The following is a 62,356-nucleotide window of genomic DNA, read 5'->3' as shown; positions in this document are numbered from 1 at the left end:
GCACCGGACTGTCCGGTGTATTTGTCCGGTGGCAAAAAGTATCCTTTCGCTACACCGGACGTAATAAGTCCAGTGTCAGTCCGGTGTTGCATACAGGGAATTTTGGACGCCGGACATTTATGAAACAAAAAATTAAGAAACACCGGACGCACCGGACTGGTCATGTCCGGTGTTTTGATTGTCCGGTGGAGAAAAAAATTTCCTTCTCCGACACCGGACATCCGACTTCCTTAAGTCCGGTGTAGAAATTGTCCGGTGGTAAAAAAAATTCTCTTTTACACCGGATTTTCGCATGTCCGGTGTTCGTTAAGTCCGGTGCGTCGGCAGGGTCCTAGTTGGAGCAGTTGACAGTAGTTTCGATTTCCTGTAGAAACTATGCAATGAAAAATCCGGGGGTCAATGAATGAAGACTTTCTTTTCCGCACAAGTTATCTTTGCTTATAACAAATTATTACTTTTCAATATATTTGTTAGATATAATTTTGATCACAAAAATATTTTACATTGTATTTTAAGTTTGAAAAAGTCAAATCTACTTAGTCCTTTGTTTTTATGTCTAACCCCCGTCTTAAAAGAAGTCCGAGAATCCCGGCATTTCTATTACTATTCGATAATTTACAGGAGGTTAATTACAAAACCTATTCTTGCAAAATATTATCTAGAAAAGAATAAGGTAAATAAATAGTGATAAAAAATATATGTATCTGTCTTAAAAATAAACTTAAAATTAAAAATTGCATATAAAAACAAGATTTATTTACTAAAAATAAATATAAAAACATCTTAAAAGGTATATAAGGCTTAGTGAGTAGAGAGATTCCAAATGATTACAAGTATTTTGGCGGTCGGGTGATCAAAGCAAAGGCGCTTTTATTCTTTCCGCCCAATACAAATTTTTCTTTGAAATAGGCATATAAAATATCAAATTTTAAAATAATAGTATAAAACCTTATTTTTTACCATAATCATTCTTCTTAACCCTTATTTGGCCTAGGGGGGGCTCTTTCTGTTCGGAGGTCAAACTATTGGTAATAGCTCTGAAATAATAGAGCTTTCGCCGTGAAATTTTCTGTAAATTCCTAACTTTTATTTAGCGTCAAAATAAAAAAAGATTTGACACCTAAAAATTTTCACACCTTAAGTATGATGACATTTCTGACAGTAAGGTGTCACAAAAATTGACACTTTTCCAATACAAATTGATTTTTAATGTCAAATATATCGTTTAAACCGTAATTTATTGAATATTTAGGATAAAATAAGCATTTTAAAATCAGGCAACTTTTTCCTAAAACTTTTGTTAGAATACAATAGCTATTTATAAGAACAAAGGAAATTTTCGGTTTTTGCTCACTTTGGGCATGGTGAGTGACGTCATCAGAAAATTTTTTTGAAAAGTTACCTTACGTGACAAGGATCTTGTGTGCCAAATTTCATTAAAAAAGACCCACTAGATCAAAAGTTAAGGGGTGGTAAAAGGAAAAGCCTCCCCCCCTAGTTCTGAACTGCCCCTAAAAGCCTAGGTTGAATAGGGTTAAACGAAAAAACAAAATATATTAGAAAAATAAAGAAATCAAGAGTGTTATCAAGCCACTTTCATTTGTCACGTCATATCTAATTGTTGTATACGTCACGTCACTATTGTCAACCATTGTCCAATCCCGTAAGCGATTGAAGTGCCGTCAGTAATAATCTGAGAAGAGAACAATAACATTATGAAATCACACAAATAAATTACGCTAGGAAAATCCGCGAGGGACAACAGGCGGTCTTAACATTTTTCCCTTGCAATTTTGGGGGAAAAACGAAAGTACTCTATATTTTACGTACGGGAAAATGGAAGAAAGATTTACAAAATAGAAAAGTTTCGTTTTGGGGTAAAGAATCAGTTTTGTGAATATAAGCGAGTTTCTATTTTGCTATTTTTCTACAGAGCCAAATAAATATTTTTTCTATTGTTCTAGCTTGATTGCCTCTAAGGATAAGTTCCGTAGGTATGAGGTTATCGAGACAAAATGTCTGTCTGACATCTGTCCGGTCATTTTGAATGAAAACAAAAAAGTTTAAAAGGGCGCGCTATCAGTGAAAGTTACCGTGACAATGTTATGACAGAAAGTATGATTGATAAACTTGATGGAGTTATCCAAACAAATTTGTCAAAGAGATTTAGTGAATAAAAAAAGTGAAAATACAGGCCAGATATCAACAGTCCCATGTTTGGACCAATCGTCCCAAGTTAGAGCAGTTGACGGTATTTTGTTATCCAAAATTTCCAGGGGGGTTAGTGAAAAAAGTTTGTCAGTACCCCTGTCAGTCAGGAGTAATCGCCTACCCTGAAGTCGGGTAACTTGCATTAGTGGAGGGAAACTTGCATAGCCATCAAATAACTGACAGTAAAATTTGTTCTTAGGTTAGAACAAATAAAGTTATCACGATTTACTGTAGTAGTAAAAATAATAAAATTTCAGAAGGTTGCACAGCCTAATTCGCAAATTTTTTATTCTTATCTAGGAGTATTTTCAGGGCGGAACATTTCTTATCATATCTTAACCACCCGCCCATGAAGTTGTCCAAATTTCTTTATACATCAATTTTGATTTTCTTGGTTTTATGGTCATAGCTAGAAGATGCGACAAGGCTGCAATGGTTGGCAGTTTGACTTTAAAAAATCTGTTCTAGCCTAGGAACAAATTTCATACCTAGATAAGTACTTATATCTTAGATAGGAGTATTTTTGAAATTCAAAAGTGTATTCTTATCTAGGGGTTACTCCTGACTGCATGTACAATTATTTTTTGGAATAGCCCATTGGAGCAAATTTGAACTTTTAAATCCTAAAGGTTCTAACCCTTAAAAAGTCTCATGTTAAAACTCAGAGTTAGAACTCTACTTTCCAACTGTAGTTTTTAATGCGTTTAAAATCATTTGTGGTGTTTAATATTTTACAGGGAAATCCCCTTTGCCTCAAATGTTTTGTCCATGATGATTGTCTGAAAGATTGAAGAATCCCAATTTTTGCTCAGCGGGTTGTCTAAAATTACAAGAAAACCCTTTAAATGTACATTTCAATGAAATTTGGACCATTTATTAGAAGCATTTTCACTTGGTCAAAATCATTTTTTTTGAATATTTCACTTTTCTGCACTTTTTGAAGTTCTAATTTAGTTACGTATGTAAATGCAAAAACTAATTGCTTTTTTTCAAGTTTTGGGCTCTAAAATTCATGAAAAGGGGATTTGGACTAGAAAATTCTCTTCAAAGCTAAATTTAGACTTCCCGCAGAGCAGAATACACCGTTTAACAGTCTAGCCATCTCCACCGTAGAGGCGGTAGGTAAAAATGCTCACTTTAGTACTGTGGAAGGTTAGAGAAATGTAAACATTGCCATTTTTTTCTTTTCTTTAAAGAAAATGTTTTAGATATTTCAACATGATATTAATAACAATTTTATGTATCTCTCCTGAAAATTTCACAAAAATTCATCTAGAGGAAAAGAAGTTATGATTAAAAGGAGTTCTTTACCTACCATTTCTCTGCTGGGTTTTCTTAAGAGAACTGGATGTTTACCTACCATTTTCTACGGGGGAGAGTGAAGTTTCCAGTGGTTGCCAAAATCAAAACAATGGAAAATTGTTCATACGCGTGCGCAGTCGACACTGTTAAACGGTGTATTGAGCATAATTGAGTTTCTCAGACAATCGTGGTTGAAACATTGAGATTTTAGTGTATTTATTAACATTTTTCAGAATTTAAAGTTCCGATGAGAATTACTTTTTTAGCACTTCCACTTTCTTTCATTGAATACTTCTATTTTGGAGGGGTTTGATGGTTTCTAGGCTTTATTCCAAGCCTTAATGGAGCAATTGAGCTTTTACATCCTGAGCCCTAAGTGGGAACCTATGTCAGTCTTACATAATACAAAATGTCAGTCTTTATGTGTACATTTTATGCTTCGCTTTATTTTAGTGTTTTTTATCCATTGACTCTACAACATATACCTACAAACATATACCTGTAAGCTCGCACTTAATATTCTTTTGTCTTTAAATTCCAAAAGATTTCATTTTATTATTTCCTCTGATTTCAGATTTTAAAAAAGAAAATTTGAAAAAATTAAAACATCAATTTTATTTTCATTTTTTTTTCCATCCTCCGGAAAATAATAAATTAATTGCCTAAAAACTAGAATATTTAGAAATTAAATGATGCCTTGTTTTTCTTGTGAGAATGAAGCCTTTTATTAAACTTGGTTTGATATTTTTAGAGTTACATGGGTTTGATTGGAGTGAGCGGGTGCATCACCATATATGCAGTACAAAGTCAAGTATCAGTATTTGAGCTTTTATATACAAAATTTGAACATTTCTTGGGCTATGAAAATATTTATCTCTGGTAGATTTTCTTAGCGTCACTCGATGTAACCCACCCAGCCTATAGCGTCAGAATACAAAAGATACACTCATTAATTGATCATGTTTTGGAAATGGATAGTTCTAGTTCTAGCAGGTTCTAGTGATGTATTCTGTTTAGTTAGAATTTCTAAATTCAAGAGTTAGTGAAGTCAAATCCATCACTAGATTTTTAAAAACACTCTATTTTTCCAATTAAAAAAAGTGAAAAAAAAAATTAAAATGTCAGCCAAATCTTCACGCTCATCGTTTCGATTAGAAACCAGAAGTCGTGCCAAAGATGAAATCAAACGTGTTATGATGACTATAGAAAAAGTTCGCAAATGGTATGTTAATTAGATCCAGTCTTGTAAAATTAGGTCAACAATTTGATAATATACTCTCGGGTACCTAATAGCCGGGGGGTTTGGAATAAGCGGGGGGTTGGAATAAAAATGTCCCCCCCCCGGCTATTAGGTACCCGAGAGTAGAAAGTTAGCACATAAAATTGAACCAATCAATCTAAATTTGTTTTTTATTTGATGATCATCTTCTGTAAGGATTCCCTGAACTTCTTAAACTTCTTAAATTTTTATTTCCTTGCAAATTAGACTTATTGTCGGTTTAAATTCAATTTCATGTGATTTCTGGCTTCTTTTCAGTTTTTTCTACTGTATTTGTTACATCTTAAAGATCTGTAAAGATGGCACTTTTTTGAAATTGAAAAAACAAAATTATCTCTTTTAGATGTTGGTTTTATATATACCTTTTTCCCTTTCCAATTTCTCAGCTTAAATATTTGATCCATCTATCTTTTTTATAGGGAGAAAAAATGGGTTCACGTAGGCCCACCAACTTGTACAATGAAAGTTTTCAAGTGGATGCCTGGTATGTCATTTAATATGCAGTTGTGTCACTGACCTTAAATAAAACTCTGGACTAAACTAAATCTGCTATCTCTGAACAGAGCAGATTGGAGTTCTTTTTAACTTGGTATACATGAAGTACCCTAAGTTGGTCTAATATTGACATCCCTTGTCTAATTTCGACACCCTTTTTTTGAGCTGGAAATAATATAAAAGTTTGAATTGCTGATGAAAAATATATTCCTTTGCTTAGTGGTCAGTGAGGAAAAAATCTGTTTTTGTCTATTGATTATCCGACCTTCTTATTATTCTCAACCCAAAGAAAGGTGTCGAAATTAGATGACATGGTTTCAGCCCCCCCCCTTAAAATAAGGGGTGATTTAAAATTTAGAGAAAAACACAAGGGGCAAAAATGTTAAAAAGTGAGAAATAAGGGGGGACTTGGTCTCAAGGGTCAAATGGAAGCCCTTGCTACTTGAGGGGGGAGTATTCTTGTTCCTTTCTTGCAATTTTTTTCGCTCGCTTCGCTCGCAATACAGTTCATTGGTAACTTCTTTGCAATCTAGCTAATTTACAAGTTTTTTGTGTACAATATAGCATTATTAAATGAAAATCTAACTGCGCCCCAAGACCAATATGCTGACAACAATATTGAAATCATAAAACATCAATTTCTTCGCACGCTTCGCTCGCATTACACTTTCTTTCTTTAAGTTTCTTTTCACTCTAGAAAGTCTCTAATTTGTCTATTTGTATTTAGTGATTTAGGGTAGCTTGGCAGTCGATTTAAAAAAAATTTCTAGTCGGCCCCAACCATGGTGGGGCCTGTTGTACCCTTTTCCATTCATCAAAGATAAATCTACTCTTCTCCACTAAATATTTCCTTCCTCATTATGCCTAGGCAAATGAATTAGTAAAAGTTTAGAAAATGGTGGGTGGGGACACCACTTTGGAAAATTGACTTTGGCCCCTCCAGAAAGATTTTCCCACCACGCCACTGCTTGCAAAGCATCTAAGGCTCCAATCACATTTCAGCTATGGAATTTTCTATTTCCATTCGAATGTTACATTCTAAAATATTTTTGTTTCCTTGGTGTGCCATCATCCTACACTACATCTAATGCTCCAATCACATTTCAGTAATGGAATGGCCCGTGATTCGAATATTTACATTTTTTAAAGACATTCAATTTGGAATATTTTTCTGTTCTGCTTCTATATGGAATAGTTTCGCTCAAATGCTATCAGTTTGAGGAGAAAACGATTCTAGAAAAGTGTATTGTAGGGATTTTTATATCAGGTATTTTGTTTATTACAGTTTATCATTCTCTACTAATATTTTAAATTTGCTGGTTTAGAAAAGTATATAATGATAAAAAACTTTTTCACAAAAGAAAGAAAGAAATATCAGTAGAAGAGCTTAAGGACTAATTTCTCGCTTGTCTCTACACCCCAAAAATTAAGGGCATGTATACATAAGAGTCTTGCAAATTTATGGGTGGAGTAAGACTTAAGGGGCACCTCAAAACCATCTTTAAGCTTTAAGGGGGGATAAATTGATAAGGGGTGATTTGTGTTTTAAGGGGGGACTCAAAATCATGGATGAAACCATGCTAGACCAACTTACTAGCAAATACATATAACTTCTCAACTCTTGTAAAAAAGATTTCTCTATAAAAAAAAATCAGAAAATGTTACTTTCGCTTATGTTATAGTTGAGCAAAGAGAAGGTGACAAAAACAAGGGTCAAGCCATATCTCCAGATAAGAGCAAAAAGAAGACACAAGGTATTGACGATATATTATTTAAGATTTACAATTTTTTAAACTCAACTAACTTAATTTTAAATCAACTAGCTCAACTGCCAAATAGAATTGCTTCTTTTGATCAGGGTTATTAGAAATTTGATCCCTATGATAGCTCTACATTCATGCGTAATACTGTTCAGAGAATAAAATCTACATTTTAATTACAAAAGTTATGGCAACAAAACAAACTATAGCCACTCTACATAGATCGAAATGCCGTAAAAGTAATACTGAATTTGAACATAAAAACATGCAGAGATACTCTGAGTATATTCTTTTGCAAAGAACTGAAGTTAAAACCACTTTAAAAACAAGATTCCAATCAAACAAATTCTCTCTCATGTTCGTGAACTCAAAGATCCAAAATGTAAACAAAAAACATTCGATTTGTGCAAAAAGAGTTATTTTGCAATAGAATGTCTTCATTTAGAGATCTCTTTTATTCAAATTATTAAAAAATAAAGAAGTCAGTTTTCGAGTTTTGTTATGAAAACAATTTTTTTCGACAAACTTCTATGGTCTTCTATACTTTCTGACAACTCTGACGGCCATTTTGACTTATCGCCTCCGATTTCTCGCCAAACTCCAACAGCACTCCATCGTAGCGGTTGGTTTGAAAAATCTCAAACCAGAAAAGACAATGACAACAGACCCTCTACGGCAATGAATTTTGAAATTAGCCGTAGATATTGGGTTTGTGTACAGACAAGGGTGTGTCCAATGTATAAGGAACGACCTCCAATAGTTTTCTAACAACAAGAATATTGTTTATTATTATTTTGACGGATTTTCTCTTTTATCTTTTTTTCAGTTAGTGAGTTCACAGTGGTTAATGAGGATTCCAACGCCAGTTTCCCGTCGCCTGCACCTCCTTCTGATGATTCCCAAGGTGCAGATGGAGATTCCTTGCAGTCATTCCCTGAGAAAAGTAAAGAAAGAAAAAGAACAGCTAGCGGATCACGTAAGTTGAGATGATTTTGTATAATGAGATCTTTTCACATCTTTAATAGCGACGTCTGTGTTTTACTGAGATGTGAAACATTCGTATTGCCTTAACTTAAGGGAACAAATTTTCACGGAACACATTTCTGCGGAATTTAATTGCACAGTTTCTGCGGAATTTAATTGCACAGTCTTTTGATAAATCTGCGAAACACGATTATTCTCAAGAATTCAAAAATCTCACCTCTAAAATTGTGTACAAATAAATCTCTCAACCGAGAAGTTAAATTCCGCGAAAATTTCTTCCCTGGAGTTATTTAATCCTTCTTACTGTATGATTTATTTTATCCGCACTCTTTTCCATAGACGCACTAACTTTCCAAATCTTGACTTTTGTTATTAATCAGTTGCTTAAAAAACACTTAAGTAAAAATTGTTGCCATTATGCTTTTTTTTATAAGCAAGTGTCTGTCCCCATACCAGTCTCGCATTATGCTTAGCGTTCTATTGTTCTCAAACAATAGAGCCATTGTTTGGGTACCGAAAACTGAGCCTGCATATGGTTATAAACGCTATGGTTATAAAAGAAAAGACATGTATTGGGTGACAAGACTCAAAATTTTATTTCAGATCGATTATATCAATTCTTTGTTTTGATTAGTTCGACCACCGATTCCGTTTGATGGAGATGGCCTAGGAATTTAAAAACCCTTTTTTTCTTGCAGTGTTAAATCCTCGTTTGGATGCGTGTTTAGACGATTCACAATCCAGCGTCACCAACATGGAAGGAGAAGATAGCAACCTCACATATAACAAGTTAGAAATTCTCCATTCATCTTATTGCTTTGTCAACAGATGTCTTAAATTTAATTTAGGTTGTTTTAGGTTCTCCCCCCAAAAAACCCCTATAGTGTGGTCGTGTTACAAAAATACAGGCTGTTTGTAGGAAAAAAATAAGATCTAGCTGAAACTTTCTACAGACCTTCTCTATAGGATGCTTATACCTCAGGAAAAATTCCCCTAAAATCCCACTGGTGGAACATCCATTTTTTGGGACATTTCTTTTTTTCCCAGGCAAAACCCTAAGGGCGAAATTTTTTGAAAATTTCAAACTCATTTTCAGACATCAAGTATACCATTCGAAAGCTCTCGAAAAACTATATAGAAGACTTTTAAACGGTTATAGCCGATTTCCTTACCTAACTCGAGATATTTCATGCGCAAGTTCCACTTTTCGCCACATTTTGGTCTAAATTGACCATAAATAGCATCTTCTGCGTGTATTATCTTGAGAAAAATGGATGTTCCACCAGTGGGATTTTAGGGGAATTTTTCCTGAGGTATAAGCATCCTATAGAGAAGGTCTGGAGAAAGTTTCAGCTAGATCTTATTCTTTTCCCGTAAATTATGCTAAACGACCCCACTACTAGGAAAATTTAAAGGTTTTGGCACTTTATTTTAGGAAATTTTTATAAAATGAACCATGATCATAAAATGCCGTGATCTTGATCATTTAGTTTTTCGAAAAAAATTGCGAAATGGCCCTTTTTACAATGTTAAGCACGCCTGAAAAAAGAAATTGCCATGATTTGAATATTATTTTTATAGGACATTTTAGGCAAACATATTGTTATAACTCAAAAAAAAGCCCCTTTATTTCAGGTTTATTTTCTAATTAAGGCTGGAAACTGGTACGTTAAAATTACTTAGACCAACAAACTACCTGTTTTATCGATTGAAAATAACGAAAGTTTACTTTTCACGACGGAAAAAAAATATTTCTCTTATTAGCGATACCCTTTTTAATACCAATAATCCTTTTTTCACGATTTCAAACATTAAAAGATTTTTTTCGGAGTTGAAACATAGAAAATCTTATACTGTCTTTTTTTTGTAATCAAGTAAAATTTTTAAAGATGGCAGACAACACGTATATCATTCACTTGTTCGTTCTACTCTTCATTTTCATTTCCAATATCCTACTCATCTTCGGTATAAGGAAGACGAACAAAGGACAAAGAATAATGTCAACTTCAAAAAAACTTTTCATATTTCTGTCATGTGTTGATATTTGTACGGGTTTGTTTGGATTTGCAACGTCGTTCAGCATTTTGGTTTTCAATGTTAAAGAACGATCTACTTTGGAGAGAATATTGTATGGATTTGCACAAGCATTTCATATTTTTGGATTCATGGTATTTCTATTGATTTGCAGTCTACGTTTTTTGGTTGTCAGATACCCTTTCAAACGTATCTCGACTTGTAACATACTCTGTAGTCTGGCAGTTGGCTTGGTAATAGCGATTATGAATTTTTGGTTGAATTTCTTTTTCTTCAAATATAATTGGATCAAGAAATACGTTACACTTTTTCTCTGGGTACCCCTATATATCGGTGTAATGATCTTGCTGATTATAATAAACTTGGTATCTTATATGACTCTCAGAGCGCGACAGTGCAGAGACCAAAACAAAAGCAAAACCCAAGCCCAGGAATTTCACCATAACCAAAACAGTGTAACTATCACTATAAAAGATGGTAAGAGTCAAGAAAATAAAACCCGCGCCGTTAAAACTCTCATATACATTACCTTAGCATATATACTGTGTAATATTGGAATGTCAATCTTATCCATTGTTCACTTAATCAATGTGGAGGATGAACATCATTTTGCCAACTATGGATCTATGGTCCGTCTGTCAGGAGTCTTTTATTTTACGGCGTTGGCTAATAGTGGAATCAATGCAATATTGTACACATTCCGAACTAAAGAACTGAAAACATTTTATAAGAAAAAAGTCTCCTCATTGTTGAGTTGAGAAGATGTTACACTGTAATCAAGACTCGTTTTTTTCATGTGGAAATTTTAAATCTTTGGTTTAAATTACAGCTTTCTAAAATATATTCAAAATTCTTTGAAATTCGGTCAAAATATAATAGACATATCTTTTCCTTTAAATTTAAGTCTTTTTGTTGTGAAATCTTGGTACAGTTTACAAAATTATTTTGAAATTTTAGTTTCGTGGGTTTTATTCCGTCGGTAAAAAATTTCGTCACTAATAAACGATTTTTTCGTCATTTTCTTACGGACCAAATTTCTACCGATAAGGTATACCGGAGCGATACGAAAATCTAACGTCTGAACGTAGTCTTAACTTATTGAAGTAAGGTGATTTTCGATTCTCGTCAAACAAATTTTGTCTTGCTCTTTTTCTACAGTAGCGAATATTCGCAGCAAGGTTTCGCCATCAACGAAGACAGTAGTAGTAATCTACCTGGTGAAAGTTTCACAGCTGGTGACTCAAGAGATTCCACTAGCATGGGATTTACCAAGGTGTGTACTCTTGAATGTTTGTTATCTTTTGATAAATTCTTTTGTAGAGTTGACCTTCTCTTATTCGATTGTCAAAGGAAATTGGATTTTCATCGAATAAGTGACCGTTTTGAAAAGAAGAGTGCCTTTTTGACGGTGACTTAACATTATGGAAAAATCGATATCGTATTGTAAATGGTATATAAGTTTGTTATAATTAAACGGCTTCTCGCTAAATTTTTTATTTCAATCCTAATTTGTTTAAGCATGGATATGTTTGGGTGTTTCCTAGTTCTGATGTACATTATTTAGATTTTTTGTTGAAATTATAACTGCTTATTAAATTTTATCTTGACTAAACCTGACCAAAATGTCAAAAAGTGTTTGAATCGTTCAGGGTATGAAAAAAATTAACCATTTCACCTTTGTTCACTTTTACAGGAATTGATGAAAGCGACGGGAGGAACAATCACTAAAGGCTCTGTTTCTTCTTCATCCACAACATTCAACGATGAAAATAGCAAGGTAATACATTCTCTCGACACCATTGCTGGCTGTCAAACCCCTCTTAGCGTGGTCTGGTTAATGTCGTACAATCCCGAATGCCTATAATCTTCAACTTTTGCTTGCAAGCAATTTAAGTCTTTAAGGCTTCTCTTTTGATAGCTATCTACCCGAATGTAGGAAAGGGCGCCATTCAATCTCCCTAGAATACTCCACTTTGCTTTGCAAGCAAAAAGAAACCTTAAAACCCAGGTAACGGTCCGGGTCAAGGGCGGAAGAAACAGCCTTAAATCGATACATAAAACAATTATATTCCCCTACAAAGATCAATGACATAAAACAATCAATACTGTATTTCTTCTCCCCTTCAGGATGATGATCAGCCATCAGCAAAGCGAATGAAAATGGATAAAAAATGATGAGATTGTAAAACAGACATTTTTCGATGTTGTTTAAGATCACTAAGCTATATGCGTGATTCATTGATTCATTGATTCTGCAAAAAAACTCACGGTGTCATTAGGTTTTATGCACCTTGATCTTCCATAGCTCGAACACGCACGTGGAACACAAATTTGTTCGAGTTAAAGAGATGTTCGAGTTATGGAGTAAGGTTTATGAGGAATTGTTAACTGAAGGGACAAAAGACTTTCGAGGTATCACATTCGATTTATAGTGGTTCGAAACTAATTTTGGCGAGCAGCGAAAATCTTAAAAAAATTTAATTTTGGCGGGAACTAATTTTGGCGAATGACAGCGTAAATCTGTTCTATTTTGCCTTATTTTGAGCAATTTTGATGAATTTCAGGGGTTATTTAGGCAAGGAAACAAAAAATTTAATTTTGGCGGGAACTTATTTTGGCGAGTGAGCAAAATATTTAATTTTGGCGGGAACTAAATTTGGCGAATTTCGTCTAAATTCGCCAAAATTAGTTCCCGCCAAAATAAGTTCCCTTAAGGTATTCTCTTTGATCAACGGATTCACTCCCCATTCAGATTTTAAGAGGATGCTTATAAAAAGGTCAGTAATTGAAAAGGTCATCTACTTTTTTCTAGTCTAATCCTTACGAGATTTCACAGATATCTTCAATTTGAAGGTTTCTAAACTGTATAGTCGCCCAGAGCATTGAGATTCAGCTTCAGGTTACTTTTTGCTCCTCAGTGTTTTTTCTGGCACGTTATTTTTGTCAGAATGCGAAGATTTTTATTATCATTTGAAAATATGTTTTAGGTATTTTGTATATATTTATTGGCTAAAATAAGAAATTAAAAACTAAAGACGACGGAGTCTTTCAACAAAACTTCTATCTTCCAAATAATTGACCGAAAGACCATTAGTACCTTAGAGAAGAAATCTTGACGAATGGATCAATTGTCCGATTTTTCTTACAAATTTTTTTTGACGGGAAGAAATTTTGGCGGGTCTATTAAATTTCTTAAGAATTTTTTTTTCAAATGCCCAGAGTATGAGGTAATCTTTGAATGTGTCAGCCAATCAGAGCTTTACTCGACATTTTTTCGTGACTTTTTTATATGGATCTGCTAAAAGGAAATACGTGTATCGTAGATATTGTTTCCCGTTACTTGGTACTGTACAGAGCCAAGGTAAACTATTTGCATGTTCAAAAAATTATGAACAAGGTAAAAAATCATTAACAGTTCTTTCTACAATAAAAATTTTCAAAATAAAACAGCAATTAAAACTCGTTTTTTATGATCGCAGTTGAAATGAGACTGGCAAATATTAGCATACATATTTTGAATTTGAAATCACCTGCCATTATCACTGCAAGGAGCTTTTTAAATTTCAGGTTTTCAGAAAAAATAATCCGGAGATAAAATATACTATAACAGTTCAATTATTTTTTTGCATTTGAGAGTTATTGAAGGGACTTAATATAAATTTTGTGGTGAAATCCATAAAAACTTTGTTCTTATTTTTGTTGCCAAAGTTACACAATAATTAAAAGATGGCTGAACTTTTTAATCTTACCTACATCATCCACCTGGTAATATTGCTATTTGTTTTGGTTTCAAATCTACTGCTCATTTTCGGCATTAAAGAAACAAACAAAGGACATAAGATGACAACATCTAAAAAACTATTCATATTTCTGTCGTGTATTGATATTTTAACCACACTCTTTGCAGCCGTATCATCTTTACTTATGTTCTTTTTTGGTATGAATGAAAGAAGTCTTGCAGTCGTGCTAACATTTGGTTTATCACATGGATTACATATGCTTGGTTTCATAACATTTGCGCTTATATCAGCCCTCAGATTCGTCTCAGTTCGCTATCCATTTAAGAGGATACCAACATACCCTATCTACATCACTTTAGCAGTCGGCTCATGTTTTGGAATCATGAATTTTTGTTTCAATTTCTTCTTTTTTGATGTACTTTGGTTACGTAAATATGCAAGCCTTTGTTTTTGGATACCCCTTTATTCTTGTTCGATTGTCTTGTTGATAACTGTAAATCTTGTATCGTATCGAACGTTAAAAGCACGACAGATTGTTGATAAAACAAACCGATTTGTTGAAAAAGAAAATCGAACGCAGACAACAAAGGACAATTTTACCGAAAAGAATAATAATAAGGAGTGCAGAAGTAATACGACGGTTGAACAAAATAGGATTAGCAAAGTTGATGTTGACATCAAAATGCAAGATGCGAAATACAACAAACACATGATCTTAGATATGAAAGATAAAAAATACAATGACAGTGCAAGGGACCGTGTTACCTGCGGAAATAAGATCATAACAAGCCGTATATGTATAAAAGTTGCGAAGCGTTCCAGAGCCTCCTCGATTCGCAAGTTGCAAGCAAAACATTTTAATGACATACAAACACTGTCAGTCGGAACCACTACATAGAAATGGCAACTATTGCCTTAACGGGAAATATATCCCGAACGGGAAGGTGAGAAACTTCCCGAAATGGATAGAGTTTCCGAATCAGGAAGTTGACCAGTATACCGATCGGGAATGTGACCTCTGCGCACTCCGGAAATGGTCGTGGAAGGTAAATAACTGATGCCTATTGTAAAAGAGGGTAAATAAATACCTTTCACCAAGTAGTTAAGAAATACACCGGGTAATCAATTCTTAATTCTACTTTCCCCATTCCTAAAGAATTATGTGTGATAATGTGTTGGATTTGGAAACTTCTTCTCGATCGGGAAACAAAAATCTGCTTTGTTTACAAAAATTCAACTTCCCGTTCGGGAACAATGAAAAGTTTTTTATCAAAATGGGAAACAGAAAAGTGATGAAATTTTCAATCTGGAAACAGTTTCCTTTTTGGGTTATTTTCACCTTCCCATTCGGGATACCCCGTTAAAGCAATAGTTGCCATTTCTATGTAGTGGTTCCGACTGACTGTATATTCAACGACGCGGCATTTGTGCAGTTTTCCTCTACATTTGCTGCAGTCTTTCCGAATATCCTATCATTTGCAAATTTTTCATAGTCCCTCTCTGTAAAAATGACATCTGTAGATTATCTCTCATTGAGAAAAATGAAGCATCAACCGTTCTATTTTTCATTTTCTAGAATAAAGAAACAACAATATAAGAAGATGAAAACACTAAACACACTCAGGGCATTTTGAACTTAGAAAATAAAAACAAAACTGTACCCTTATAATTATAAAGGTTGGTGAGTCCAGTCAAAACACAGATTTGATCTGTAGCATCATCACGCTTCACCTTTACAAAAAGGAGGATATCATAAAATGAACCAAGGAAAATTTCATAATTTCAAAAAAGTCATTTTGCATTATCATACAGTAATATAACTAATAATGTTAAAAAAAAGAAACAAAACAGGACAAAGCAATTCCAAATTCATAATCTCCAACAGATTGCAAGGAGGGAAAAATATCTTATGGGAAACATTTTTGTAATCTAAAATAATGCCCAAAGTTGAAGAAAACTTCAAGTTGCCAACGAAAGTTTTCCATACTGTATTAGACGTCAAACGTGGAAGAAAATTTCCAAATTGACAAAAAAAGCTTTCCACATTTAAAACACAAATACCAAGTTCAAGACAGAAGTTTCCACATTTGAAAAAGAATGCCAACAAAAATGAGAAAAGAGACTTTTTAATCTAATGTTTCCAGACCATCTAAAAAAGAAAGAAAAATAACTATTAAAAAGCAACAAAATGAAGAACGACAAACCCTAACTACTGTACCGTAAGTTGGTCTAATGTCGACATCCGTCTTCTAATTTTGACATCCTTCTTTATGGATAGGAATATATAATAAGAAGGTCGAAATCACTGATAGACTAAAGATTTTTCCTCTCATCGCGCTAATCAAAGTCAATCAGCGATTCCGACCTTCCTCAGTTTCTATTGTTCCTATCTCTAAAGAAGGGTCTCGAAATTAGAAGACGGATTTCGACATTAGACCGCAACTTACTGTATCAAAGAACGACATATCACACATCGCCATCCACAACCCCGACAGAAAGTGACTGTACCACACAGATTCATTATTCATCATTGTTTATCACGGGAATTAACTACCGTTAGATTGGGTAACTTGCTTGCCATCAGTGGAGGATAACATGCATAGCCCTCAAATGAAAGACCTGGCTGGTCATTAAAATACAAAGTTAAATCAAAACAAAAATTGTAGAGTAAAGATGCGCGAGCGGAGCTGCGTAGTTGTATTTTAAAGACCAGTTCAGAGCATTCATTTGAGGGCTATGCATGTTATGTTAGCCTCCACTGATGCAAGTTACCCAATCTCACGGTACATGTGGTTTAAAAGAACGCAAAACTATGTATGCGTATAAGTCTCTATTAGGGTGAGCTGTAAAGATTAAATGAATTAACTCTCATATAAGCAACTAGCTGGGAGACCCGAACTTCTCTGTCTATGTGGTTTCAAAAAAATATCAAAGTATAGACAGTAGTAGCCGGGAATTATACAAGATGCAAGAATTAATCGCAGAATTTGATTGGCTAATATCTTATTGTTATGATTTGATAAACAAAAGTATGACGTCAAACAGCTCTATTGTTTCGAGAAGTGGCGCGAGCTTTTGAATTGTTTTGAAAAAATAACGGTTTTTTCTTTTGTGATTTGAAGTGATTTGAATCGAGTCAATAATTCCATACTCTGTATTTCAGTGAAGTTGTTGGGATTTTAACAGGATAGAAATATTTTTGTACAGAGTATGGTCTCCAGACTAATAAGCAACAAAAGTTTTTCACATTAAAACAGATAAATGTGGAGGAAATTTTTTATAGTTGACAACAAAAAATTTTCCATGTTTTCAAGGCTTGTCAAAAGTGTGTTGACAACAAAGGTTTTCCACGTTCAAAATGCACAAAAAAAATTTCAAAGTACTGTAAGAAGTTGTGCAGAATCTGGGTTCTGGTCGGTGGGTTCACCTCGATTCAGCGGGTTTACCAGATGAGTTCACCTCCGTTCTTCTTGGTTCTCCTGGTTCACCTTTTTCTAATTCAGTTAAGTCAAAATTGCAGAAGAAGAAGATTTTGGTCTAAGGTTGAGTGAAAACTAACCTAAGTCAGTGAAAATTACAAAATTGTCCTTTTTTTGCAAGAAATTGGCATCTCTCATTCTAACTGTCAAAATGGAAACAAGACATTCGATTCAGGAAAGAATGATAAGTACACTACAACATAAGCCATTTCTTGTGACAATCATACAAAAATCTTGATCCAATTCAACTCATTAATAACATGAACACCAAAGACAACAAGGTTGGCAAACGATATCATCCACCAGGATGCAAGTTGCGGGAATGGTGTTTCGTGACGTCATAGCCCCCTTTAGTCGGCGCCGTAAGTCTAGAAAATATATTTTTTGGCGGGTAAATAATTGCGCGGGAAGAAATAAAAATAAAACTTGGCCAGGGGCAAGCAACATGGATGAAAGTGAAAGTGAAGGACTACTTGGTAAAGATGATGATTATTACTTTGGAGATGATTATTCTTTTTTCCGAATCAGAAGAAAGTGTGTCCTCTAGTAGTGATGATGAGGAAAAACGTGATCCAAATGATGCAGTCGAGGGTACTGATGATGTTAGGCAAGAGGAAATCAAAGTCAAAAAAGACCAAGAAGAAGCCGAAAATAATGGTCGTGATTCTCTTGAAGACAGTGCATATAATGCAGGTATTTCATCTTAAATTATGTAGATACTCTCTCCTTTGATTGTTTGTTATGTTTGCTTGGGGGGCTGGCTTGATATTAAACAATGACTATTTTTTGACTATTTTTGTGAAATTAGGTAGATGTTTTAATCGTGATAAATTAAAATGTTTTAAAATCCGAAAAATCAGAAGATATACTGTTTTCGAATGTTTTAAAAATGAGAATGATTTTTTTTAGGGGGGGGTTAAAATGTTACTAGGGAGTCGCGAACCTGGGTCGCTCAATTGGCAGACAGTCGACTTAACTATTATACTGACTTCCATTAGTACTCAATGAAATTTTATTAATAAACTTATTCCAAATTTAGTGAACAACAAGATACATTATTTGTGCAAAGATGTCCAAGAAGCATTGACGCGATTGAGAGAATATGAATTACGCACAATCACACGCTTTTCATCATTCAAGTCAACTAAAAACTTCGGCAATACAGGTAGCTTTATAAGTATTGAAATAATAGTTTGAATTTGATTGACAGATTTTCTTTATGATTGACAGATTCTCTTTATGATTGACAGATTTTCTTTATGATTGACAGGTCCCTGATTTTTTATGGATACGAACTCAAATAAAAACCAAATAAAAATTTCCTTTAAAATTAAAAACATTTCTTTTTTTTTGAAGGGAAAAATTGTTATTGGAAAAATAATTTTGAGTTGATTGAAGCCTCAAGAATTTTCTAAACATTTGAGCGAGATTCGCTCATTTTTCTTATAATTTTTTTTTTATGAAAAAAGTGTGTATTTTCAGCATTTTATCTACAACTTTTTTTAAGTTGTAAAATTTCATTAAAAAAATTCTTTTGTCATGTAATAGATCTCTTTGCTAAGAATCACAAAGTGTACTGGGAGGCTGAAGGGATTTCAAACAATGGAAAACCATTCGTAATCTTGTCGTCTAAGAGCATGGATTGCCACCACGGACCAGATAGAAACGTCAAACACAAACAAACATACAAAGAAAAAAAGAAAGAGCGTTTGTCAACAGTGAGAATTTTAATTGCCCTTAACGTTCAATAATTTATGTATAACACAACAAGGTTGTGTTCCCTGGGTACATGTTTTTTATAAAAACAGACAATATAAGAACATAAGGCTTCGATGGTCAAAATGTTAAGAACAAGTTAAGAACGTTTTAAGGCTTTGAGGACTCTAGAACACCGAATTTCACAGGAAAATTGACAAAAATACTCAAAAAATGGCGAAAAGGAGAACATGTTAAGAAAATCCCAAGGCTTCAAAAATTTTGGATGTTCTTATAAAAAAACGTGTAGGTGCTGCTGGTTCATTTTTTTTAAGTTTAATTTCTTTTTACAGAATTCAGATCATTACAAAGGGAAAAGTTATCTAATTGTACAAGATACAAAGAAGTTCGATTGCCCAGCAAAGGTTACAATGCAAGAAATTGTTCAATTTCCAGAGTACAACAAGGTAAAAAATTTGGTTTAATTACTCTGTTAAATCTGGATGATACCCTTGCCTCTACAGAAGCGAAATTTTTAACTTAGAAAACTCAGTTTTCAGGGTCTTTTTGTCAAATCGTCCGAGTAGTTTAGTAGTTATTCAAAGGAGCGCTCTTAACTTGTTTTAAAAATTAAACTATTCTTAGGCAAAATCACCACCATCGATTAAATTAGAAACATTCAAACGAAATTCTTCCAAGACTCTTAAGGAGAAGCTGGCAGATAAGAGTCTTGCGAATTACGAACGAAGGATTTTATTGTCTATTGATGACGTTGGTTGTCATAAGTATCATCCGATGGGAAAGGTATATATTTAATCAACTTGAGACTTAGACTTCTGAAATCTCTAAAAGAACATTGAAAAAGAAATGAACTACACTGTTGTAATTCAATTTTTCATTATAGACACAAAACATATCTCAAAGTATGGACCCAGAAATTTCATCCAAAATCGACATGTTCGTAAAAGAGGGTATAACAAGTGTGCGGGAAATGAAAAGGCTGATCAAACTAGTTGTGGCTGATATGTTTGGGAAAGAAAACTTGCCACCATCAAACAGCAGACGTTTTTATCCTTCCATCCCTATCATACGTTCAAAAATGGATAAATCAAAACAAAAGTTAAGGTGAATGAATAAGATATCTTAAGTACGAGATAATAGTTTACAAAAACTAATTCTAATTATTCAAAATATACTTGTATTAATAAATTAGAAAATAAGCCTGCATCTGGTATGGTTTGATATATTTCCGAGAGTTATTTGCGGTAACATTTTTTAAATATTCTTAAAAAAAGGTTTAGCATTCCAATATTTGTATTAACCTCTAACCATTCAAATTTTTCATTGAAATTTATCATTGAAAATATAAACACATTCTATCCACTTGCATTTTTCTCACTTTTAAGGTATTCCATGATCGATCAAGAGTGCTTACAACAGAAGATTGACGAGTGGAAGAAGGCTAATCCGTCTTTAAACACGTTTTATCGACCAAAGGAGGACACAGGTGATGGTAAATGCCAGTCATTTTTGTTTGTGCACCAGGAAAAGTGGCAAAGAGATCTGCTGCAACGATATGGGGATGAAATTCTCCTTCTTGATGCTACACATAAAACGACAAGATATGCAATACCGTTATTCTTTCTGGTTGTTCCAACGAATCTTGATTATCAAATTGTTGCAACATTTGTGACTGAAAATGAATCCTTCGAATCCATTTTAGAAGCTTTAAAGGTAGTTAAATCATGGAATCCGTCCTTGAAACCGCTGTTCGCAATGACTGATTATTGCAAGGAGGAGATCAATTCTTTAGAATGTGTGTTTCCAGGTAAATTTCTTTCTCTTTTTTAAAAAGATCTGTAAATAAAATAGAAAAGTAATAAATAAAATTTCGTTAGATTGTGAAAAACTCGTACTATCATTCTTTATCTCATTCACCTACTCCTTCTGCACTTAAAAAACGTGTCTTTAAATTCATTCTTGTATTTTTAGGTTGCGAGGTGCTGATTTGTGACTTTCATCGCGAACAGGCTTGGGGACGATGGCTTAAGGCAACAAAAAATGGATGCAGCGGGAGAAAGGACGACATCCTACCCCGATTACGAAGAATTGCTAGATCGAAAACAATAGAGGAAATGAATGAAGCCTTAATATCATTGAGAAGTAGTGAATTTTGGGAAGAAGACAAATATAACAATTTGCGTGAATATATTGAAAATTACTGGCTTCAAATTAAAGAAGTAAGTTTATTTCAAATTCTCGACTGATCAGGATGAGGATTGAGAGATCTCTGTATTTTCAGAGGAAAATGAGCAGGATAAGTTAGTTAGAAAATATTTTCCTTAGAAAATGATGGGTATAAGGTAGATATTTTTTGTATTTTCCAAGGAAAATTATTGGTAAAAGAGAATAGCAACAACCTTCCATGTATGTTTTGATTTTTGAAAAAGCATAATGGCATCACTTTCGCTTTGCAATAAATTCAAATAATATCAAATTACTATAACGGAGGTAATTTGTTTTATCATTTCCCGGGATGTTCTTCGTGTTTGTTACCTCCTAAATATTGGCGTCACGGGTTACGGAGGGTTTACTCGTTCTTCGTATCATTCTGACGTATACGTCAAATTTGATATGACGGAGGTAATTTGAGTTACCATTTCCCTGAATATCCTTTGTATTTTATCTCCTTTATATTTTGGTATCGCGCAACTCGGAGATTCGAAACGTTTTTCCCATCTCCTGCCTATAGAGAGTTGAAAGGAATGGATAGTTAAAGGTACGCACACACGATAGCAAAACTGCTTCGCTCATGTACATTCGCTTCAAATTACTATAACGGAGGTAATTTGTTTTATCATTTCCCGGGATGTTCTTCGTGTTTGTTACCTCCTAAATATTGGCGTCACGGGTTACGGAGGGTTTACTCGTTCTTCGTATCATTCTGACGTATACGTCAAATTTGATATGACGGAGGTAATTTGAGTTACCATTTCCCTGAATATCCTTTGTATTTTATCTCCTTTATATTTTGGTATCGCGCAACTCGGAGATTCGAAACGTTTTTCCCATCTCCTGCCTATAGAGAGTTGAAAGGAATGGATAGTTAAAGGTACGCACACACGATAGCAAAACTGCTTCGCTCATGTACATTCGCTTCGCAAAAAGAACTAGCAATGAAAATAACAAAGACATTTCAAAAAACAAGGCAACGGATAAGAGCCAGGAAAATAAAAAACGTGCCGTGAAAACTTTAATATACATCACCGTCGCATATATGATCAGTAATATCCATTTAACTATCCTAACCGTCATTCACAATGTTATTTTCAAAGAAGCTAATTACGATCCCCCGATCGGAGGTTCCGTTATCCGGCTTTCAGGAATGCTTTATTTTCTAGTTCTAGCAAATACTGGTGTTAACGCTTTCTTGTTTACTATCCGCAACAATGAGTTGAAAAGCTTTTACAAAAAACAAATTTCTAAATTATCGTTCTTTAAAAAATAACTTTTTTTTCATTAAAGAGTAAGATATTTTACACATTTTATCAAATATGAATTTTAATTTAAAATATATACAATTTTATAACAAAACATGAAAGTACGTAGACTAAGGACACTCTCGGCGAGTTTGCGGCCCGGCGGAAGCGGGGAGACTGAAGTCTCCCCTCAGCTTCCCCAATTTTGAGCAAATTAGATCAAATTACCTTAAGTGGATAAATTTTGGCGTGGACTTAATTTGGCGATTATGGCCAAAATACAATTTTTGGCGGGGATTTAATTTGGCGATAGATCAATTTCGTAAAATTTGATGGGGATTTAATTTGGTAAATTGGAAATTTTGTCACATTGAAATGGGTGAAAATTACTCAAAAATATACTAAAAAGTTGTGATTTTTCACATAATTCTCTTTTTGTTAAATTTGGCGGGGATTTAATTTGGCGAATTGCCGAATTTGGAAATTTTGGCAAGGATTTAATTTGGCGAATTTTGGCCAAATTCGCCAAATTCGCCAAATTTAATCCCCGCCAATAATTTTCCACTTAAGGTAGATCAATTTAGAGCAAATTCTTTTAGCGAATTTTATCCAATTTTGTTCTTTCAGCCTCCCCACTTTTACGATTGTTCCGCCCGGCCTGTATATTTTAGAATGGGAATGGGAAATTAACATGAAAAACAGATTTGAAATAGATTGAAGTAAAAAAAAACGGAAAGTAGAGATTTTAAACTTTTATATGATGATTTAATATTTTGTAAAAGAACAATTAGTCAATACTTTAGGCGTACAAACTTTCGCGAGTAGAAGCTTTTGCAAGGTCGAAAAATCACAAAATTTACGACATTTACTTTCGCGAATTTGACAAAAAGTTATTTTTTGCGAGCATAAACTTTTCGCGAATAAAGACATGAAAATTAAGATTTTTCACATGAAAAAATGGCTTACAGAGAAAAATAGTCTTGAATAGACGATATCGGCTTAACGAAATTCTCCCCGAATGATTACCCATGATGCCTTGCGCAAAAAAATTCAGTAAGTCAATATAGTCCGTGAATTTTTTTGCGCAATGCATCATGGGTAATCATTCGGGGAGAATTCGTTAAGCCGATATCGTCTTTTGGATCGAGACTTTTGTCCTTTGACTTGTGAGGCTTTAACAGGCTAAAAAGTGCCATGAATCTTATTACAATTTATTTAATTTAGAAGTTTTACAGATTTGTTATTTTGTCAAGAATTGTTTTGCGAGCATAAACTTTCGCGAATGGTGACTCCCTCGCCTTTTTGCCGAGAAAGGCGATTTAGAAAACTTTCAGTTATTTTTCTATAAATTCTTTTAAAATTGACTCAAAATGGGTTCTAAAATAGCACTTTTAACACCCCAAGATCCAAAATTTTTCCCTGTTACCCAACCATGATGTGCAGCATCAATTTACCCTAATATTTCGCCCCCTCACTTCAGCCTTCAAAGCCGGGGGACTGTTAAAGTAGATTTCGAACCCCTTGACCGTCTTTTTGCACTGTTTCGAAATTCAATCTATAAATTCGGCGGATGGCAGGAAAATTTAAAACATGTTTCGTGAGTGTTATTAGAGTCCTTAAAAAGCGAAGTATGTTTAAAAAAGCGAAGTATGTTTAAAAAGCGAAGTATGTTTAAAAAAGCGAAGTATGTTTAAAAAAGCGAAGTGCGAGTTGGAGAGTATATAGACCATCACATAGCACTTTGATTGTTCTATAATCTCTCCAGTGAGGTACAGTGTAGACTTTCACATCGCTTGGCATCCCATGATACCTTTCAAGCGACCAACACATAGAATTACGTCCATTCAAAATAAAAGGTAATAAAAGCAAATCAAAGATAAATAAATCCTTTTTTATTAGAAAAACTTTATATTACGTTATCAAAAATACTACAAAAATAATTTTGAAATTCCTAACATACAAAATACGATTATTTTTTGTTCTGATAAAATATAAATAACAAGATTATTTCAGAAAAATCATCTGAGGTTTAGGTTTCACTGGTAGGATACTTTAGACGTACAAACTTTTCACTTTCGCGAATTTGAGGAAAAAATGTTTTTCACGAGTATAAACTTTCGCAAATCCTTGGATAAAAATGTGAATTTTCGAATGAAAATTGCCTGAAAAGTGAAAAATATTCCTTAAATCTGATAAAGACGGTTGCTCTTCGACTTTAAAAAGGCATTAAGGAAAAAAAAATATGCCGAGAATTTGATATTTATTACGATTTCGAGGTTTTATAGATTTCCAATTTTTTTTGGAGAATTTTTTCGAGCATAAACTTTCGCGAATTGCTCTGTTAAGAATTTTCAGAGACATTTACTTTCGCGAAAAAGGCCGAAATCGCGAAAGTTTGTATGTCTAAAGTATAATGGGTTAGTTAAATACACACTATTAATATATACCGTTATATCTTAGTCTGGAAAGTCGAATTTTATGCCAAGCGACGGTATTATCTTAGTTTCAACATGCTTTGGTTGCGCAGTGCGATAGCGCACTTCCCAAACTCTGCAAATCTTGATAATGTTTACAAAATTTGATAAACATAATTGGTGTTAGCTTTTCCCATGCAAATCTGGTCTTCTTTACTTCCAATGCATTCCTTGAATTTTCCATTAATGCATTGGTCACTGTTGCCATAGTAACCATAACTAGATTTAGCGGAGCTCCAACATTCGCCGTAAAATTGAAGACCGATGAATTTCATTCCTTGAATTTTTGTACGTTTTAAACAGGAACATAGCAGGCTAAAGAATAAAACATAATTTCATATCAAAAACTGTGTTAAAAACTAACGGTTTTTTTGTTAGTACCTAAGCTATTGTTGCCTTTATTTCGCCTAAACAAACATGTGGGGTGAACAAATAAAAACTATTTCACAACCTTGTTCCCAGCGATAGTTGCAGCACTTTAAGATTCTGATGATGGACTTCATGCAATGAATCTTTTCGTGAGCGATGTCAGAATCATCAAAGAGGTCAACCTCGTCCCCGTGTATTTCAGGCTTTATTTACCACGTTTCGCCAGAGTAAGCACAAGAAATAAAATGTAAGCATTAAAAAAGCTGATGATACGCAGGTTGCAAAAAAGATTTGACTTTCATGATTCTGATAGCGGTTGTATCATCTCTATGTATCACATCAAACAAAAACTGGTTCGACTGGCTCTGGGCACTAGATTGACATTCATGTTTACTCACGTGTTAAGTGTTGTCTCATAATTCTTCCAATCGATTGTATTCTTATTGTGATTATGAACACTATTTGGTCGAAAACTTTCAATCATCTTTGACAGTGCCGGGTTGGCTGGAGAGTCGGTAAAACACCCAATGGCTTTAATGCGAATACCACACTCGGCGAACAAGGGATCTGTATGTGGAATTAAAGAGAAAAACATACGTAACATTAGTATCTTACATGTTTTTCTATAAGCAAGTGTATGCCCCTTGGTCATAGGCTCGTGTATGCTTAAGTTCTCAAAGCATCCAGGCATAGCTTATACTTATTATATGCTTTATATCTTATCGGATGTCGGAAGGAAGAAAGTGACTTTGAAAAGATGACAAGTTTTTCCGAGGCGGAATTCTTCCTGAGTACATAATTCTAAGCTGGAACCTTTGCTTAGTAACCACATTGTTCTCCGATAATAAGTAACATTGGTATGTTATCAGAGATCGGAATAGAGTGATATAACTGTGAAAAGGAGACAAGTTTTTCCGAGACAACATTTTCCCTGAGTCCTGAAGTGCTTGTCTAAGCCGGAAACCTTTGGCAAAGAGACTCGATTATTCTCTCAACAACATTATAGCGAAATTTCATCCACTTCTGGCGATTAGCCTTCCCTTTTAGATTAGATTAGATTTCATTTCTTAAGTATTAGCCTTCTAAAGAGTATCAGACATACCGGTAGTAGTGGTTGGGGTGGACGTGGTAGTTGTTGGGGTGGTCGTTGTAGTCGTTGGAGTGGTCGTTGTTGTAGTTGGAGTGGTCGTTGTTGTAGTTGGGGTGGTCGTTGCTGTAGTTGGGGTGGTCGTTGCTGTAGTAGTGGTGGTCGTTGTTGTAGTAGTGGTGGTCGTTGGGGTGGTGCTCAGTATCGGAACAAGTGTTTTTTTCTTGGAACATAGCGAGTTAACAATAAAAATATCATCCAATGCAATGTCTCCTTGAAAACTGTGTCCACGCTCTGCTTCGAAACGTATCTTTAAAGAGAATGGTTCTATTTATACTGAAACGATTAATTTGTCTGAGACGAGCAATTTAGAAAATGAGCATTATGGAGGAGTGTACTTGTTTCAATAAATAGGATATCCTCCACAGATCACATTTTATAAACTTCTCGTCTCAGACGATTTTTCCGTCTAAGTATAAATGGAACTAATGGAAGGTAATTATAGTGACTGTAATCTATAGGATATCTATCTTCATTCCCTTGAGAGCGGACCGAGTCCGAAACATGTATATAATAGCAGCATTCTTTTTCACCGTTCAACATATGATTTAAAAGGTCGGCGGTTCAATTGGTCGGGTCTTACCAAGAACGCAAAAATGTTTGTGTACTTAATCTCTGTCTGCTTTGTGCTCAGCGACTTTTGTACGCAATCAAAATTAAAAAAATCGCGAAAATAGGACATAAAGGACATAAAATTAGATAAAGACCTTAAAAGAATATACCTTGTAGTCAAGAAAGATATAAGAATTCCTTTCATTGTAATTATCAGGTTTTTCAGGGATGTCTACTTCAGCTACTTTCCATCCTGGACCTTGTGGACCTATCATTTCCCAAACTTTATTTTCTTTTCCTAAAACGAATGGATGTTGAAAAAATTGATGTCAAGACTCCAATATGATAGACCATTGAAGAATCCCATTTCTTAATTTTAAAATATGTCATTGGGTTCTTCCAGAAAATGTCCGTTCATGGGGGGGGGAGGTGGAGGATATAGTGCCCGGGGGCCGGGGGTAGTGAAAAATCTACAAAATTTGCCTTGTCCGGGGGGGGGGGGTAAACTTGCTCTGTTTGGGGCTAATTTTGCTCAATTTGAGGGAAACTTTTGAATGTTCATGGGGTCAACTGATGCTTGTCCAGGGGGCTAGACCTGCTGTCCGGGGGTCAAAAGTCACAATATCCGTGGGTAAATCTCCAATAAGGGTTATATCCTCCACCCCCATATTCAATTTCTTTCTGGAAAATCCCATTAATAATAATTTAGTTCTGAGGATTTGGCCGAGTTGTGGATTCACTAAGGCGAAGATGGGTATGGGATATGCCCCTTTTGTTAGGATCCCTCTTTTCAGTGTCTGAGTTTGTCGCAAAATTTAATCAAAATCTACTAAATTTATCACATACCAATATTATCTTTCAGGTTCTTTTTTTCTAGTAGGGTCTAATTTTTTCGAAAATATAAATTGATATCTGGCTGAGCTTATTTATTTCAAATCTAGGGGTTATCCTCATCTGTCATCAAGAGTACTAACCCCATCCGTGAGTTATGGCCAAAATAGTAAACTAGTCTGTTAATTATTCATTCAGAGAGCAAAAACACGAGCGCGTGCGGCTGGGTGATTGTTGAAATAGAAGCTGCGTAGGAGAACGAGCGGAAGTTGGTGAGAGGGTGCTAATTAACTTTCACTCCTTCCCGCCGACGCAGATTTTTTTCCGTCAACGGACGAAGACCTACGCTAGCGGCCGAAGACCTTCAAAACTTTAACTTACGGTTTTCCAGTGGCCGAAGACCTACAAATTTAGTATGTGGCTAGAATCTGCCCCGCCGACAAAATTTCTTCCTACGCACACCTAACTCCTACGTTCACTTTTCCCGCGTGATATCGGTCTAGCCCGACTGGCGTTTCAGTGTAGCTAAATTTCAACAGTACCTGAATACGGAAACTTGACAAAAACACGGAGAACTCCAATCCCCATTCCATGCATGCTATAGAAGAATGTTAAACATTTGACCGATGTTGTTGATTTGAACACTTTACTGACCAGAGAAGCTTTCATTCCAAGTCTGGCGGGTGATGATGATTCAGCAAGCATGTAGTGACCTGAAAGAATCATTTGGAACACACAGTTGGCACTCTCTAATTCGATCTTCAAGGGGAATTGGATTCTCATCGAATAAGGGAGCCTATCGAATAGTAGAACGTCGAATTAGAGAGCGTCAACTATATATTAAACAGTAAATTTTGACTGGAGCTCAGCGGTTCTCATTTTTTTCCGAAATTTACAGATTTGAATAATTATATTCTTGAAACCCTTGAGCATGAGATGATATAGGGGCTAAAAGATCTTATCTACATTGAAATGTTTCCAAAACAAAAGGTTAAGATTGTTCTGAATCAGTTTTCAAGTTTTCGTCACATCTCAGGAATCTCACGTTCTCATGCAATCATCGAAGTATCGTTCAAAAAAAAGTGAATATATCAGTTGAAATATAATCTTCTTACCGTTTTTAGTAGTGTTCTGTGTTGTATGATCAGAATCAGGGCCAGTGGAAGGAGTCGGTGTTCCACCGGTAACTCTTTTCCACATGTATGATTTATCATATGATTTGTCTTGCCAAAAACACATTCCTTGCCCGTCGAATAAACAATCATCCGGTTCTAAAAATTTCAAATATTGTCGACATCTTCGTTAATAAATGAATGAATCCAACAAGCTAAGTGGCCAGTTACGAGTTATAGCGAAGATGACCTCCAAAATTTATCAAAATCTCAATAACACGGACAGGGGAACGCAAATTTGTTCGAATTAAAGGAATTTCGAATTATGGAGTAACGTTTTTAAAAGGCATTGGGCTCTTCCAGAAAATGTCCGTACATGGGGGTGGAGGATATATTGTCCGGGGGGTAAATTTGCTCTGTCCAGGGGTAATTTTGGGTTGTCCGGGGGTCAACTGATGCTTGTCCAGGGGGTAAAACCCGTTGTCCGGGGGGTCAAAAGTCACTTTGTCTGGGGGGTAAATTACTGAAAATTGTTATCCTCCATCCTCCACCCCCCCCCCATATTCAATTTTTTTCTGGAAAAGCCCATTGTTAACTGAAGAGACCATAAAACTTGTTCGAGTTATAGAGATTCTAGTTCAAGAGACTCCACCGTATCATATGGTTTTATCACATGGTTTTTGAAATGGTGTTAGACATATTTGAACAAATCTTGGGGATGGTTCTAATATCCTTTTAAAAAGGTTGTTTTTCTAGAGGAAACTCTCGTCGTTAAAGTGACTTTTCCACTGTGCTTGACTTTTAAGCTGGTTGAAGTTCTAAGTTCCAGTATAAACGGCCCACTTTTCGTCCTCCCTATTCTAATTGTGAATGAAAGCGGGCAGAATATTGGCTGTTTAAAGTACATGCATTTCCATCTTTTGACGTCAATGTGCAATGTCTTCTTTCAATCTTTTTCAAGCAAATAACTGCCAACTTTTTGCCCGCTTTTTGCCCAAGAGTGTGGCTGGCATAATGACGTGCCATGGCACTCATTAGGTTTGGCCTCACGTGAACATCGCTCTCCCAGTGTCGTTCAGGTGTCATGTTATACGCCAGGGCTTGGAAGCTTGCGTCTGTCAAGTCGCAGCGTATCTTTAGCACACTTCAACGATTGAATATACAGGGCAGAAAGTCGACCGTCTAAACTAGAGCTAATGCACAAAAAATCTACGATATCATAAAAAAACCTGACAGTATCATCGAATATATCATACCCAATGCGCATGGTTTAATGTAACAATCTTTTGATTGAACAGATTCACCCGGACAATTCTTTCCTCCATTCTTTGTTTCAGGATCATCACATTTTCGTGTTCGCTTTTCTTTTCCCTCTCCACATTGGTGTGAACATTCACCCCAGGAAGACCATCGTCCCCAGTGACCATCTTGTGGCTCTAAAAGATCAAATGTCCAATCTTTAAACTGTGAAAAAAATCTTAAAAGCAAAGGCATCATTTTTTGTTCATTTGTATTAATGATTTAATTAATTATGATAAGATTTGTCAAAAAGCCGCGAAATTAAATTCCGCGAAAATTTCTTCACTAAGGACGTCTACTAATATAATATTAAAAACATTTCTTGAATTTTGTCAAAAATTGAATTTCATTTTCTTGAATAGCGCTTCGCGTCGCATACGTCATAATTATTTTACCTCAAATTTGTACGAGTTGCAATATCCCAGAGTTCATTTCGAACTTATTGGAAAATGGTGAAAGTTATTACTCTACGGATTTTTTTTCGGGATTTTCAAGGTTTTCAAGTTTTTTTTGGTCATTTTTAAGTGGTTTTTCAAGGTTTTTTGGCAAAAACTTTGGCAGTTTTCAAAGTTTTTTGATACTCAGTTGACATGGCTCTTTACAAGAATTTTTTTTCTTTTTCAGAGTGGTAGGTGAAAGAAAAATAGAGGACAGCAAATAAAATTTATTCGCTTTTGGTGCCCGGGGAATTACTTCCACAGTTAAATTCCTATCTCCCTCTCGAGAACAATACCACAAAAAGAAATACTCCAGCTCCCTAGTCTTCCAACTGTAGAAATAAAGAATTAGAAGCAAAACCAATTGTTTACAGTGACCGAGGAGGCACAACCATGGTTTGCGCCGACGAAAGAAAATTTTGATTTGACTCTTTCAAATGGCTAAACAACGCCTTGTTTTTGATTTTTTTTTACAAAAATCAATTTCCAAAAGAGTTGTTTTAAGGAATCCTCGAAATTTTATTGATGAACAGCCATTATTCCAAGACGCCATGAAGTGATTTGAAAATTGGGGAGCAGTCGATTTCTTAGGGCTCATGCAAACGGAAAATTAGTGACAAAAACTCAGCTAACGATAAAAGAATATATGTTGCATTCGTTGTGACTAGAAACAGGGAAATATGGAATTCTCTAAATGTTATAAAGGTTTAGCGCCGCAGGCGGTTTTTTACTTATTCTTACTTTTCGAATGACTGGATAGTGCTTTTCAAGGTTTTTAACGATTTTTCAAGGTTTTCAAGGTTTTTCCCAGAAAATTGATAGTTTTCAAAGTTTTCAAGGTTGGGTGGTTCATTTTCAAGGTTTTCAAGGTTGGGTGGTTCATTTTCAAGGTTTTCAAGGTTTTCAAGGTCCCGTAGACACCCTGTCTTAGGTTCCAAATAAACGAGGGGGGGGGGGGGGGTCGGAAAATGTTCGAGATTGTAATAAACGGGGGACCTAATAGCCGGGGGTTGGAGATTGTACTTCTGAAAACCCAAAAATAAGGTAAACATAGGCTAAAATCAGGCTATCTACAAGAGAAAAATAAGGGGCCTTCTCTTTGACAGCTGAAAATATTCTTAAAAATTAATAAACGGGGGGGGGGGATCCTAAAGGTCCATAGGAGTTGGAAATTTTTTGAAAAAATAATAAGCGGGGGCGGGCCCGTTTATTTGGAACCTAAGAGTAACTTCCTTTTGATATCGTAAGCAGTGGCGTTGTGGGAAAAGAAGTCAATCTATTTGGTAGGATTTGAAGCCAACAAATCCTACCAAAGTTGCGCGGCCTTTAGCGGCTCGCCTGGTTTTTACACAAATGACAGATTGAAACTAAAATTTACCGCTAAATTTCGAAAAAAATATCAATCGTAAACAAAGGAATTGCTAGATTCAATCTGTCGTAAAAAATACTGCGCATTTTTTAAGGCTTCACTTTTTCTTGCCTGAGAAAGGTTAGAGATTCTACTCTAGCCCTTCGGGCTTTAATTAGGTGAGGACCTTATTTTTGCCGCAGAAGCAATACTGTATTTTTTGACTAATGCTGAAAAGTAATTTTGCTCAAACGTTTGTTTAGACAAAAATCACGAAAAAAGACGAAAAAAGTCTTTATTGGGTGAATTCTATAAATCAGCCAAAAATGATCAACGCCTAAATTAGTTCCCTTAAGCCAAATCTCATAACCAGAGCCAATTGCCTCACTTTTTACACCCCTATCTCACAGCCCCAGAGAAACTTTTTCCAACAGTGGGGATAAAATTTTCTACTGAAAACCTAATGGGGATAAAAATTATATTGTTCCGAGGTTAAAAAATCCAGTGGGTCTTGCAGAAAAAATTGACGTGCTACATTTTGCAATTTCTCGCGTGCTTGCAACGCAACGCTAATTGCATTGCAGCCGCCTGAAAAAACTATCAGTGTAGCCTTAGCTTTAGTCTTGGAGTGTAATTTTTAAGCATTGAATTTTGAATGGGGATGAAATCAAAGTTAATTCGCTAGTGGGGATGAAATTGTAGGGTATTCTTCCCACTAGGTACGAGATTTTGGCTGAATTTTCCAGTGATGCTGGGATCCCAGCGAGTCCATGTCTTTTTTTCTATTTTACTGAATCATGAGTCCTATCAGAATTATAAAAAAAGTGACAAAAGGACTGGGCTTGAGTTTGTCCTTAAGCTAGTTAAAATGTTAAAGAGAAAGAAAAAATACCCTCGCATCTGTATAAGGCATTCAACTGAATGATATCTTCTGTTGATAGTTTATCACGTTGGCCAAGCTGTTGATTTGGATCACCAATTACCAAAATGGTGGGTTTATCATTCTTGGAAAATCCCTTTTTACCATAATGCATAATAGAAGAATAATCATATATTGATCCCAAATCGTCAACTCTTTCGTTACTATATTTTTCGAAATTGTGTGCTTGACCTAAAAAATAAAAATAAAAAACTTTGTCAGCAGGCCTATCTCTATCCCAAAACGCGATTTTTTATCAGTCTGTGCTTTGTTTACTGAAACTCTCCTTTACGTTGACAGATTCTTTTGGTTAGTTTTTTTTTACAGTCGAAAGCTACGGTTCTTTGGCTTAAAGCCGAGGATTTTTATCCCCCCAAAGATCTCTGGGGGAATAATTGTAAAAAGCAAGTAACAGACGGAACGGTGTCGAGGAAAAAGCCGTGGTCGTCTGGTACAGGCAAGTCAGCATGAAGACTCTGATAAATGTTTTCTTTAAACAAACTACTGTTGGCGCTCTCTAATTCGATGCTTTACTTTTCGATACGCTCCTTTATTCAGTGAAAATCAAATTACCCTAAAAATCGAATTCGAGAACGTCAATCAGAAAAAAGTCCAAATAAAAAGTTGTATCAAAGGAACAAACTGACCATCAGCAATATTTTCCCACATAATTTGAACATATTGATTGCGATCAGGACGACTTTGCTCATGCCAGAAACCCAATGCATGAAGAATTTCATGAATAATTATCCCATGCTTGAAACATCCTGAGCCAAGACTAATTTTTTGTCCGAAAGACCCCCAAAACAATCGTCCAACAGAGGACCAGCATCTGAGAAAAAGAAATAAGAGAAACTAATTAAAATGTTATTACTTTGACTCTACATTGTGTCCCGGAAAAAGCAGGCAAATTTTTATGTAAAGTGAATTTCTCATAATTTATGCGAAAATTTACAATTTGTGTAAATTAAAGGAAGAAATTTTAGCGAGAATTTAATTTGCCGGATGGCCGAAAAAGTTTTTTCAGAAGGAATTTAATTTGGCGGATCGGCAAGGAATTTAATTTGACGGATGATGGAAAAATTAAATTTTGGCGGGAAATTTTGTACTTGGTATTTCAATCTCGAAACCTATTCGATCATCTTGGATATTGAATATGTATTGACTGAACAGGGAATTTCAATCTTGATGCTCCTCCAAGTACCACTTCGGTACAGGGATTAAATCCATGACCTCGCGCACCATAGCCAAATGCTCTGCCTTTGCACTTCGATTACCGAGTTTATGTATGTGTGCTTTTCAGCGACGGAGACGGTAAGGTTCTAATTTGACTAGATCATGACCAACTGAGGACGACGGTAAATCAGCACTTTTACCGTCCTCGATTTTGCAGGTCAGAAGTGCGGGCTTTTCCAAATTGCTTCAGCCACTCCGCCGTCCTCAAAAGTGCATATACACTACCAGTCATAAGTAAATCATAGTTCTATTAGCCAGCTTAGTTGTTGTCTATTACTTTTAAAGTGTTTCACAAAACATTAAAGTAATGACAATTCCTTCAAACTGTACTGTATAACAGCTTCAAAATTACCGGTGTTTTTCTGCGTCGGAGACGGTAAGGTTCTAATTTTTCTACATCCTGACTGACTGAGGACGACGGTAAATCACTTATCGTCCCCGATTTTGTGAGTCAAAACTGCGGGTTATTCCAAATCGCGTCAGTCACCGTCAAAAGCGCAAATACATAAACTTGCTATTAGAAGCGAGGAGTGAAAATATTTGTTAAGCGTAGACAGAAAGATGTTGGAAAAAGTCTTGTCTGTCTGGTACAGGCCACACTTACCTATTGACCTATCATATCAAGACCCTGGAAGTTAAAAACACTCTCTTTGGTTTTGAGCAAAGTAGTACCTGCGGGATGTGGGTATATCAAATGTATTTTCTGTCATATTCAAGTAGCACCAGCCAGCCATTAGGGGAACTCTTTTTTCAACAGAGAGATGGGATAGAAAAGAAAACCAGCTTCTCTGATTACCCAAAGTGTTCTGATCGTTTCTATTGAAAACGCTTTTGTTTTAGATTTGATTAGGTCGTTACGAAAAGTTTGAGAACAGTTCGTTTTTGACTATAATATACTTCCTATATTTCTATAAGAAACTTTTTTTGCTAGAGGATGAGCAGAAGCCTAGTTTTTGACAGATTGCTCTATAATGGTTCAGTGCACTTACCCATTCTCTTTTACGAAGCGGACCCAATTTCTTTCATTTGTATGTTTAACAAATTTAATGCAGGATACACTGGAGATTTCGGCCATCGCTTTGTCAATATCTTCCCGCTCATACTCTATACAAAAAGAAATGGTAAGTTTTTGATTGAAATAGCTGGTGTTTAACATGCTAGACAACTATTTCGGACATAGTATAAAATAAGCAAAAATAAATAGAAGGATCAAAATGTAAGGACAAGTATAATTTCCAAGCAGATTCTGATACTTTGCGCACCGCTTTTATCTTTTCATCCAGATTTGGAATGAATATCAAATGAGCTTTAGAGCGCGGTGATTGGCTAAAGCAAAACAATCGTACCAAAATCTAAATCTAGCGCTAATCATAAACATTAGAACCCGGTCGCTGTCGCTGTCGTTTTCAAGCAAAAGGCCAGGTCGTCATATTCGTCATATCCGTTAAGAGCATAACGTGGTGTGTGCAAAATAGATGATCTGTTATGTTTCCCTTGAGTTACCCCCACTAACCCTTGAGGCTTCTCTTTCATTGGCTTCCGTAAATTAAGCACATAAGGCGTCAATGCACGCATTCACTCTACAAGCCATGGCTCCGTAAAGGCCGGACTCCACTTTCGCGCGAAATGCGCGAAAGTTTTTTTCTTAACCTGTTTTGCCTGAAGAAAAGATTACGTCATAAAAAAGTTTCGCGCGAACAAAAAAAAAAGTTGAAGTAAGTTCTACTTTTTTCATCCCTTACGTCAATTTCTACCAATGGAATTGCTTCATTTTTCAACCGACCAATGACCTCACAAAAACGACAGGCCTTAAGATTACTGTTATCACAAATCCATACCCTTCATATCAGAATAATCATACGGAACTACTCGATCGATCCATAGATACTCTTGATCTCTTCGCAACGCACGCTTCAACGTTTCTGACCGGATTGCATTCTGATTGGCTGGATCACCCTCAGGACCGTCAGCAAGACGGATATCACCTTCAAACAATGCATTTTTCCCATTCATAACAGCTAAAAAGAAAGTTAAGATATCATCATAAATAAAATGAAATTGAAGACAGGAGAAATCTTGTTATTAACCTTTATCACACCCCTTCTCACAGACCCACTGGGAACCCTTCCCACTGAAAAATTGGCCAAAATATCGTCCCCAGTGGAAAATTATCCTCTAATTTTTGTTCCCGCTGAAAATAATCAAATAGTTTAGGAATGCCTCGAGGGAATTCTATTGTAATACACCCAAAACAATCCCAAAATGCATCGCTGTTTTAGAATAATCAAAAACTTCGATAAGGCCTATTAACAGACTAGTTTGTTAATCTATATTATACCTTGGTTGGTTTTTGCGATGATATCGAAAGCAGAGTCGTCATCTTCACGCGATGAATCTGATTCTTCAAACAGCTCAGCGGCTTTAAATAAAAGATAGAAAAAGAAATAATCTCCCTCGTGGAATTACCAGAAAAAGGACCAAGTTTACGTTACATTACCAAGCTCAAATAAATTTTGGAAAGGCAAAACTGAATGTAAAGTTTTAAAATGTATAGCTAAGAGTACCTCAAAGTTAAAAGGTTTTCTACGGGAATAAAAGAAACTTATTTTAAGCAGTGTCTTCATGCTGAGTCAGATAAATCAAAGCTACTTTTTTTACGCAACAATATCCTGCAAACAAGTGAAAGATCGAAAGTTGTTTTGAGCCCCCTTTTGTACAAGGTATTGTTATAACTGAAGGGGCTATAAAACTTCGAGTTAAGGAGACATTCCAGTTATAGAGAGTCTATTGCAGCTCACAATAGTTTACAAAAGTAATGATTTTTCATCTTGTTTGATTGTCATCTTAGGAAGTTAAACCACGACTTACCTTCCTCCAGGAGTATTTCATCAATTGCATACAAATAAACAGATGAGATGACCAAGGATATCAAACAGAAAATGAAGCACCCTCTATCAAATGACACCATTTTCGTGTCTTGATTTATCTTCTAGTTCCTTGCTTGTTTTTCTTCAGTTTCTCAATTCGATATATTTATGGGTATGCGGGTAGACTACTTAAGTCTTCCCCAAGGATGACTTCCTTCTGGAAGTCTGGCGCCCTTGCCCTGCAGAGCCAATCTTCAAAAGTTCAGTCAGATTCATTTGACTAAGACTTTTGACTGTGAATAGTAACCGTATTTTTCAACCTGTACATACAAACTTATTTTTTAACTATATAACTGCGAATTCACTTTTTATCACGCAAATACTGTATTTTATCAAGTTTTAACATTAAATTTCGTTCCACAAAACAGAAGGATTACTGTAAAACCTGGAGAAAACCAATAAATCTCACTTTGTTGCAGGTAAAGTGAATAGTGGTAGAAGCATTTAACAAGAAACCGTTAGTATGGTTCTCCTATCTGTCCGTTTGGCCTCCAGGCTAAAGGGATTTTGCCCAAGTTAGTTGGGTACTGCACACTCTGCATAGGTTGGCTTCTTGCAGTGTTTTATTTTTGCCTCATGGGGTGGTTGACCTCTTTAGACAGTATTTACTGTCATTCTCCCTATGATGTATCCAGTGGCGCGGAGCATTAGAAACATTTAGCTATCGAAAGAAATACCATGAATAACTCTTTAAACAGCACCAGGGTTAAAGCCCCTGCTTTCTCAGTTTCAAACTTAAACCTTGTTTCCCGCGAAACCAATGAACCGTCTTCTCCAAACTCACCAGAGAGAGTTGACGGTGATAGGATTGAGTCTGTAACAAAACCTAAAACACAAAGACTACTAGTTTGCAAACATCCAGCCATTTTTAGCACTTTCAACGTGCGCTCTCTATCTCTTGTTAGTAGAAAACAAGAGCTTCTTTCGTGTTTTTCTAAATTCCAAATCGATGTGCTCAGTATTCAGGAGCATAGATTTCTACACAAAGACATTGAATTCCTCCACTCAAATCTTGGTAAAAACAAGCTTGTAACCGCCTCAGCATGGAAAAATTCCCAGGGAACAACAATCGGGGGTATTGGTATGCTTCTCTCTTCTAGAGCAGCAGAAAATCTTTTATCTCTCCGTAAAATTTCAAATCGAATTATTGTTGCCGAATTTAATAGCAACCCTAAAACAACCTTTGTAGCTTGTTACAGTCCAACTAATGTCTCTGAACAGGTTGATGTCGATAGTTTCTATTCCATTCTTTCTCAAACTATCCTTTCTATTCCTGCGCATAACTTTCTTATATTAGCTGGCGACTTTAATGCCCAGTTAGGGAATGATAATGTAAAATTTTCATACCATAAATCGACAAATAGAAATGGTAATAAACTCTTTGATTTTATGTTACAACATCAGCTTGTTGCTACTAATACACTTTTTATGAAAAATACTAATAAGCTCTGGACTTTCCAACATCCCTCTGGAACTAAATCCCAAATAGACTATGTCCTTGTCCGGAATAAATGGAAAAATAGTGTCAGAAATGCTCAATCATATTTTTCTTTTTCTTCTGTTGGCTCAGACCACAGAGTCGTTTCTGCACACATTTGTCTAAGTTTGAGATCTTCTAAAAAGTGCAAACCCAACCCTCTGAAATCTATTGATTGGCAACAAGTTTATACAAGTTCTAATCTTCGCTCTATTTATGCGGTTGAAGTGAAAAATAGATTTGACCTCCTCTCTCGTCCCGATCACAATATTGAAGAGAAATACCAAACTTTGGTAGACGCAAATGAACATGTCTGTCTCTCTCTTTTGCCCAAAAAAGTTAAAACCAAAAGAACACATCTGTCTGAAAATGATCTTGTCATCGCAGCACGCAATGAATACGATAAAGTCAAAGCAAGGCACCTATCTCGCGCAACCAGAAGAACCTCAAAACGCCTTGCTGACGCCCAAAAATATTTAGATGAAGCTTATTTAACAGCTGAAGCATCTTTTATTCAAGGTAAAATTGACTCTATTTCACATCTTCATTTTTCCAATCAACACTCAGCTGCTTGGAAGACAATCAATGAACTGTCAGGGCGCAAGGATCATCCATCGATCCAGCTCAAAGGAGGATCTCCAGAGAAAAGAAAAGAGAATTGGCTTGCTCATTTCAAGACACTGCTTGGAAATCCCCCACTTCTCGGACCTGACCAACTTCCTCTGAACCAAGTTTTTGATCTCTTACACATTTCAACAGAGTCTTTTACTAAAGATGAACTTAAAATAGCTTTAAAATCATTTTCTATCAATAAATCTTCCGGTCTAGACAATATACCCACAGTTTTATGGAAAGACCCTATTTTTCTTGACCTCCTTCTAGAGTTTTGTAACCATACATTTAACGATTTTGTGCCACCTTCTGCATGGTTAACAGGGGGTATCATTCCAGTTCCCAAAAAAGGTGATCTGACCTTAGCCTCAAACTATAGAGGTATCACCTTGATGCCAATTGCCGCAAAAATTTATAACAAACTTTTATTTAACCGTATTGTTCCTATTCTTGACCCCCTCCTTAGGAGAAACCAAAACGGTTTTTCCGGAAGGGCAGGAGCACACTCTCTCAAATTTTATCTATCAGACGAATTCTTGAAGAAATGAGGAAACTCAATAAAGATGCTTTTATATGTTTTGTTGATTTCAAAAAGGCCTTCGACTCGATCAGTCGAGAAAAAATGTTTCAAATTCTAGGTCTCTATGGTATCCCTGAGAAAATTATAAATGCTATTCAAGCATTGTATACTTCTTCCAAAGCAAAGGTTGTATCACCTGATGGGGATACAGATATTTTTAATATTCAAGCAGGAGTTCTTCAAGGAGACACTATTGCTCCTTTTCTTTTTATAGTTGTTTTGGATTATGTTTTAAGAATTTCTGTTGATACTTTTAACAAAAAGGGAATTCAAATTAAAACTCCCCAGGGCACACGTGACCCTGGCTTGTTTGTGACTGATCTTGATTTTGCTGATGACCTCGCACTTGTTGCAGAAAGTATTCAAAATCTCGAAATTCTACTCCATTCTTTAGAAACTGCAGCAAGTCAGGTCGGTCTTTACTGTAACGAGAAAAAAACAGAATATCTTTGCTCCTCTGAAAACTTTCTCCCTTTATTTTCTTTGAAAGGTGTTGACATTAAAAAAGTGATCGATTTCAACTACTTAGGCTCTCTTATCAACAGTTCTGATAGCGACTTTAAAACCAGGAAAGCACTTGCGTGGAAAGCTTGTAATAAGCTCAACAAAATCTGGCAATGTGATCTAGACAATAACCTCAAGCTTAAAATTTTCAAGTGTCTTGTGGAGCCCATTCTTCTTTATGGTTCTGAAACCTGGACCATGACAAAATCTATGGAGAAAAGTCTTGATGGGTGTTATACCAATCTCCTAAAAAGGGTTCAAAATCTTGATTGGAGAAATCATCCCAACCTCGCCCAAATCTACCAAGGTCTCCCTAGAATCTCTTCTGTTCTTTTTTCCAGGAGGCTAACTTTCTCCGGCCATTGTTTCAGAGCGAAATCTGAGGTCGTTTCAGATATCTTATTGTGGTGCCCTGCTGGTCCTAGACGCTCAAGGAAGCGAACTTTCCTCGACAATTTGAGGCGGGAAACAGGGCTCGAGTTAGAAGAACTGAAAACAGTTATGTCAGACCGTGAGCTGTGGAGAGAGAGATACTCGGTATTTCCGACCTAACGGTCGAAGGATGATGATGATGATGAATTCGATATGATGGGCTTACAGCCGCCTAATAATTGATAAAAATTAGATATATATAATTGGCACCGATGACCATAGATTTATACTTGGTTACCACCCGCTAGCACTGCGCAAACCTGGGAAAGCTGCTGATTGATACACGTTTTTTTCTATAAGATCAAACTACCTTAAAGGGACATAAAAGTAGTAAAATGTAAATATTGCGCGAACCACGTGTCATTAAAGAGAACAATTAAAATCACGTGTCCAAAACAAACTTGTAAAACAATTGAACAATCAAAATTAGCCATATTTGGTTTGATGTTTTATTTTGACATGTGACATTTGTTTTAATTTTGTATCCGCTGACAAATTTCGCAAGTACTGTTATGTCCCTTTAAGGGAACTTTAGGTCGTTCGCCAAATCAAGCTCTCGCCAAAATTAAAAAAATTCCTGGTTCGCCAAAATTAAAAAGATTTTTTGATCTAAATACATACAATATACTGGAGTTTTTATTCTTTTTTTCCATCTTTCGTGTCGTGTGCATTATCATTCAAATGTAGATAATAAATAGATCAAGAAAAAAATGTGCGGGTTAGAATTTGAATAGGAGTTGCAGTATAGATCATGAAACTTATATAAATGCATGCGTGGTTAAATCAGAGGTTTAAGCTTTTTCATAGATTTGTGCGATGCTTGGTTTTGATAGCATTGTGTATGTTAAAGTCGTGACCCATGAAACAAAATTAATTTTTAGATAGTAATTTTATAACATTATAAAATATGTGTGTGATACCAGTGACCCGGTCAAAATCATCCGAGCTTAACTTAAAAATCCTGCTGAAAAGTGGAACAGCTTCAAACCCCGTTAAAAATATGACAAACCACTGATTACCTGATCGTACTACTAAATTTTCCATTTCCAGATCTTAACCCTATTTGTACTGGGGGGGGGGGGGTTGGGGTGGCAGTTGGGCAGTTTCTGTTCGGGGTGAAACTATTGTTAATAGCTCCTAAAAAGAGGTTTTGGCATGAAACTTTCTGTAAGTTCCTAACTTATAACAGTAAAGGCCCACTCAGTATTTTATGGTCGGTGAGCGCTTTGGTCGCTGGACGCTTTTCTCATTCCACTGATCCAAAATAAAGGCATACCGGATAAGTGGGATGGGGGAACCTGGGAACCTAAAGTGGGAACCTAAATGAACACCTGAAAAGTGGGATGGGGGAACCTAAGTGGGAACCTAAATGAACACCTGAAAAGTGGGATGGGGGAACCTAAGTGGGAACCTAAATGAACACCTGAAAAGTGGGATGGGGGAACCTAAGTGGGAAACCTAAATGTCCTGAACAACCTGAAAAGTGGGATGGGGAAACCTAAGTGGGAACCTAAATGAAACACCTGAAAAATGGGGATGGGGGAAACCTAAGTGGGAACCTAAATGAACACCGGAAAAGTGGGATGGGGGAACCTAAAGTGGGAACCTAAATGAACACCTGAAAAGTGGGATGGGGGAACCTAAGTGGGAACCTAAGTTGTTTAATTATTAATAGAATTGAAATATTTTGTTTAAAAACAAAATACATAAAGATAAGAAAGATATTATATGCAATGAAAGAAAAAACCTTTTATCATAATAAGAACACCAGTTATTTACTTTTTACATTACGGTTCGCAAACAATAATGTTGAAAATAAAACAAAGGGAATTTGTTTATTCAATTAGCTCAAAAAAGCATGTTTATTTATCAGCAGTTTTATAGTGCATCTTTTTGAAAGGTTCTTTTTAGTAAATTAACTTAATTGACTTTAAACTTTAAACTTTAAACCGTCATATCTTCAAATCTAGAAGGAATTAGAAGTTCGTTCATAGCTCGATGGATAACTTAGAGCCTCTTCTTTCTTTTGCACGGATCTAATTTGCTTGAATACAGAATCTAGTAAAACATTATTTACGATCTAGTTTTGTTCACTCTTGATGCAATACACATTGTTTTTTATTAGCAGCTCCAATTTTCGGGTCAGGGCTGGGGTCGCTTAGCATTTAACAGATTCTAGCTCGTTTTTCTTTCTGTACCAACCAAACAGTACAGCGTGTGAATACACTTCATTAATTAAAAATGTTTGATAGTAAAATAGAACATATTGCACGGCTTGCCACGTTTCAACACACATAGGCATAGATCCACGGGGGGGGGGCACTCAAGGTAAACGACCTACCGTACGTGCGGCCCTTTTTTCCAAGCTTCCCAAAGTACACTGTAAGGGTGGAAATGAGCAAAATGAGAATAAGTCACTCTAAGGGTTTAAAATTTGGTCAAAGGACTGGCTTTTAGAATTTCATCCGAACAAGTGTCATGTTTTAACACTGGGTAAATTTTGGAACATCAAATATGTCCATCCCTATACCATAGCAGGATCTGTTCTAGAACATGTTGACCAAGAAAAAGATCTAGGAGTGATAATCGATAGTGACCTGACCTTTGAAGTCCATATATTCAGTAAAATCAAGAAAGCTAACTCTATCGTTGGCTTGATTAGCAGGAGCTTCGAATTTCTCTCACCAGATATGTTTCGAGCGCTTTTCATTGCATTTGTCAGACCCCATTTGGAATATGCACATGTAGTATGGTCTCCAAGGCTAATCAAACATATCAAAGCAATTGAGGGCGTCCAACGAAGAGCTACAAGGCTAGTTAGTTGCTATAGAAACTACTCATACGAAGATCGGCTACGACTCATCAATCTACCTAGCCTAAAGACCAGGCGGCAAGTTGGTGATATGGTGGAAGTTTTCAAGAACCTCCACATTTATGACTAGTCTATAAGATCAGAGAAATTGACTCCTCGAAGACGACCACGACGTCAGCATGATTACGAGCTTCAAAGGAACTTTGCTAATGACGGTATGAGAGGCTACCAAAGCAACTCTCTTTTTCACAGAAGTGTGAAACCTTGGAATGATCTAGAAGAAGATATTGTTGAAGCACCATCCTTACAAGTCTTCAAAGAGCGTTTGATAAAAGAAAGGGAGAAAAAACTTTATAAAATGTAAAATCAAAAGTTCTGTTTCATAGAGGTCAATAGACCTGCGAAATATATTGCTATAAAAAAAAATAATAATAATAAAAAAAAAAATAATAAAAATAAAAATTTAGGTTCCCACTTTAGGTTCCCCCATCCCACTTTTCCGGTGTTCATTTAGGTTCCCACTTAGGTTCCCCCATCCCACTTTTCAGGTGTTCATTTAGGTTCCCACTTAGGTTCCCCCCATCCCACTTTTCCGGTGTTCATTTAGGTTCCCACTTAGGTTCCCCCATCCCACTTTTCAGGTGTTCATTTAGGTTCCCACTTAGGTTCCCCATCCCACTTTTCAGTGTTCATTTAGGTTCCCATAGGTTCCCCCATCCCACTTTTCCGGTGTTCATTTAGGTTCCCACTTAGGTTCCCCCATCCCACTTTTCCGGTGTTCATTTAGGTTCCCACTTAGGTTCCCCCATCCCACTTTTCAGGTGTTCATTTAGGTTCCCACTTTAGGTTCCCGGGTTCCCCCATCCCACTTATCCGGTATGCCCAAAATAAAGGGGAGAATTGCTGCACATTTTTTCTTTTTTCTATTGTTGATATTTTTTGCAAGAGAGTTAAATGTCTCTTCTGATTGCAAAAAAGAACGATAGGAGAACCAAACCGGCCTAGCGAAAAAAGTTGAAAAGTTTCAACTTTTGTTGAGCCCAAAGCGACAGCCTTTGAAGGCTTGATTTATGTAATTTATGCGATAATTAAGCCGCGCGCCTTGTTCGACGACCATAAAATGCTGAAGTGACCTTGTTGGGTTTTCAGACGCGTGTATTCTGTGATGAATAACGGCTATAAAGCAAATATAGAACACAAGTTTAAACAAATTATATACAAAAGTCTATGTTGAAGTACAAGAAAGTCGAGAAATATCGAGAAATGAGATATAAAATATACTTACTAAAAACACTTTTCACGTACACTAACATACACTGACAGCAATATTATTAACACACTTCTGACAAACGTAGAAATTCACTGAACATTTAACAAGAAACATACAATGAACTGTCTCAAGGGACTTACAAGACATTTAGAATACACAAGAGACATTAGTATTCCTAAGATAATTACAATGTGCAAAGCTATTAGCAAACAATAAAGTATATAAACCTAATTAACTACAAATGAACACAATTACATTACAGGGTGTCCCTAATTAAAGTATCGAGTTTGAACATGCGATTGAGTAGAAAAGTTTGTGTGTGTTATCGCTAAAATATAAGAACGTTCTCCATCACACAGGCTTATTACAAAAGGTAGTTACAACGTATAAATTAATTGTAATGACAAAGAAAAAAGAGGGAGAGCTTAAAATACAATTTTGTGAACACGCACATAAAACTTTCTACTCAATCGCATGTTCAAACTCGATACTTTAATTAGGGACACCATGTACAATAAATATAGGGAACTTTTTTTAAAGCCTTATAATACAATATCCATTTATAAGAACAAAGGAAATCTTCGGTTTTTACTCACTTTGGAAATGATGAGTGACGTCATCAAAGATTTTTTTGTCAAAAGTTAACTTACATGACAAGGGTCTTGTCTGTTAAATTTCATCCAAAAAGACCCACTAAGATTAAAAGTTAAGGGGTGGTACAGGAAAAGCCCCCCTCCCCTAGTTTTGAAGCACTCCTAAAAGCCTAGTATGAATCGGGTTAAATAACTCAAAGAATTTCCACAAAGAGCAAAATAATTTAAGAAACAAACCAAATCTCTCATGGTTTGGCAGAAATATGTTAACGTTTTGAAATAGAAATTCAAATAAAAACAAAACAAGTGATACTTTTATGGACCTACCTGGTTATGCATTTAACACATATATATAATTGATATCTACGTGAGCGTGACCATTAGACAATCATTCAGAACACAAATAGTGACGATCTATCAACATTAGTCGTTTGTTTCTTATAAAAAAAAACGTTAAGAAACCAAAATTTCATGCTCTTGAAATATTCTTTCATATTCAAAACTTTGTGAGCAAAAAAAAACATCTATCTCATCAAAAAATTGAGTAATTTGGCTAAGAACATTGATGTATGCTTAATAATAGTGATTCTTATAGATAAACATGCGTTTTTTGAGCCAACAAAATTTTTTTGAAAAAATCTGCTTGAGCCATATTTTACCTATGATGGTACCCTACTTTCATGCAAAAAATCAGAAAAAGTTAATGATCCAATTTTTCACAAAGTCCAAAAAACCCGTTTTTTAGCCGTTTTTTGGCCCAAATTTGCCCAAAAATTGAATTTTTTTTTTCGAAAATCGGGCTCCGTCACATTCGAGGGTTCATAGTTACACATCTTTGTGCAAAAAATCAGAAAAAACTAATGAGCCAATCACGAGGAAAGCTAATAACGAACGAACGAACGAACGAACGGACGAACGGACAAAGGTTAATTTATAGGACCTCCATCCCACCGGGGTAGGTCCAAAAATTCTTCATTTTTAAAACTTTTCGGAATTGTACCAGAAAATTATTCATATCTGTGTCGAACAGATAATAGAACATTCACTTGGACGCAGTCTCGACCAGTACAAGAATATTGATTCAACTTTAGTCCGTAGTCCGTATAAAAAACACTGTTCTGGAAGCTTATTGTTTTAACTTTTTGTTAGCTTTTCCCTTTGTTTATATCAAAATATAAAAATCGATTTGCTCAGTTTTTGATCACGTTACCAAATATTCCTCTTGGGATTGGTTTAAGATTTAATCACAAGATCAAAAAGTGAGCAAAACAAACTAATTTCTCAACGCAAGTTCAATTAAGAAACAATGGAAAGAAAAAAAAGGCTTCCAGACCAGGGTTTTTTATGTTTTGTCCAATAACTGTCTAAAAAGTCAATCCAAGCCAACCTGACACCCTTTACACGATTGATTTTCACAGCTATAAATCCAAGTTCAATAATAACGGCTTGTTGAAAAATAACATTTTAAAATCAATTAAATATGACATCACAAATAAAATTGACATGGGACAAGACAATCAAAGCATCGTCATTATAAAAAACCCGGTCTGGAAGGCTTTTGTTTCTTTCTATTATTAACTGTTAAAGCTTGCGTACCTTAAATTGGTTTGTTTTGCATAGTTTTTGATCGTGTGATTATAATATTAACCAATCCCAAGAGCTGAATATGGTAACGTGATCAAAAAGTATGCAAATCGCAGCTTGCCTTTTATTTACAACAAAGGAAAAGCTGACAATAAAGCTAAAACAATACATTACCAGGCCAGGGTTTTTTATAATGACTATGACCACAAAGCGAGCAAAAGTAAATAATAAATCTGAAATAATTCCGCAAACTCGAACCCAGTCCCTTAGTTCGCTTTTTATGATTCTGATTGCGCTACACGTTTCTATACACGTTTTTCTATAAGAGCAAACTATATAAGAACATAAGGCTTCGATGGCCAAAATATCAAGAACAAGTCAAGAACATTTTAAGGCTTCGTGGACTCTACCATATGTGTAGATATTAGAATCCGTAAATCTACTATATGTGTAGATATTGTAAATCTACCATATGTGTAGATATGTAAAAATCCAAAAATCTACCATATTAGTAGTTACGGTATAAATACTATCCAGACAATCTAAAAAAAATGACAAATAACTATTAAAAGGCGACAAAAAGAACGACAAACCTTAACCCTAACTATCAAAGAACAACATATTTCAAACCCTAAACCCTAACTATCTCACGTTTCCAGACAATTTAACGCTAATTTAACCCCAACCCTAACTATCAAAGAACGAAACGATATGTTAAAGCCCCGGTTAAAGCATTTACAATATCTACACAGTAGATTTACAGATTCTAATATATACACATATGGTAGAAATAAGTGTGATAATGTGTTGGTGGACTCTAAAACACCAGATTTCTTAAGAAAAGGGACAAAAATACTCGAAAAATGGCGAAAATAAGAACATGTTAAGAACATTTTTAGGGTTAAATCTCAAAAAGATAAGAACATATTCGAAGGCTTCAAAAATTTTGGATATTCTTGTAAAATAAACGTGTAAGACGTCCATCAATGAAATCAAGTGGCTCCGGTGTGAGATTGATGATTCTGTCACTTCCCAGAAATTTATACCACAGTGGAACACAGTAGACCACAGTAGAAACCCTGGCGTTCAATGCAAGCAAAATTGCAACGTCATTCTATCAAAAATGGTGCATAATTTTGGTTCAGCTAGGGGTGGAGATACGTCTAGTATTTTATGAAAGATGATATCTGCGAGGTAGGAGTGAGTGTCTTGGAGATCCTAGACTAGAGTTACTTCTGGCTGAACTTTGCGTTTTGATAATTTTTGATGACGCTGAGTCCAGTGAAGTAGACTAGGAGCGTTTGGCGATGTCGCCATTTTGAAAAAGAATTTTTAAAATCCAAATTACAAAAAAATTACTTAGATTTGAAAGATAAAATCAAAAATGAGAAACAGACATCAATAATAGATTTGCAATCCCTTATTCTCAAATAAAAATATCGCTTCATACTGTTTTTACCTTCCAAAAACAACAAAAATCTGGCGGACTGTTTTTCGCCTAAGCAAAAGCATAATACCATATACTACCGGGCCACTTAATCGCGCCATCAAGTCTATCAAAAAGCTTTAAGTGGACCCCGGGTTCTTTAGGGATAAGACACACAGCTATTTATGTTTATTTAAATTTATCTTGTGCAATTTAGTATTAATTTATCTTACCTTGTAAGAACAAAGCAAATGAGGGGCAAGAACAAATTTTTTTCGCTAGACACCTAGCCAAGCCATTCAAACAAATAAAACTTAATACAGAAGCAGCCACAGAAGCAAAAACGCGAAATAGCTGTCCCGCAATGAATCGAGCCAGAAAAATAATTCTGAAAAATTTACAAAACCGCAGGTGATATAATTCCTTTTTGTTGTAAAAACGCTTGCAGCACCCACTTGTAAATCTTTGAAAACAACAATCTCAAAGAACAAAAAAGAATTTGAAGTTCGCGAGAAAATGGCGGTTTAAGCATTTACACTTTATTTACTTGATCATTCCCTTGAGAACGGACCGAGTCCGAAACATGTCGGGAAAAATCAAAATATAATAGCCGCATTCTTTTTCACCGTCCAACACACTTTATTTACTTGGATACATTTCAAACTTGAAGGGTTAAGTGGCTTTCTGGTTATATTATCACCATTAGTGGAACATTTTTGAGCTTTTGATTCTGTGATCCTAAGAAAGTTGTCAAAGTCAATGTTAAGTTAATGTTAAAATTCTGACTTTTTTAAAAATTTAGAGGGAATTCTCACTTTTTCTTTCAAATATCATAACGTTGATTGCATCTCCTAGTGGCCAACTATATACTCCTGTCTCCGTCACCCGGTGAAGTTTTGAAATCCAACGGGTTGGCTATAGAAAGAAAATTTCACCGGGTTGGCTATGAAAAAGATAAATTTCACCAGGTTGGCTAAAATCGAGTCTGCTAAATTACGTGGGTTACGTGCGTGTCGTGGGTTCGTGGGTTCGTGCCCTCGTGGGTGTTCGTGAGTTAAAATGTCTCGTGGGTTCGTGGGTTCGTGGGTCAAAATATCTCGTGGGTCCGTGGGTTCGTGGGTCCAAAAAAAAATCACGTGGGTTGAAATTGCTCGTGGATTCGTGGGTTCGTGGGTCAAAATCGCTCGTGGGTCCAAATTTACCCGTGGGTCCAAAATTTTCCGTTGGTCCGAAATGTTTCAAAAATCCCAATACTGTAAGATCGTGTAAGATATGATATTTTAAACAGAGCGCCGAGAGCTGTAAAGATTGTTTACATTTCGCTGTTTCATATCATATTCTTAAATTCATCATCTTCTCATTCAGAGAAATATCGTATCAATTCATTTACACTTCCCCTCCCTTATACGAGTTATGAGTATTCACGAGTTATGGAGCGTGTATAATTTAATTATGGCTCTCTGTAAAATTTGTTGTGTTAATCTAATTGTTTGTGAATTGATAAGCTGGTCAGCTGACTCTATATACAATTTCTAAAGGAATTCTTTCATATAGGAATAACAAATTTCCACCCTTTCTTTTATAAAAATCGGATGAATAATTTCTTGGTGATCTTGGTCGTTTTTTTAAGGTCAGCGGTAGAAATATTAATATTAAAATCAGATCAGCTGGAAATGTCTTTTGACATTTTCCATTTCGCTCTTTCTTCTCGTAAAAACTATTGAGTTAATTATAGGGTGAGAAGAACGAAGAACAATGAGGAAGTTTTTCAATTTTAAACTTTTACAATTTTTGCTTCACTATAGGTCTACGACCTATTTTTTCGACTACTCTAAAAAATACCCGATGACCCATATGAATTTTAATTTTTTATTTTTGGAAAATTATTGGAATTTTTGAACCCACGTGATTTTTTTGGACCCACGAACCCACGAACCCACGAGCAATTTCAACCCACGTGATTTTTTTTGGACCCACGAACCCACGAACCCACGAGATATTTTGACCCACGAACCCACGAACCCACGAGACATTTTAACCCACGAACACCCACGAGGGCACGGACCCACGAACCCACTAACCCACGACACGCACGTAACCCACGTAATTTAGCAGACTCGCTAAAATCGGGTTTGAATTTGAGATCACAAAAACTTTTACTCACTTTTACTAACTTACTTTTTTTCATGATTTCGATGACGTCACAGAAATAAGAAATTGAATAACTTCCAGTAGGAAAAAGTTTTTGACCAAAGGCGTATATCAATAAGGAATTGATCCACAAAAAAAACGGTTTTTATTAGACTAATTTTGCTGACGTCAAAAAAAATCTTTCAATTTTGTATCTGAATCGCTTCCTTTCATCGATTTATATTTTTAGAAGTCGAAAACTTTTTCCTGAAGTTATTCAAGATTTTCTTTTTATGACGTCATCAAAATGGGGCAAAAATAATGAGGTTTTCTCGAAATTTTTTAATTATGGAGCAAGTGGAAACATCTGACCATGCCTCATCTCATTTTTCTATATCGAAACGCTTCGAAAAGACCTAAAAATTTTACGTTCAGGGTCGGAACCTCGTGCGGCTATTGTGCCTTAGGTACCCCGAGTAACTCGATTCTCTCGAGTTTTGAACAGGGTAGAGAATTTTAATAAATTTTTTTCGGTTTTATTCATTATTCCACCCACATAAGGCCATTCTAGACAAATTTTTTCATCGCATTATCCAATGGGTCGGGTCTCATCGGGTCACTGATACAGGGGTGTACATGTGAAGTGAATAAAACGGTTCAAATGGAACAGAACAAAGTAAACTTTTAAGGTGCTGACGTAAAACTTGCATGTGAAAATAATGCTTTAAGCAAGAAGACTTAAAATTTTCAGACGACGAAAGTAGACGAATGAATATCCGATTTTTTAAATCATAATTCTTCACGGAAAAAATCACAAGCCTTAAATTTTCAAAATGTAAAGGATTTGTAAGGAATAATTATGAGCTTCAAAATTTTTTTTCAACTTTTCTTCATTTAGAAATAATTAGTTCGGATTTTGGCAAAAACCCCTATAGCTTATACTGTCTAGTCACCCCTTCTATCGAATTTGAAAAATCTTCTAACAACCGGAACGAATGAAAAATCCCCAGTTTTTGGCGAGGTACTCGCAAAAACCCCTAGGAAAATGAAAGAAGTCGATTCGCGATTTTTTTTCACGAAAAAACTGGATTCTCGGGACAATACTGAAAATACATTTAAAGATAATATTAATCATACTATTAAATTTAATCGTACCATCAATTTAAAATAAAATGCTTACTCTAAAACTTAATCTTAAGGCTTAAATTTTATAAAAAACTAGTATTTACGCTGTAATTTCAAGGTGCAATAAAGGCATACACTTTTTTATAAGAAAAAATAATTACAAGGACACGAGGCTGAAAATTGGTTGAAACCTAAGAATACAGAAAATCGTAAGAGCAACCTAAAAATTTCAAAAATTTCATAGAACAGTCCAGGCTGAGCCGAAATTTACTGGTTCTTATAAAAAAAATGCGCAATGCTACCAAAAAAATCAAATTATTCACTTTTTTTTTTTCTTTTGATTAGTCTAGCAAGCTAGACGACTAATTCAGACATATTAGAAATAAAGCAAAAAAGTAAATTTTAGTCGTCTAGAAACCTTTGTGCACTAACTTCAAACAAAAAAAAAACGGTTTGTGTAATTTACGATGCGCGATCCAACGATTCACGATGCGCGATGCACGATCCATTCATATATTATGTTAATTATTCTAATTATGCACGAATAAGTTTTCATAATGCTAGCTACAAACATCCTATGACAATAACGAAAAAAAAATTAAAAAAAGAAGGGGAAATAATTTATCATAATCAGAATGATTAAAATAACTTATATCTTCTGTGTAGAAAAAAACTGAAAGAAAAAGCCTTGACGTCATAGAAAAGTTTTGGCGCGAAAAATTTATTAAAACACAAACTCATTTTTGTACGTTCATTATTTTTTAAGAACAGTGAATAAGGTAAATAAGGAATCATTGGCTACATTATTACTTTTGGCATGTTCTTATAAAAGCATTTCACCAACTGAATTGCAATAACTGGTGCTTTTATTTATTTGATATTTTTCTTTGTTTGATGATCAAGTTAATTCATTTGATCTTTCTCAAAAAAGGTGAGTTTAGACACGCGCTCTTCATTAAAAAACGTCTTCCCTACTTTACCACAACATTGTAAATTTTTGTTTATAACCCTGTCTCAATCCAATGCATTTGGTTGGTTTAATTGGAGAAACGTTTTTTTTTAAATAAAGAAAGCAAAAAGGTAAAAAAGATATTCAATTCAAAGCATGGGCAAAAAAGTTCATGTTCTAATTTGATTTGATTGTTCAGGTTAAAATATATACACGCATACTTTACATTGGTTTTCCAGGAATACAAAAGAAGGAATTAAAATATGTGATTACTAAAACCTGTAAATGCATAATTAGAATAATTAACATAATATATACATGGATCGTGCATCGTGCATCGTGAATCGTTGGATCGCGCATCGTAAATTACACAAACCGAAAAAAAAAGTGTCAATATCGCAATTAAAATTTTTTCCCGCTCCAAAAAAGTTCTTGAAAATAAAATGTGTGTGGATTTGTGTGTTAAAAATGTTTCATTTGAGTTGATTTTATTTTGAGAGTTTGTTGTTGCTTGATAAATTGTTTTTTCGCTACGCAAGTTTCTGCGTAGCTAGCCCCGGTATCTATAAGGCTGGAACACCGGATTCTTCCAGTCGTTTATACAAACTAAATCCCGTATCATTATTTGGGTTTATTATTAGTATTACATGCATTATAAACGACTCCAGTCTACTTTTTGATCGGACTCGGCGTTCGTTTAGCTCAAACTATGATAGCAAATCTTCGGTGTTTAAAGTATTGTGCAATAGATTTTGGATGTCAATTAATTTTAAACGTTATAATTAGCGCATACAATAAAAGTAAGAAGTCAACAGAATTCTAGAAACTGCTTATTGCCAACATCAATTACATGAGTATTAACAATATCGTTCATAATCAGCTCTGGCGTCATTAACTTTTTTTCATGTCTTTCTAAAATGTCTGATATGATGAAGTGTAGAGAGTCTTTTAACGGCGGAAATGTTTCTCGTTTCGATTTAATATTAGCATTAGAAGAGGTATCTGTATTTATATAAATGTTGTTTCGCAAAATATCCCGAACTTTTTCCAGCCATTCGGAGTTTGTGCTGGAGAATTGGTTACAATGATCTCTGAAATAAATTCCTACGCACATTTTAAACATTTTTGCGAAAGCAGTGTCCATAGTTAAGAACTGTAATCTATCGAGTTCCGGTAAAAGCATTGGCGATAGTTGATTACACCGAAAATTTATCCAAAAGTAAGTTTCAAACTCAAGAGATTCCTGCTTTAATATACTTGATAGCTTGCGAATATCAAAATCCGTACAAAACTCCAAAAGGTTCGTGAAACGTCTCTGCATTATAGTGCATATACTGCATATATTTATCTGCAAATTAAGGCATCGATGGATCGCTTTACGGAACGTTCACATAGCCAACTATCATCAGGTTTCTGTCTCTTAACGAGATCCTGAATGACAAATTCACCAAAAGAATTCATGAAAAGTTGACAAAATGTACCTGACATTTGCAGCACAAGTGCAAGATCAATCAGCCAATCGGTTTTTAATTCACCGAAATATAGAAGGTAATCTATGTACTGTAGGTATGTATTGCAAAACATATGGCTCAAATATTTGTGAAAAATGATTTTCAGTAGATGAGGTTTATGACTTCAATATACCGCAATAATTGCTTTAGACGACTGAATTCATCTAACATCCCAAACTAACAGTTTGAATAAATTTCTTTCAAAAATTGGAAATTAAGATTTTGTTTTAGCATTTCAAGAAACTGATCATAACTGTTGCAAAAAGAAATGTTTCTTTCAGTGAATTTTTTGACCAGCGAACCAATCAAAGTGTTTTCATTATTATCGTTTGATAGTTGCTCTTCCGTTAAATTACTGATGAGAAAATTAAAGAACTGATGCAAGGTATTTGAAGTTGCTTCAACAGAAAAAGTTTGTTTGTTACATTGTGAAAGATTTTTAAGAGTCACTTTAAGAATATGTAAAATTTTTGTCAGAATGGTCCGTCGATCAAAATGTTCCATATGCTCAATGATATAATTACTTGTTAAAATCTTAAACTGGCATAATAATGGATTATCTCCAATGAAAGACTGAAGCATACTGGTAATTTCAACATACGGGAAAGTTTCAGTTGAATTGGAGTTTAGTCCAACGATATAAAGTTGCGTTGTACACCGCATTGCAATGTTGCATTCATGCTGTTCGAGATCTATTGTTTTTGATCCATTGTGTTCGAGATCCATTGTTGATCCCTCCATTTCATCTCCTTTGTGGATGACCAATGGCCATTCAAAGCCTGATACATAATTTGGTGAAACAACTAAAACTTTTCCTTGGCGTAGAGTGTCGCACGGGTTGTCCTCATCATCAAAATCGTTTCGCAATGAATGGTAGAATTTAATTTGTTCGTTAGGTAGGACTGCAAAATCAACTTTGTTTGCTATAACAAGAATTCCTTCTTTTGTTAATTTGCGTGCATCAATTATAGCCTCTGTCAAAGATGAAACAAACAAAGGACGATTTCCGATAGGAAAATTAGCCGGAGGTTCTACAAGACCTTGTGCATATAGATACAGTTGAGTTTCAGCTTTATTTTTCGTTGCCTTCACTATTTCTTTTGTATTCCTCAGATTAGTAGCTAACTGGATGACTTCAAATTTCTCAAAATGATTCTTGATCGGACTGAATTCTTTCGATTTTGCACGGTAAGACGAGTTCGGTGCAATCCAACACACATCGAAAGCCTTCAATAATTTCACGTCAATCTTCTTTTGAACTTCTTCATTCCATTCATCAAAGAAAATGGCTTGGAAGTGCTGCCTTATCCATGGATTCTCTAAGCTATCCTGAAAAACGAAAAAAAATAATTTCAAAGCTCACGTTTTAAAATGCACAATGACCTTCGTCCTTCATAATACCTTTTTTAATAGCGTCTTCACAGAAATAAATTTTGTGAGAATTGATTTTTACGCTAAACAAATTAAGAAAAGGTCACATTACGGGAATTGATTTTTACAAAAGTGGCTTGACACCCCTTTCGCGTCATCAAAAAATGGTGGATTACAGTTCTTTCATTTCCAAATGTTTTGTTTATTTGTCAAACAGTCAAAGGAAAGACCTGACATTATTAACGTACAGAAAAATCTGTACCTTTGTACTTGTTTAAGTGATGTTTTTGTGGAAGAGGGCATAGTGAATTTCTAGTATGTTATTTTTGATTTTCTTGATTTATTTGACTAATCTGTTAATTTTTCTACTTTTAGACTAGATAATGCTCAAAGAAATGAACGAAAAATCTCGTAAATGTATGGTGTTTTTCCCTGTCTGAAAAAAGGAAAATTGCATTATATTTTTTCTGAAAAACTTTAGAAAAGCTCGATTTTACATTGCCACAAAATAAAGTTTACACTTTTTCAAATCGATCGACTTTCTTTCCTCTGTCAAAATTTCGTAACATAAAATGTTTTTTATAAAAATTAAATAAAGCAAAGTATGACCAATGTGGTTCTTAAATTCTTTTTAAATTTCAGCTTTAAAAGAAGCCCAAAAGCCCGAAAATGGTTTGTAAACCTGATTTATATTATAGATAAAGATAAGATTTAGAAATTCTAGCCTTGAATTGCTATAAAGAATCGATTTACTATTTTTCAGGGTGTGAACCTAAAGTCTGTCTCAAAAGTACACGTTTTTTTATAAGAACAAACTATATAAGAACATAAGGCTTCGATGGCCAAAATGTTAAGAACATGTTAAGAGCATTTTAAAGCAATGAGGACTAAAAAAGATCCGATTTTTTAGGAAAATGGACAAAAATATTCACAAAAATGAAGAAAATAAGAATATGTTAAGAACAATTTTAGGCTTAAAACCCAAAAAGTTAAGAACATCCGAAGGCTTCAAAATTTTGGATGTTCTTATTAAAAAGAAACGTGTATGGCCCCTTTAACAACTTCTTCGATTTCGAATAAAGCAGAAAAAACACTTACAATAGCAGATTTTCCTGTAATCACAGTGACTCCTTTTTTTCCGAGTTCCGCCCTTCGGTCGTGGTACAATAAGCTTTCTCTGTTACATATAACATACATGATGCGCCCTTTGTATTTGTCCAATTTGCTTAAAATGATGGATTTTTCTTCCAACAAGAATGTTTTGCCTGTTCCAAAACCAGCCATAAATATGACCTTTTTGAAACAAGAATCTTCGCTTTTAATGACTGGGAGTTGCTGTTTTGAGTAGAAAACTATGTTGTGTGGATTAGAGAGGCTATCGATTGCACTTTTAGTATACTCGAATAAGTATGATGTAGTGATTGGTCTTAGCTGGTCTTTAGTGGACATGTGAATTGAGAAGACGATCATTTGAAGGACTTTCTTGAATTGATCCAAAGGAACTGGGGAAGAGATCTGGTGCTGATGTATTGGGTGTTTATTCAAGATGTCTGAAAGCCAGGATTTTGTATTCGTGCTTAGGTCGATGTAATGGTGATTTGAAAAGTTAAAGGTGTTTTTTTCCACACATATAGCAGGATAAAAAGTCCAACCTGACCCGAGTTGATCACCGAGTTGTTGATCAAGCACCGAATGATACTTGTCAAGTTGATTGAATGCTGTGCTTGTTACTGTTAAACTTCTCTTCACTTCAATGCCAATAACAAGCTTGCGTGTCCATGAAAAGATAAGGAAATCGAACTCTTGGTGCGTCTTATTACCGACATCTGTCATAAAATTGACTGACGATAAAACTACAATATCTTCGAGTACCTTATCATTTCTAAGTGAAAGAATTTTCTCGAAGAGAGACCGCTCAGTTTTCTCCCCACGCTTGTTCAGCTTCAAATTGAAAAACCAACTGAGTCTTGGGTCTTGTGGCGGTAGATTTTCAATTTGTTTATCAACTTTCGCCTTCCTTTTGTTTGCACCCATGATTTTCAAAATACGAGAGTTTGGTACAATATTGGTCAATTCTTTGGCACACTCTTGAATGAAACTTCCAGATGTAGTTGAAGGTAAATTCAACTTGTCAGTTTTGTGTTCTTGAGTCACAAGATACATAACTTTTACATTGAAGATCCACTTTTCGTAATCTGTTTGATTGATATCGGCAGAGTCTGGTGTTTGGGTTTGAAGAAATGAGTCCAAATCTTTGGTAAACCAATCATCTGGAACATCCCTTTTGAGATTCTGGAGTGTCTGTTTCATTAGATCCTCGATGTTAGATTCAAGATCTGCAGTTGACCTTTTTCTGAAATACTGGCTGCACAGAAACTCTGAGGGTATGAATATTGGTTCGTGGTTCTTTGGTTTGAAAAGAAAGGTCTCTCCATACTCTCTCTCCAATAGATACTCTGCAGCTAGGAATGGATCTTGGAATGTTTGCCCATTCCCAAGGTTGAATTGTTTATTTTGGTTGTTAATCACTTTCTTTTGGTTGTCGACTGAATCTTTGATTTGCTGATATACAGATGTCGAAGGAATGCATTTTGACGGATCGATTGGTCGAGCTGTAAGACTTCTCAACTTCTGTTCAAGAGTGGCCATTCTTGTTTCTAGGTGATCTCATCTCAATTTTTTTTTCAATCTATAAGATATCATGAAAAATTTCTGAATAATTTTTGTACCCTTAATCTTAATTAATCAATGAAACAAAAAGAACTGCAGAGCCAATTCCAGGGGCAATCGTTGGGGATTTTTCGGAGGAGGATCGTCCCAGAATCTTATTTTCAACATCAAGGCTTATGGGTTTGTAAAGTGCATTGAAATTAAGATGTTCACAAGCATCCAGCGACGACCTTTTTTGAACATCTGCTGTTCATGTATATTCAACCTAGAAATTTTGATCTGTTGGTCTCAATGCTAGAAAAATCCTGCTCCTAAAAATTCACATCTGCTGTTCTTCGATTCCTGGGACCCTAGTTTTGTACCCTGTCCCATTAAAAAATTTGATCTGCTGTTTGTACTCTGTCTAAGTGTATATCAAGAATTTTGATTTGCTTTTCTTTGTTTGCACCCCTGTCTCACTGTCTCGAGAAATTTGATCTGCTGTTCTTGGGTTTATACCCATGTCTCACTGTCTCAAAAAATTGATCTGCTGTTCATGGGTTTGTACCCCTGACTTGTTCACTTTTTCATAAAAAATTGTTTCCTAGCAAAGAACAGCAGATATTTCGTAAAAATGGCTCGTCGAATGCTTCTTGATGTTCCAAACGGTATTCGTCACATTCTCTTCTCAAAGATAAGAATTTGAACAGTCGTTATCTCTCAAATTATAGAATTATGAGGGTAACTAAGGGACACCCAGACAGACAAGAAAAATATGCACATGATCAACTCAACATATCTAACATCAATAAAAAACTCTAAAGACTGTCAAAAATGCCTAGAACATGAATAAAAAACCAGTCATACAAAAACAACCGCAAGACAGTCAGCAATTTCGGTTTTGCTATTTTTGGTGTTTTTCATTCTTCATAAAAGGTTGTTTCGATAACTTGGCAATTTCCATAAATTATTTGGGCGCTAAATGTGGCGGGTGGGCGTATTCAAAAAACTCACAAAAATCTTGATGAACAAGTTACCATTTGCATTCTCAGATTTATAAAAAACGATGGGCAAAAACATAAAAATCTAGACTACGTGTGAAATAGTTTACGGTCTAGATGTCAAAGCCAATGTCAAACAGATCAATGACAAATTGACTTTTTTTAATGAAAATCAACGAAAACTACCAGTGCTTTAGCGGTTATACTAAAACTGTCCCCAAATAATAAATAATATAAAAAACTGAGCATACAAGAAGTACTAAATCAGATGATAAAAAATAAGAACGCCCTTTACGAAAAAAAACGAATAGCTCTACACCATCAAGCACAACATCATACTAAAGCTATTACTCATTGGATGGCATGAAATTAAAATTAATACTGCAGTATGGAATCTTTACATTCACGGCAATCTTATGATCAAAGGACTCCATTTTATTAGAACTATCTTACAAGAGTGTAATAAGCGGCTCAAAAAATCTGAAAAGAAACTGAAGGAATAACCAAAACAACCCTTAGCCAGCCAAGAAAAACCCCATTTGTCGCAAACAAACATTATTTCTCTGTACCAATGTATAATAAGAGCTGGATACAAGCCTCGACAAAAAATTACCTCTTCTTATAAAAAAAGTGCAATCTATTATTTCATCTATTATATGTGTATTGATTGAATGCAGATCCTTAGATACATAAGCTTATTATATTCAGGCTAATTAGCCTTCTATGCACTCTTTTTATAAGAGTATATTTTGTAAAGGCTCGACTGCTCATAGTTTTTTGGCACTTTGAGCCTCGAATTTTCCTCATCCTGTTCTCATATTTAGTTTAAAATTTAGGAATTTTAATCTTTATACTTTATTGACTTTTTAGGTGCTTGAAATCAGCGATTCCAGATTCTTGTTTTCTGTGTTATAGAATCTGGTGGTTCTTATAATAAAAGGCCGTACTACTAATAACGACAAAATATAATTAGTAAGATTTTAGGCTTATCAAAACCACATTTTTAAGCAGCCGAAACTAGGAAGTTTATAGCTAGGGGAAATTTTTCAGACATGACGCACCATTCGAGGAAGAAAATTTCACGATTTTGTGATATGCACCTGATTGATTTAGAATTATATTTGAAGCTATCTTAAGCATTCAAAAATCCCCAAAGATTATAACATTCCAGCTATTAAATATATATTTTTTTTATAGTTGCCTGAAGATTGTCACCAAAAGTGGCATGAAACTGCCAGTAGCAGAATAAAAAAGTGTCTTTTCTTCCTGACTAATATTCCAGCACAGAATTTCCTTACTAGCACAAAGTGACAAGCCTTCATAATCTGATATTGTTTAAAGGGGGCTAGTTGGTTCCACGAAAAGCAAAATCTAGAATTTTCGAAAACCTTATAAAAGTTTTTGTTTTCTAAAAGTAATTAAGTAAACCAAATTGAAGAAAACGAAAAGTATTACCTTAGCTCGCTCATGGCCTACATAACAACGTCTCCACCAAGTGTAAACCAATCTTTTTACACAATGTTTTGCGTTTCTGAAAAATAAAAGCAAACTAAGAACATAATGCTTCGATAGCCAAATTGTTTTAAGAACAAGTTAAGAACATTCGAAGGCTTCGGGGACACCCTATTTCTTATGAAAATGGACAAAAATACTAAATGGGGTAAATCAGAACATGTTTAAAACATTATGTATAAGACACTAAAGCTAAGAATACCCTATGGCTTCAAAAATTTTGGATTTTCTTGTAAAAAATACAACGTGTATACCAAGCAAGGAGCGAAACAGCGACCACATTCCCTCATATTTCTTACCATCATCCATTTCCATTTGATTTGTGTATCCATTTTTCTGTCAAATTGTTTTTCCTGTATTTATTTTTGTTTTCTTTTTTTCTAAAGCGAGAAAATAGAAATTGAAAAAGTATCAAGTTCCAAAACTAGTCTAGGCAACTTCAAAACGTCCCATTTTAGTTGCTCTAGAGAAAGAAGGAAAATATAGGTTACGAACGGCTGGAAAACTGGAAAATAAACTCGAAATGTGAAAAATCATACTGGCTTATTTTTCAGTGTTGTAAAAACACTTGAGTTAATTTAAACGCAATAAGGAAGAGTCCACGAATATTTAATGTCCACATATCCGTGGTTTAAAGGCATTATTTTTACACGTTTTGCCGTTTCATATCAGAAACATATTTCATATCAGGACAGTATCTTGCTATTGTTATATTATGCTGATATAAGCAAAAAAATAAGGGAATTTCCCCAAATAAGAAAATCATTATTACGGCCAAAAAAAAATTTCCGAAAAAAACTGCTTGAGCCACTTTTTAGAGAACCTTGCCCTCTATCTTTATGTAAAAGATCAGAAAAAACTATTGAAGCAATTTCACACACAAAAAAAACACATTTTTAGGCACTTTTGGCCCAAATTTGCCCAAAAATCTATTTTTTCGAAAGTCGGGAAAGTCGTCACTTTTTGGGAATCACCATTTTGCATCACTATGCAAAAAATCAGAAAAAACTAATGAGCCAATCCCGAGAAAAGCTGGCAACAGACGGACGAAGGACGAACGAACGAACGAACATCAGTTAATTTAAAGGACCTTCGTGGTAGATCCAAAAAAAAACTTTTAAAGTCAATAAAAGTTAATGATCATTTTTATGGATATTACGTTCACTTGCGAAACGGATGAGATACTGAAAATTTGTTTCCATTGTATGCATGTTTTTATAAGCAAGCAAGTCTATATCAAGCTCGCATCTTGCTTAGCACTCTATTGTTCTTAAACATGCATACACTCTTTTTTTTATAAGGACCAGTAGATTTTTGACGAGGCTCGGCTGTTCTTATTTTTTTTGGCACTTTGAGCCTCAAATTGTTCTTATCCTGTTCTTATATATAGGGTGCAATTAAGGCATTTTAAGCTATATACCCAGTTTTTACTTCATTGACCCCTAAATTGCTTGATATCGAATAGTTCCAGGCTAAGGCACTATTCTTAAATTGTTCTTATTTTGTGACAGTTTTGAGCCTCATTGTTCTTATAACATTATTCTTAGAGAAGAAAAAGAGGGTATGCTTATAAACGCTATGCTTATAGAAGAAAAAAACATATTTATAAAAAAAAAGAAAAATTGAACCTTTTTTATGCCAAGCTATAAGAATGAGTGGATCAAACAACTTTAAAAAACAGTGTATGCTTGAAGAAAAAAAGCTTGTAT

General features: G+C 35.2%; 3 protein-coding genes and 1 long non-coding RNA gene across 4 annotated transcripts; 3 read left to right on the top strand and 1 right to left on the bottom strand.

Moving 5' to 3' along the window:
• The first annotated feature begins 3,875 nt into the window (after nucleotides 1-3,875).
• LOC136819720 (uncharacterized) lies at nucleotides 3,876-4,568 on the top strand. The gene is made up of 2 exons (XR_010848475.1): nucleotides 3,876-4,014; nucleotides 4,265-4,568. It is a non-coding gene; the product is annotated as an uncharacterized lncRNA (long non-coding RNA).
• Nucleotides 4,569-4,589: 21 nt separating this feature from the next.
• On the top strand, nucleotides 4,590-8,037 carry LOC136819819 (B-cell CLL/lymphoma 7 protein family member A-like). Its single transcript, XM_067076059.1, has 4 exons — nucleotides 4,590-4,735; nucleotides 5,212-5,276; nucleotides 6,970-7,041; nucleotides 7,874-8,037. The coding sequence occupies exons 1-4, from the start codon at nucleotides 4,632-4,634 to the stop codon at nucleotides 8,035-8,037; spliced, it is 405 nt and encodes a 134-aa protein (XP_066932160.1). The 5' UTR covers nucleotides 4,590-4,631.
• A 9,528-nt stretch (nucleotides 8,038-17,565) lies between these two features.
• Nucleotides 17,566-21,251, top strand: LOC136819697 (uncharacterized). Its single transcript, XM_067075937.1, has 8 exons — nucleotides 17,566-17,977; nucleotides 18,324-18,449; nucleotides 18,833-19,002; nucleotides 19,333-19,446; nucleotides 19,625-19,783; nucleotides 19,884-20,104; nucleotides 20,386-20,807; nucleotides 20,972-21,251. Exons 1-8 carry the CDS (start codon nucleotides 17,734-17,736, stop codon nucleotides 21,244-21,246), a joined length of 1,731 nt encoding a protein of 576 aa, XP_066932038.1. The 5' UTR covers nucleotides 17,566-17,733; the 3' UTR covers nucleotides 21,247-21,251.
• A 3,776-nt stretch (nucleotides 21,252-25,027) lies between these two features.
• Nucleotides 25,028-37,162, bottom strand: LOC136819818 (protein SpAN-like). The gene is made up of 13 exons (XM_067076058.1): nucleotides 37,051-37,162; nucleotides 36,521-36,601; nucleotides 36,021-36,200; nucleotides 35,172-35,286; nucleotides 33,594-33,778; nucleotides 32,920-33,138; nucleotides 30,200-30,379; nucleotides 28,947-29,102; nucleotides 28,374-28,544; nucleotides 27,171-27,298; nucleotides 26,404-26,698; nucleotides 25,700-25,868; nucleotides 25,028-25,247 (listed from the first exon to the last, which is right to left on the bottom strand). The coding sequence occupies exons 1-13, from the start codon at nucleotides 37,148-37,150 to the stop codon at nucleotides 25,028-25,030; spliced, it is 2,199 nt and encodes a 732-aa protein (XP_066932159.1). The 5' UTR covers nucleotides 37,151-37,162.
• Nucleotides 37,163-62,356: the final 25,194 nt, after the last annotated feature.

This window comes from Clytia hemisphaerica, unplaced genomic scaffold, assembly GCF_902728285.1.
Source record: "Clytia hemisphaerica strain Z4C2 unplaced genomic scaffold, Clytia hemisphaerica genome assembly, whole genome shotgun sequence".
Taxonomy (NCBI): domain Eukaryota; kingdom Metazoa; phylum Cnidaria; class Hydrozoa; order Leptothecata; family Clytiidae; genus Clytia; species Clytia hemisphaerica.
Note: the sequence above shows the minus strand (reverse complement) of the source record. Positions and strands in the feature narration are given on the sequence as shown.

Bases quoted from the DNA above. Each gene is read 5' to 3' on its own strand.
- LOC136819819 (XM_067076059.1), top strand. From the start codon at position 4,632: ATGTCAGCCAAATCTTCACGCTCATCGTTTCGATTAGAAACCAGAAGT. The intron at 4,736-5,211 runs GTATGTTAATTA...TCTTTTTTATAG, and splicing joins ATAGAAAAAGTTCGCAAATG to GGAGAAAAAATGGGTTCACG. The intron at 7,042-7,873 runs GTATTGACGATA...TCTTTTTTTCAG, and splicing joins GAGCAAAAAGAAGACACAAG to TTAGTGAGTTCACAGTGGTT.
- LOC136819818 (XM_067076058.1), bottom strand. From the start codon at position 37,150: ATGGTGTCATTTGATAGAGGGTGCTTCATTTTCTGTTTGATATCCTTG. The intron at 30,380-32,919 runs GTATTTTTTCTT...TTGATCTTTTAG, and splicing joins TGCCTTATACAGATGCGAGG to AGCCACAAGATGGTCACTGG. The intron at 28,545-28,946 runs GTAAGAAGATTA...TGATTCTTTCAG, and splicing joins ACAGAACACTACTAAAAACG to GTCACTACATGCTTGCTGAA.
- LOC136819697 (XM_067075937.1), top strand. From the start codon at position 17,734: ATGAAAGTGAAAGTGAAGGACTACTTGGTAAAGATGATGATTATTACT. The intron at 18,450-18,832 runs GTAGCTTTATAA...GTCATGTAATAG, and splicing joins TAAAAACTTCGGCAATACAG to ATCTCTTTGCTAAGAATCAC. The intron at 19,784-19,883 runs GTATATATTTAA...TTTTCATTATAG, and splicing joins AGTATCATCCGATGGGAAAG to ACACAAAACATATCTCAAAG.